At 36.5% G+C, this 61,305-nt stretch overlaps 1 protein-coding gene across 2 annotated transcripts; it reads left to right on the plus strand.

Annotated features, from left to right (window-relative positions):
* The first annotated feature begins 28,931 nt into the window (after window positions 1–28,931).
* On the plus strand, window positions 28,932–59,808 carry ZNF280C (zinc finger protein 280C). Of its 2 annotated transcripts, XM_060002623.2 has the most exons (14): window positions 28,932–29,094; window positions 31,995–32,168; window positions 32,318–32,427; window positions 34,003–34,223; window positions 37,745–37,902; window positions 38,586–38,686; window positions 39,452–39,598; window positions 45,270–45,401; window positions 49,562–49,857; window positions 50,317–50,457; window positions 54,848–54,910; window positions 58,781–58,899; window positions 59,296–59,332; window positions 59,458–59,808. In XM_060002623.2, the coding sequence occupies exons 2-14, from the start codon at window positions 32,021–32,023 to the stop codon at window positions 59,471–59,473; spliced, it is 1,689 nt and encodes a 562-aa protein (XP_059858606.2). In that variant the 5' UTR covers window positions 28,932–29,094; window positions 31,995–32,020; the 3' UTR covers window positions 59,474–59,808. The 2 variants fall into 2 exon arrangements, with proteins under 2 accessions (XP_059858606.2, XP_069396469.1); XM_069540368.1 differs by lacking the exons at window positions 28,932–29,094; window positions 31,995–32,168; window positions 32,318–32,427; ... (1 more) ...; window positions 37,745–37,902; window positions 38,586–38,686 and having other exon boundaries at window positions 39,340–39,598.
* Window positions 59,809–61,305: the final 1,497 nt, after the last annotated feature.

Here is a 61,305-nt window from a genome sequence, read left to right on the forward strand (position 1 = left end):
ATGATTGGTTTTTCTCTAGGTTTTGGTTATTATGAGTAAAATACTATGGATATTCTTGTTCATATCTCATGGTGGATGTATATACTCATTGCTCTTAGATATCTAGAAATGGAATGGCTGGGTCTCCTGGTATTTTTTAAATGGATGGTGGTGAATATAAAACCCTGTTGAATTCAGATTCCATTGAGTATATTTCCAAGAGTATTCTGTAACATATATTTTTATACAAAGGGTGCCACTTTTAAATTCATCTTCAGCTCATTCCTCTTCTTACTTGACACATTCCACTAGGTGAGTTCACATACCCACTAACCTATCCCAAATCTTTATCTCCAACTCAGAATTATCTCTTGAGTTTTAGACTTCCATATATGACAAATTGCTGGACATCTTAATGTCCCATACATGATCCATAGAGCAACAACCCAAACATATCCTAAATGGAACTTGAAGCTGACGATTCCTCTCATATTCTCTACACAGAAGCCCACACTACAGAACTGGGCCTCATCGTAGGTTCCACCTTCACACTTAATCCCCACAACCAGACATTCACCAAGTCCCCCCAGTTTTTCTGCCTAAATATTAATTAAATTCTTCTCCTCTTCCTTCCTATTGTCACTGTCGTTTTTATTTCTTTCTAAACCACCACAAAGGCATCTTAATTAGTCTCCGTGCATCTAGCCTTTTTTTCTGTTATCCTTAGCCAATACTTTAATTTTTTTAAGTTACAAGTGTAAAATAATAATAAAAGAGAAAAAAGATACCAGTTATTGAGCTTCTACTCTGTATCAGGTACTATGCTAGGCATGTATTAACTATATTATCATATTTTATTTTAAAATGATTCTGTAGAGTAGATCTTCCCCCCATTTTAAAGATGAGGAAACAAAGGGTCAGAGTAAATTACTTACAAATACTACAGATGCTACCATATTACAAATATGCATAATAAGTAGGAGAGGCTGGATTTAAAATCAGGTCTCTTGTTCATGCATCTAGCCTTAACTCCTTCAAGTCTCTCTTCCACTTTGAGTCCAGAGAGATCAAAGCTAAATCACAAATCTGCACTTCATTCTTCCATAAAAATTTTCAGTGGCTCCCTACGTCCACAGGCTTAAAGTCCAAGTTCCTGTGCAAGGTATTCAGCGCCCTCAGTCATCTGCCCCACCCCCACCCGCATCTACCTCTCCATCTGATTTCCCTCCACTGGCCCTTACCCACAAGTAATACTGCATGATGTTTTGTTCTCCTGCATATATTTTGATGCTTTGTGTCAGTTTAATTCCTCAGAAAAGAAGAGGTCAAGACAGGATTGGACATGCAAAATATTTATTGGAAGAACCATTTGTAAAGGATAGAAAGGGAGGGAGCAGCAGTAGTTGGGAAGAGCTTAGAAACCATGATGCAGGTCTGACGCTTGTGAAAGAGAGGAAAGAAGGATTGAGTAGGAAGAGCCTCATACTGCAATGAAGTTCTAAAGTCTTGGACAAGGTTGACGGGGAGTACCCAAGCAAAAGTTGCCCATTAAAAGAATCCCACAATGGGCAAAAAATGGACTGATACTAGTAACCCTGCTATGCCCAGTCTTTGTCTGAGAATTCCCTGGGGGGGAAGCATGGCCTGATGGGAACACTGCAATGGATTCAAGGGTGTTGTAGCTAGAGTCTGTCATCAGTGATCTCCACAGCAGGTACTCTCATAGGAAGATCTGATTAGACTATTGCCATGGCTGCTACATGATCCTACTCATGTAGGATTTGCCCATGCTTCTCTCTGCCACTCTAACTGTCCTCCCCACTTTTGATTGGTTGAATCCTATCAATAATTTAAGCTCAGCCATCACTTCCTCCATGAAGCCTTCCCTGACACAGCCAAGCTGAGTCAGGAGCCCACTTGGAGCATACTTCTATCATAGCACTATTATGCTTATGAATCTGTTTCTACTACTTGAATATAAGCAACTTGAAGGCCAGGATTGGGTCCCATTTATCACAATATTCCCAACACATGACATTGTGCTCACTTAGCATTTGCTCCATGAATGAATGAGTAAATGAATAAATACCCAACCTCAGTTCCCTTATCCCTGATGCACAATATCTGCTTTAATCAAAGTGGTCCATTTATTGAGTCATAGAAGCATTATCTATGGTTGGTTTCCTTCATGTCTCTCCTCTTACCTAAAATGCTCTTTTTTGCTTTATCAAGTTGTGTTCATCCTGCAAGACCCCGCTTAGTTTAAACTCAGTTTCAGACCAGGCCTTCCACATCTATTTCCATCTGCTCTAATATCCCATTTCTCTAAATTCTCACTCTGCTTGACAGTCTGAATCACACACTTGATTATAAGTGTTCTTGCATTGCTCACTAATCATTTGTGGGGTGTTGAGCCTAGCTTGCCAATTAGATTGTAATGCCATAAGAGAAGGGTCTATGTTGTATACTTCCTTATCCCCCCCCACCCTTTAACATATAGCATAATGAAAAGTACTGATTACAAAATTTTAAACCTTTCAACTTTGAAGGGCTAAGTCAGTCTCTGTATACAGTTACCAGAGGAGTGGGAAGACTCTTTTCCTAGAAATTATATAAGTGGGCTGATCATCCTTGAGACTTGTTCAAGAGCCCTCTACTGCTAAGTGGTTCAATCAGAAATGTGAGGGACATAGAAAGGCTTAACTAGAATCCTAGAGGCCTAGTTGATTAAACCTGTTTTTCCCCACCAAAATTTATGACAAGAGTGACTTTTTCTTAATAAAAGATTCATTCGACTTACTCTGTTGCACTTATTCTACGTGAAGACAGCATTGTTTGATGTTCCCGTTATTTGATATGTCCCCAAGAATCTCTGATCCCAGTATCTACTATCTATTCAGTCACTTATTCGTTCAACATATATTTATTGAACATCTGAAGAGATAAGTCAGTCTAATGGTTTAGATTCTAGATGCTAGAGCAGGAATGCCTGGGTTCAAATCCTGGCTTTATCACTTTCTAGTTGTACGACTGCAAACAAAGTACTTACCATCTTTGTGCCATCTGTAAATGGGGATGATAAAAAGAGTACTTTCCCGATAGAATTGTTGTATTGAGTAATTAATATTATAAAGTACTGAGAACAGTGTTTGGCACACACTAAGTGCTATATAATTTTTTATAATTTTTAAAATTACAATTGTAATCATTACTGTATACCCAGTGCCTCTACTGCTACTTCTCCTTTCTTTCTTGCATTCAGTTTCTTCCATTCACTAAAATGTTCTGAGGGGGCATTTTCTCTAGAAGGCCCCACTCATAATCAGCATACATTACTGGGAACTTTGGTTATTCTATCAGATACACTACTTGACATCTTTGTTTTTTTCATGGGATGAGAAACAAAACAGGGAAATTTTAATGTGGGACCATTAAGTAAAAATAGGAAGAGCATTAGACTAGGAATAGGGAAACCTAGGTTATAGTACTTGCCCTGCCATTTTTCTCTTGTCCTTTGTGTGATATTGAACAACTCTTTTTAACCGTTCTAATTTTCCATTGACTCATCTTCAAAATTAGTTGGTTGGCCTAAAACAGTAGTTTTCAAATGTTTATTATTTATTTTATATCAGTGGAAACTGTTCTTCACATAAGTATTAGGTAGGAGTTCAAAATATAAACATGTAGTTGCTCCTTTGGTTAAAAAGAAGATGAGGCGCTTCCTGAGGCACCTCTTAGTTAAGCACTGGGCCACAGGCATTGAGACCACAGAATTTAATCAGTGTTGTGTTGGTAAATTAGTTCTCCTAGAACCAGTGAGCCCTGATTAGTAATTTTCCTACCATGGCCAACTCTCAAGGGTTAAAATTTGCCATACTTTTCTGTGTGCAACCACTCTTTAGGAGCAAAACCAGTCCATTAGCCCAGGTCAGTCAGTTACAATAGCTACCTAGCAAAGAGCAAGTCTCTGAGGGTTATGCTAGAGATAAGTAAGGTTTCAGAGAAAAATAAGGGCAACAGATAAGAATAAAAAGAAATAGAATGAGACACTTTCTGGAGAAGGAAGCTCAGGTAGGTATCATAAACACACCAAGGCATCATGAATTTCCAGGGTACTGGAGTGTGTTGGCAATAGGGGAAGAAACATGGAAAGGGAAGAAGGAAAAGGAGTAGCAGACAAACTTGTTTCACAGTATCACCATTTTGCTTAGAAATGGCCTTTTTTAACCAGTGGAGGGAAATGGAATCAAGGGTATCCCACAAAAGATGCAACACTCACATGTTTTTCTACTTGAGTTTGGAATAATTTTTTATTTTCATTTGAATATATGTCTATATCTCAATAGAGAATTATATCTCAATAAAGCTGTTTTTTAAGTCTGTACACCAATGTTCACAGCTATATTATTTATAATAGCCAAAAAGTGGAAATAACCCAAATATCCATCAGCTGAAGAATGGATAAACAAAAATTGGTATATCTATACAATAAAATATTATGCAGCCATAAATATGGAATGAACTACTGATACATGCTACTACATAGATGAAGCTACCTCGGAAACATTATGGTAAGTGAAAGAAGCTAGACACAAAAAGCTGCATACTGTGATCCTATTTATGTGCAATGTCCAGAACAGGCAGATCTGTAGAGACACAAAATTGGTTGATAAAAAGTTGATAAAAAATTATTCCAAACTCAAGTAGAAAAACATGTGAGTGTTGCATCTTTTGTGGGATACCCTTGATTCTATTTCCCTCCACTGGTTAAAAAAGGCCACGGTGTGTGGGTAGGAGGGAATTGGGAGTGGCTATTAATAAGTATGGGGTTTCTTTTGGGGGATGATGGAAATGTTCTGATTAAACAGTGGAGATAGTTACACAATATTGTGAGTATATTAGAAATCACTGTATTTACACTTAAAAATGGTGTATTTTTATGTTAACTTATCTCAATTAAAAATTGCCCACAAAAGGCTATACAGGAGTAAATCCTGATGAATGGTGGTCCTGGAAAAAAAAAAGACCACGTGGACAAGTTAGTCAAGAGGAGTTTTAAGGATAGAGTAGTCAAAATCATCCAAACAATTTCCCTTGTGCTGATTCCATTCTCACCAGGCGTCCTTTTTATTATAATTTGGCTTCTCATATACATTTCCTTTTGAAAGAAAATTTGCTGACCAGAGTTTTCCAGTCTTCTTGGCTGTTATATTTTTCCTGAAGAAAGAATAAATTGGATTGGGATTTTTGTTTGTTTTATAAACAATTTCTGGTCCTCCCTCTGAGGCAGATTGACTCTTCCTCCTCCTAATTTTAGTTCAGATGTGCAGGCTCATGACACTACACACAGAATTTGAGAGAAATTTTATTACTCAAGGGACACACCCCCACGGAAAGCAGGGGGGCCAAAATGGTCAGGACTGTCTTGAGACAGAAGCAGAGGGAGTGTGTTGGGCCTTTATAGTCTTTAGGCAGGGGACTGGGGAAAAGCACTCCCTCATTAGCTGTAGGTTTGCAAGTTTTAAATTTCCCACCTGCGCCCAAGGAGGAGTCAGGCTGGAGAGTTGCGAGTTAGAAATTTCCCGCGAGGGTGAAGGCGCCAGGACTGTAAATTTGCTAGTTTTAAGTTTGCTACTGACAACATGGAAGAGGGAGCTGGGCTTTCTTATCAGCCTGTCCAGAAGTGGGGAGCAATCTATGAATACTTTAAGATTTTGGAACTTTAAACTTTCCAAGTTTGTTATTTTGATCATTCTCTGTCTATCAGGGCCAGTAGCAAAGAGCAGTATAGGTGAGAAAGAAGAAAGTAGCTCAAATAGAAGAATTGGTAGAGTTCAGTGGCTGATTGAACTTACATGTGTGTTAAGGAACTACTGAGGCAAGATTTTAAGTCTTGAGAGGAGGAACACTAGTGCCATAGACCTTGTGAGGAAAATTGGGAGAGAACATTTTCTATACTGTTTAGTACACATTGTTTAGAATATGTTTGTGTAAGCAGTATCTTGCAAGTGTTTTTCTTGTAAATGTATTTTTTTCTTAACATTTTAATAACTATTACAGACGACTATATGACTGAGTTAGGAATAACAGAGATGCAACCAAAATCATATTTTTAAAAACAAATCTGGTAAAATTAACCAATTATTTAAAATAACCTGATTTTTATTCCTTTTACTCATCTGATTTATGTCTTCACCTGTTGGGTACAGTATTTTTTTTTAATTGGTCCTTCTAACCCTTACACACTGGGAGGACCCAGAATTCACGTTTCCATGTGCTCACATTTCATGTGTAGCCCTGATTTCGGGATTGCAACACGGGCTAGACAGTGGTCTGGCCGAGGAGATAGGCATCAGCCCAGACCCTCGCCCTGACCCGCGGAATGCGGCCCACAGCCCACCACCCGCAGGCAGAGCACCGCTGCCTTCGAGAATGTGTAAGGCCACGCACATGTCCGCGCCCGCCCTCCCTGGTCAGTTAGAAAAGAAACCCGGATGTTTGGGGGGCGGGGGAGAAGCTGGCGTCTACCCATGAGTCAGCGCGCGTAGTTATATACTTCTACCCTCTTCTGAGGTGCTTATTCCGCGCTGAGAGTCGCCCCAGGCTGTGGCTGTGGACGCCGCCTAATGTTTTCACGCTCCTCCCTTTCCTCCTCCTCTTTCTCCTCCTCCGAGTCCCAGTCAGGCCGACCTGCTCCGCTCGCGGTAAGTGTCCCCCGCCCCCGCCTGCGCCGCGCGGAAGCAGGCAGGGGCTCTCCCGCGAGGCTATGGCCACCGTACTCTGAGGGCAGCTGAGGTGGCCCGGCCGTGAGGACTGCAGGTCGAGGGTCTGGATGCTGGCGTGCGTTGCCAGGATGGCCCAGGGCGCGGGGGAGGGGACGGACTTGGCGGCGCGGTGGCGGGTGGGCCACCATCTTGCACCAGTCCGGCGGGGGGAGGCATCTCGGAAAGGTAGCTGCTTGGCGGCAGCGTTTGGCGGCCTGAGGGCCGGGGTCACTCGGTTGCCACTGCTGCCTCCTCACCTTCCGGGGCCTATGTGTCGGTCGGTCCCAGCCTGGTTTTGGCTTTTCTTTCTGGAGGCAACTCCCTTTGGTCTTTTGTATATATGATGCCGATGTTTGGCGAGACCCGCCCATCCCCACGGCTCTTCAGTCATGGGAATAGAGACCAGAGAGGGTTCCGAACTTTCTGGTCTCTTGGGCCCCTCCTTTCTGTCCTGATTCCCCCCCACCCAGGTTACTGGTCATTCAATGCTCACACCCTTGTTCTTGCCAAAGGGACTTCGCTCCTCCGTCATAGAAATCGTGCTCCATTCCGTTATTGTCTAGAGAAGAGCCCTGAGGAGAAACGTGGAGTTAGAGACACAGTTTTTTAACAGTGATCTTTGCAGGTTTTACTTAATGAGACGGAAAAAATTATCTCATTCTGAGGTTTTATCCTTCTCTAGACACGGAGGGAGTTCCTCTTAACTCATCCTAAGTTTTAATGCTTTTTTTAAAAAAGGAGAAATCAGAGCAGAAAATGTCAAGTGAACCAGCTTCTACAAGCACAGGAGGTCTACATCCAAGGAGTTCTCTTTGTTTGCAAAGATTTTTTAATCTGTGAACTTAAATTTTGCTTTTATTATTTTCAGATTTGAACTGTGATTTTTAATGCCTTTTAGTGCCATTAAACATAAAATTAAAACCAAGAAGTAGAGTTTTAACTACAGAGGTCTGGTCTTAGCATTTGTGATGTGTCTTGCTTTGGGGGGTTACAGTGAAAACTCAAACTGTCTCCTTAAGCAGAAGCTTTACTAAGCCTATGAAGACACTGGGTTGCTTATAAAATTAAGGCTGTGTGCCCTTGATGTTTTAACATTTGTACAAGTCCCACTGCAGTTGTATCTTGCATTTGTATATTTCATGGCTATCACCTCTTTTGAGATGGGCTGTGGGGTGTTGATAGAACTGTTTAGAAGGTGAGGAAACAACCTCAAGGAGGAGACTTTACCGAGGTCATGTGGCTAGGAGTGATAGAACCAATTCTCGAACCTAGGTCTTCTGACTCCTCACCCAGTGCTTAATTCACTATATTGTGATCCATTTTTTATGAGAGTGAGGTGGTCAAGGAGAATAAGCATGGAGACTCACCTAAAATATATAAGTAACACTTTTCAATTCTCTTTTCCTTTATATTTAAAATATTTAAGACTTCATATCAACACAACATTGTAAATCAACTATACTTCAGTAAAATATTTTTTAAAGACTTCATATCTTTTCAACTTTTTTAGTATTTAAATAATATTGTTATTATTTCCAAGCATGTTGAAAAGTTGAAAAAGTTCTACGTTGAAGGGATCCAAATTTCAGCTTCTTCTCTTCAACCCCTTTTCCCCAGTTAAGTTTTCTAGTCCAATCTGATTTTTTCAGCCCAGGGTTTTACTTCTCAGCATCAGCTTTCTTAGTGGAAGAGGAGAGTAAGGGGAAAGGATATATAATTCTGTACCTCCTCTTCTATCCAATTTGTTTTCTTTATTCAAGAGGACATTTAGATCCATACCGAAATTTTTCTGTCGTTCTTGTTATACCAGTTGGACAGGGACAATACCTAAATGAATAGCAATTTTTGTGAATAGAAAGTAACCCATAGTTTTAGTGACAGATAGGGTATTGGAAATTTATATTGAAAATGTATTTTATTTCAAAAGTGACTTTTCAAAGATCAGAAATATTTGACATATTCACTAATTAAATACGTAGCCCTGAATATTTTTTCTTCTTGCTTCAGAGAAGGACTTAAAATATATATATGATTTTCAGTCAGGTTGTTTTAAATAATGACCCCAGAAGACTTGTTTTACTCAGTAATTTGTATCAAACATGTGTCTAGACTTTTGAAATTCATTCATTGCAAAGCAGTTTTCTTTTAAGGAGTGTTTTAAATAATAGTATATCAGGAAAAGTAGTCATCCCTATGTACCATCTGGGTCCAATGGACAATTTTTATTTCATCTTTTATAAGTCATTTTAGAAATAATTTACATAAGAATAAAGAAATAGTGAAACCAGTTTTATTAGGTATTTAATAAGTGTTTAGACATGGTGTACGTCTTTGTATATACTTAGAAGAACAAAAGATACATTCCAGAAGCTGATAAAAGAATCCACTTGCGCGGGCCTCTCACTGTTTTTTTTGGTTTTTTTTTTTTTTGCGCGGGCCTCTTACTGTTGTGGCCTCTCCCGTTGCGGAGCACAGGCTCCGGACACGCAGGCCCAGCGGCCATGGCTCACGGGCCCAGCCGCTCCGTGGCATGTGGGATCTTCCCGGACCAGGCACGGACCGGGCACGAGCCTGTGTCCCCTGCATCAGCAGGTGGACTCTCAACCACTGCGCCACCAGGGAAGCCCTCCACTTGTCTTTTGTTAAGACAGATATTAAAGACGTTTGCAAAAATGTAAATCATTGTCATTCTTCTCCTTAAATTTTTTGTTTTTGAAATTGGTTATTTTAATTAAAAAATATTTATATGGACATGTAATGGGATTATTATTACTTTAAGTAAATTAATATATATTAAATTTTTTCTCAGTTTCAATTTCTAATATGGTAAGTATCAATAGATATAATCCACATAAACAGAAGGCTCATTGGGGTTCTCAATAAGTTTTAAGAATGAAGAGTGGACCTGAGCCCAAAAAAGTTTGAGAACTGCTGATCTGGTGTTCTTTATTTGTGACAGTATTTAACAGTTCTATACATGAACTAGAATTTTGTTTCTTTTTAGTGCTTATATTCATCAACTTGTATGATTTTCAGTAAAGAAGGAAAAGTTGAGCAAAATAATGCAAAGTATTGTACAGTAATTTTTCATGTGCTTCATTTAACCTTCCAGTAGTGCTGCAAGGAAGGTATTACTGTTTTCATTTTACAGATAGAAAAACTAAGTTCAAAGAGGCCAGTTAAATATCCTATAGGTTTGGCAACCAGAAAGTGGTAGACTTCAAATTCCCACTCAGTCATTCAGCCCCTATGTCCAGTATTCCCATAATTGTGCTCCATATTTTTACTTGATATTTTCCCAGTGGATCAGTTTTACTTCTCTAAAATGTGAATTAATTAAGAATATATACTCCCTGAAGTTACTTTAGGAATTAATGATTATAGAATATCTTATGAAAGGGACTTCCCTGGTGGCACAGTGGTTAAGACTCTGTGCTCCCAATGCAGGGGGCCTGGTTCGACCCCTGGTCAGGAAACTAGATCCCACCTGCATGCTGCAACTAAGAGTTCACGTGCTGCAACTAAAGAGCCCACCTGCCGCAACTAAGAGATGGTGCAACCAAATAAATAAATAATTTTTTTAAAGAATAGCTTAGGAAACTTATTAAAACATTTATTATATAGTTCGTCTTTGAAAGGCCAATTATGCATTTGTCTTTTCTCCAGGTTATATCTTTTACATATCAATTACAATAAAAACATCTTATAGATAAAATCTTTACCCTGAATATGATCTAAAAATTACTTTGCAGAAAGTAAATTTTATTAGAGGGGTGGTCCATCCCAAGAGCTAATTTTAAAATGTTTTAAAATATAGACAATCTTTGCAAAGTATTATGCTAATGAATTTTAAACCTTAGCGTCAACTAGCTATTTTCTACATATAGATGAAGTATGAAAGTCAACAGACAAAAGTTGAGAACTTAAATTAGGGGGGAAATAGTAGAGTTATTAAGAATCTGCCCAAAATGTACCTGGACTTCGTGTGTTCAGGCTTTCAAAAAAATAAATCATTTCCACAATATAAAAGCTTCTTGGACAAAGAAAAGATGATGAGTCTATATTTTCCTTCTAAATTATATGTGATTTATTCCCAAAACCTGGTTTGAGAGTTTGAATTGTTTAGGTGCCAGTGAAATTGTCTAAGAAACCAAGGTATAATCCAGTGTTTCTTGGATTTGAGTACGGTACCAATTAATTCCTATTATAAGGAAAACATTTTCACAGACACCCTCTTACTTAAAATGTTTAAATATTATTCGAGTTCTTGTACAATCATAAAACAAAATAATCAAAACTGCAAAATCAATGCCATTCGAATCAACTTTAATACATTGAATAATGTATTTTGGTGAAACAAAGTCACTGACTACTTTTTTGAGTTTTTCATATCCATGATTCATATCTGTCTAAACAGTAGCAAGATTTTTCTGTTTAAACGTTTTCAATACCTTCATTTCTCTAGCTAACCATAAATACTGTCATTTTCCTTGCATTTAGTATAAATGCATCATTTAGATATTCCCTCCCTCTGTTCTTTTATTATTAGCCAGCAGCAGTAAAAGTGATAGTACTTGATGACAATGCAGTAGTAAATACAGACAAAAAAATGAGTACTGGTATGATCCAACAGTTCCTCTTCTGAGTATTTATCCAGAGGAAACAAAAACACTAACTCAAAAAGATATCTGCACTCCCATGTTCATTGCAGCATTATTGTAATACAATGTTATAATATTATTGTAATAGCCAAGACATGGGAGAACCTAAGTGTCCATCTTTGGATGAACAAATAAAGAAAATGTGGAATACTATTCAGCCATGAAAAAGAAGGAAATCCTGCCATTTGCGACAACATGGATGGACCTTTAGGGCATTATGCTAAGCCAGACAAAGAAAGACAAATAACATATAATCTCACTGGTATGTGGAATCTTTAAACACACACACACACACACACACACCCCTCATAGATACAGAGAACAGATTGGTGGTTGGGGGAGGGGGGACAAAATTGGGTGAACGTGGTCAAAAGGTACAAGCTTCCAGTTGTAAGTCCTGGGGATGTAATACAGTGTGGTGACTACAGTTAATAAGACTATTGTATATTTGAAGGTTGCTAAGAGAGTAGAGCTTAAAAGTTCTCATCACAAGAAAAAAAATTGTAACTATATGTGGTGATGGATGTTAACTAGACTTACTGTGGTGATAATTTTGCATATGCACATATATCAAATCATTGTGTTGTACACCTGAAACTAATATAATGTATGTCAGTTATATCTCAGTTTTTAAAAATGTGAGTACTGAAATTATGTAACTGAGCTTCGTTTTAAGGTAGTCATTCAGATGATCCTTGGAGTATGCTTATGTTAATATTTTAGATAGCAAAACAATGTATTGTTTTAGAGCTTTCTTGTACCATCTGGAATATAAGTATTTTCCCAGAGGTCTGTTAGTTTCAAAAATGTTGGGGTAATTTGTTGGAAAGTGTATTATTAATCTTGAATTGAATGTAAGTACCAGAAACTTAACTCAAAGTAGTTGACCAGAAATGAACAATTATTCCCTCTCTTAACTGAAAAGTTCTAGTAGGTACTTTGCCTCCAAGCATGGCTTAGGTGTTTAAATGGTAGCAAAAGAACTTGAATGTCTCCCTGTCCTACCCTCTTTTTCTCTACTCCATAATCTTATGGTTTTGCTATTCTCTTTGTTGGCGTCTTTCTTAGGTAGTCTTTCTCCACATAGGGACTTCCATCACCACCAGGCTTATATCCTACCAGCTTATTATATGCTTAACAGCTTTATTGAGCTATAATTCACATAACATACAATTCACCCATTCAATGTACAATTCAGTGATTTTAGTACATTCACAGTGTTGTGCACCCATCACCACAATCAATTTTAAAACATTTTCGGACTTCCCTGGTGGTGCAGTGGCTAAGAATCTGCCTGCCAATGCAGGGGACACAGGTTCGAGCCCTGGTCCGGGAAGATCCCACATGCCACGGAGCAGCTAAGCCTGTGCACCACAGCTACTGAGCCTGTGCTCTAGAGCCCATGAGCCACAACTACTGAAAGCCCAAGCGCTTAGAGCCCGAGCTCTGCAGCAAGAGAAGCCACCGCAGTGAGAAGCCTGCACACCACAACAAAGAGTAGCCCCCACTCACCGCAACTAGAGAAAGCCCATGTGCAGCCATAAATAAATAAATAAATTTATTTTTTAAAAAAAAAAACATTTTTTTTAATCACCCCATAAAGAAACCCCATACCCATTAGAAGTCACTCCTTATTTTCCCCCCAACCCTCCCAGCCCTAAGCAGCCACTACTCTTATTTTCTGCCTTTATGGATATGCCATTTCTGGACATTTCCTATAAATGAAATCATACAATATGTGGTCTTTTTGACTGGTTTCTTTCATTTAGTATAATGTTCTCAAGGTCGGTCCATCCATCCATTTGGTAGTATATATCAGTACTTCATTCCTTTCTATGACAATATTATTCCATTGTATAGATATATCACATTTTGTTTCTCCATTAATCAGGCATTTGGGTTGTTTACTTTTTTTTTTTTTTTTGCGGTATGCGGGCCTCTCACTGCTGTGGCCTCTCCTGTTGCAGAGCACAGGCTCTGGACGCGCAGGCTCAGCAGCCATGGCTCACGGCCCCAGCCGCTCCGCGGCATGTGGGATCTTCCCAGACCGGGGCACGAACCCGTGTCCCCTGCATCGGCAGGCGGACTCTCAACCACTGCGCCACCAGGGAAGCCCTGGGTTGTTTACTTTTTGCTATTATCAATAATACTTCTATGAACTTTCATCTACAAGTTTTTGTGTACACATACGTGTTCAATTCTCTCTTGCTAGGAGTGGAATTGCTGGGTCATATGGTAACTTTAAGTTTGCGAGGAATTGCCAAAGTGTTTTCCACAGTGTCTGCACCATTTTATACTCCTACCAGCAGTGTATGTGGGTTCCAATTTCTCCGTATCCTTGCCAGCACTTGTTATTGTTTGTCTTTTTGGTTATAACCATCCTAGTGGGTGTGAAATTGTATCTATTACTTTTTAAAATATTTTATTTTGTGGTAAAATACACATAACATACAATTTACTATTGTAACTATTTTAATCCACTAATGTTTTTTTTAATTTTTGTAGAATTAACTCTTAAAAGATAGTTGAATTTTAGATGTATAAAAGCTGAAACAAAATATATGTATGTAAATTATAATTATTTATACATGCAGTCTCCAAAAACTGAATGGGTTGTGCTGGAGGAGGTCTTTCATTAGTCAGTTACTTGGAATTAGTCAGTTACTTGTCAGTAGCTGAGGTGGAGAGTTCTTTTCCGCTTATTTTGGTGCCAACTCTGAGTTGCAGAACCTAGAGACCCTTTGGAGTTGCCCTTACAGGGATTCTAAGCTACTTCTTGCATATTTTGCTAGATATTCCATTTCTCTAACAGATGATTTAATGTCCCATGGAATTCCTTGCCTTGCCACCAAAACTGTTAGTTTTGGGGGGGCTCAACTACCTTATTGGATAGCACAGCTTTAGACTGAAGTTATGGATCTAATGGCATCTGAGAGTGTTTATGAATGTACCAACTGAGGCTCCTTGGTGGCTGCTATCAGCCTCAAAAGGTACTGCTGTAGTCATGGGCAGTGGATATGACTTGTTTATATAGACTACTCGTACATTTAGTACCAATTTAGGGTATTTGTACCAATAGATATTGTATATGATCATTTAATAAAAGGATTCTATATGAGTCTCAAATGCTGTACAGTTGTGACTTAAAAAATGTTCTATATTCTTCGTAGCAGTAGGTCCTTAATGCTGAGCAAGAATTGTTGTGTATTTATCTACTTGACATATGCATTACCTTAATTCTCGTTTAGGGACAAGCAATAACTATTCAGATAATTAAGTTCAGAGGTTTTAATTAGCCAAACCTCAGAAATAGGGGAATTTACTTAAGTACAGAATTCACTAGATTCTTGTAATAGTAATTCAAACATTTATACCAGTAAGTTCTTCTGGAGTTAAAGTCGTTTTTTTCCTTTGACCTAATTCAGTCTAAATGATTTGGAATTGGAAAAAGCAAGAAAGCTTGCTTTTGCTACTCTGAGGATTATGACAAATGTGGAAACTCGGTTAACTCTATTTATCTTAATACTTTAGAGTATTGATGTTTAAGTTTTAACTTTTTAAAATAGCTGAAATAGTTTTTTAAGCATGTTTATCTTGTATGTAAAAAAATGTGTATGTGCATGAGAATTCAGAACAGAAATTCCTGTTTTAAAGAAAGCAATTTCAATGTTTTTTTGAAAATGTTTAATGTTACAGCTTTTTAAAAAGCCCAAAGAAACGTAGACATTAGATTGTAAACTTCTGAAGGCAAGGACTATGATTTATTCATCTTAATTTTTTCCCTAGAACTGAGCACATTACATTGAGTACAGAGGCAATGAGTAATTATTTTTAATGAGTTAATCTATGATAAAGTGTATCCAACTAATTTTCTGTTCCTTTCAGTTAGCGTTGATAAGAAACAAAACCTAAAAATTTCTTTGAATGTGTTTTTTTATAATATTAATTTATTTCTGAAATGTAAAGAGCAACAGTTAAAGGTCAATGTTACTTAGCATTTCAAAATTCAGATTTACTAAGGCATGTATTACAGGGTGATTACTCATTTACAGAAGGGTGTCTTTCAAAAATTATTTGTAGTTTAATAGTTTCAGATTTCTTCAAATAATAAATGCTTATTACATTCAGCATTTTATTTACAAAATTTGCATTCATTCAGGAATGAACCAATTATGGAAAGTGAGTAGCATGTGTATATCAAACTCAAAAGGTAAACTTTTTGTAGAGAAAAATATTTAATGTGTGTACATTTAATTTAATAAATCCACCCTAATAGTAAATATCTTTATTTTATAGGGCAGAAAACTAAGAGCTACCTTGCTACCTTGTCTGGAGTCACATGGTGAGTTTCTGGAGATTGAAATTACACCCAAGATTTCTGAATCCCAAGTATCATGTTTCAGTATATTTGGTGTTACTTAAAGTGACTCATAAAATTGATTGATGTCATGTGTTAATGCATAGGTGACTCTGCAACTTGATGGACAACGACAACCCTTTTCAACCAAAAAGTAAGTATTGCTGCTGCAAGTGATACTAGTGTACTTGGGTCTTGTACTGATAACCTTACTTCATGAGGAAAGGTGAGAGAGACAGAGGTGGGCACGTTAAAAAAACACACAAAAACACTTAAATTTATTAAAGTAATACCATAGTATAAAAGAAATACATACAATAAAAATGTCAGTAAAGTAGAAATGAAGTGTTTCTTCCTCATTTCCAGAGATAACTACTATTATTGGGTTGGTATACATAATCACAGACTTTTTTCTATGCATAGACAAAAAATAAATTATTTCTAAATAAGATCATACTATATATGCTATTATGTGCCCTTACAATTTTTTACTCAACCATCTATCTTGAATATATTGACAGTGTCGGTACCCAGTTAAAAAGAATGAGGAAGACCTATGTATCAACATGGCATTAGGACCATGGTATTAACGTAGATATAAATTTCTTTATTATCAGTATACATGGGTCTCTCATTTTTTTTAATTTGGCATTGCCTGACTTTGCCTAGTTCCTTAGCCCTTAGATTACCATATGTTAAGTGCATACTGCATATCCAGTAGACTACTGTGTGTAAAAGGAAATGTAAAGGAAGAAGAAAATATGTTCTTTACTCTCAAGGAGCTTACTTTGGAGTTAGACATGCACAGTTAAGACACATTAAGAAATAGCAGTTTGAGATTATATATAGTATATTCTGAGTTGCCTGGCATAGGCTGTCAGTGTAGTAAAAGGTGGAAGAAAAACAGGGTCTAATAGTTTATCGAGGAGTTACAATTGAACCAAGAGTTGGGAAGGAGTAGGGAATTAATATTTTGTTGAGTATTGCTTGAAGTTAGATACTTATATAGCTTTTCCCTAAATCTACATTACCACTTCTATTAGGTAGATATTACACCCATATTTTAGGTGAGGAAACAGATTCAAGTAATTTCTCCAGAGTTACATTAGAAATGGTGCAATGACGATTTGAGCTATTCAATTTGATGTCAAGTCCATGCTCTTTCTACTATACTTGAATAATACGGACAGTATAAGGTAAGGAGGAAGGGTATTTTAGATGGAAAAAACAGTACAAATGAGGGCTCTGAGGGACACAATATGCAAATGCTAAACTATGAATTACACTCTTAATTATTTCACTTAGAGCATTCTGTATATATTTTTTTAAGTAAGGTTTAGAAAAGAGATAGGTTCTTAAAATTGGTTACATTTGGGAGGGTGGAAGATTTTTTTATTTTCTTTTATGGTAGGTGAACTACTAAGCATTAAACAACACTATGCTAAGAAATTATTTGTATAGAAGGGGAAACTACATTTTAAAAATTTGTTAGAAAATAGCACCAATTTATTAACGTGTTTCTTTTGTATGCCATCCCCAAATCATTATATTCACATAGTACCTTTTAATTTTGAGTCAAAAGTAGAAATGACATTGTTTTAATCTAGTAAAATTACCTTTAGAAATTATTTAATTTAAAAGATAAATTTTAGATATCATTGTCTAATAAAAAAAGGATATCATTGTCTAAGCCAGAACTCTAGAGCTATTATTTTGTTTTTTTATTTTTTCAAAGTTGTTACCCCATCCACATCTTACTCCATATATCTAGTGCCACTTATATCCATCTTCATTGCTATTATTTTAATTTGGGTGCATTTTTAAAAATAATACATAGTTTAAAAAAGACAATCAGAAATTTATAGGTTGCATACCCACAGATTCTTGAAAAGTAAGAGAGCAAGCAAGAGAGAGGTGTGCATGTGTTTTGGGCCTACGTACTCCCTATTTTTTCAAGGCATCCACTTTGAATAGTTTAGCTGTTTTTCTAATAATTAGTTACATATTTCTAAATTTTTGAAATATGTACTGCTGTCTCTTGAATCATCAGTTTTTGCCATTATCTAATGATTTTTCCATTAAGAAATAGGAGGATTTTAGTTTTCGTACACTTAACCACCACCCCCAAGCACCTCCCAATGTAGTTATATCTCAATTTTTGGTTAAATCATATTTGATGTTTTTATTGTGATGACTATAACAAATATTGTTTGCTGATGAGCATAGTATTGATACGATGGTAATAATATATTATGGATACATTTCCTTTTTCTTTTTTTTTTATATCCAGCAATTTAAATTTTTTGGTTTTTAAAATTTGATACATTTATTAAAATTTATAACCAAGTCTTCTCACACCCTTCTGTAGCCTCTTAAGTTGATTTTCTATATGGTAAAACTTGTCAGGTAATCTAACAATTTGATTGTTAGTGTGTGTGTGTGTGTGTGTGTGTGTGTGTGTGTGTGTGTGTGTGTGTGTTTGGTCTCCTGGGAGTAATGGTCGTCTCTACTCTGGCTGGTTGCTCTCTAGACCTGTTGAACGGCTATTGTCCTGGGACTTCCCTTTGTCTTTGTATTGTGTTGAATGTCATGTTTTCTGCATTCTGTCTTCCTCCTTAAGTCTCATATTTTGATGGGGGTCTTCCTAAGATAGAAAGGGTGAATGGGAGGTAAATTTTGTGTGATGTTGCTGGTCTTTATTCTTTTTTCTTTTTAAAGGTTGCGTTTTTATTTATTTTATTCATTATTTATTTTTGGCTGTGTTGGGTCTTTGTTGCTGTGCATGGGCTTTCTCTAGTTACGGCGAGCGGGGGCTATGCTTCATTGCAGTGCGCTGGCTTCTCACTGTGGTGGCTTCTCTTATTGTGGAGCACAGGCTCTAGGCACACTGGCTTCAGTAGTTGTGGCACGCAGTCTCAGTAGTTGTGGTGCACGGGCTTATTTGCTCCGTGGCATGTGGGATCTTCCCAGACCAGGGCTCAAGCCTGTGTCCCTTGCATTGGCAGGCGGATTCTTAACCACTGCATCGCCAGGGAAGTCCCATGGATCTTTATTCTTGATGAAAGAATGTGTAACTTCATGCTTGACGAAAATCTTGGCTGGGTATAGAATTCTAAATTGAAAATTATTTTTACTAAGACTTTTGAAATCATTATTCCAACTTTCTTCTCTCTCTCTCTCTCTCTCCCTCTCTCTCTCTCTCTCTCTCTCTCTCTCTCTCTCTCTCTCTCTCTCTCTCTCAGACTTTAGGATATTCTCTTTATTTCCAGCATTCTGAAATTTCATGATTTGTCCATCTACTGTAGGTTTTTTTCTTGATCATTGTGCTAGGTGCTGGTGGATCCTTTCCATCTAGAGATTTATGTCCTTTAGAACTGGGAATTTTTCATGTATTTTTCCTTTGATTATATCCCCTTTTTTCTCTGTTCTTTTCTGGGCCGTTATTACGTGAGTTGTACCTTTGAAATTGATTTTATAACAAACTTGTCTTCTCTATTTAGTATATGTATACTTTTTGACTTTTAGTTCCACTTACGGGCTGTTTACTCAATTTTGGCATTTTATTTTTCTTTACTGAATTTTGGCTATTTTATTTTTAATCTTTTTGCTTTGAGAATATTACTTTTTATAACATTCTTATCTTATCTCTTTAAAAATGCTAATTACAGTCTCTAATGTTTTCTCTTGTTCTCTGTATTATCTGTGTTTTCTTTAATATCTTTTGGTCCATTTTATTACTTTGGTCTTTCACATTGGAGATTTTAGTCATATTTCTGGGGCTTATTGGGTGTCTATCCATATTTAAGAATGAGGCACTAAAATGCTTCCTGGTAGCTCTGTGTGATTGGTCAGCACTTGTAGGCTGGTGGTATCCACAGTATGTTCTTTACTTAGTTTCTTCAGGTGAGAAATGCATAATCTGCTCTGGGATGGAATAAACCTCACTTAATTATCCTATTTTCGTTCCAGCATTTCATCCCTGCCTTGTCCTGTGCCTGGTATCCCTGAATCTGGTTCAGTTTTTCTAGCATATCTCCCACCTGTTGCTTCTTATTCTCAGTTTATCTCCCTTTTGTTAATACAGAAGTTTGTGGGGGGTTTTCAGATAATAGGTACAATCCTTTCATGGATATAATCATATTCTAGTCATAAAACTGAAACTCACTTTGATTGGATTTGATTGTTCCTAACATTTATTAGCCACTGTAAATAACTACTGTCATCCATTATCTATCTAGCTAGATTAATTTTACTAGTTTAGATATTAGAGGTTGAGTTCCAAGTTTCATACTGCTGTTACCATTTACTGACAAATATCAGTTCAGTAATTGCTATCAGAATATTAAAGTACATCTTAAATATCATACTATGTATTGCAAAAAAACGTATTTAAAAAATAAAATTTGATTCTCTCTTTTTGAAAAATTAGATAATTCCAAAATGGCAGAACTGTTCATGGAATGTGAAGAAGAAGATCTGGAACCATGGCAGAAGAAAGTAGAAGGAATTGAGGATGAAGATGATGATGAGCTGATCTTTGTTGGAGAGATACAAAGTTCAAAACCAGCCATTTCAAGTAAGCATTCACTTTCAGTGAAGCAAAGTTTTATAAGATGTTGCTTCTAATGGAAAACCTGGGGCTGTCTTATATGTCCTTGTTACTCTATAAGGAGCTGGAGGTGAGAGAGAGAGAGCATAGAGGTCAATAAGAATTTGTGAGAATCAGAGGGAGAATGTGGTTGGGGACTTGAATAAGGAGATGTGAGAGGTAAAAATATCATATGAGAGAAAAGGAAAATGTTAACTAAATTACCTAAAGGTTAAGATTACCTAACAACATTGTAGGCCTTTTGAGATTAGAAATCATAATTTTATTGGAGCCAAGTAGCCTATTTACTTGTTTATTTGTTAATTTTTCTTTTTTTCCCTTAAGCCCAAATGTACCCGGAAAAGGAAGTGTTGGAATGCTTTGCTTAAAATATCAGACTACTAAATAAGTTTGTGTTAGTCTCTGATGGAGTTTCTTACACCCAGGCAAGTGCCTCATCAGAGTCATCTTGATTCATGGCTACAAAAATTAAAAGGTGCTGGTCTGTGTACCAACATGGCCATTAGCTTCTGGCCACACCCATCTTTCAGCAACTCCTGATTACTGTATATTCATGAAGAATATACAGTGGCCTGATCTTCAGCTGCTATATTGGGATGATGCAGGCAGTCAGCACACTTAATCCTTAATCCACACTTTCTAGGAGAATATGTCCAGTACCTTTGTGGATTTCTGGTAGAGTAATTAGACTTGACATTGTTATAATGTTAAAGTGAAGATATTAATGATGTCCAATCAGAAATGTGTAAAATGCAGAGGAACAACATACTGAGTTTCAGTGGAGAATGAGGAAACAGATTCTTTCTCATTATACTTACTTCTGTTAAGCTAGGAGAATTTACCAAAGAATGTAGCCAGCATACCAGTGTTTTCTTACTTACTATGGCAGTGCATAATAGTGTAGTTTAGAGAAAAGTTTGTAACTTTCTGAAAGCCTAGTTCTTACTTCTCTTGACTCTGAACTTAGAATAGCACTTCTATTCAGTTTTATAAAAGGTAGAATAATTTAATTTAGTTTAATTCTCGGTATCACTTCCTGTGGCAAATTGAGAGATGCTAAGTGGAGTGCAACTTCAAAGAAGTAGGCATGTTGGCATATTTGCTGCCGATAGAGGAACAGAATATTCTCTTAATGTTCCCTAGTCACTGTGATTATTTTTATACTGAAATATTGCCATATTTCAATATTATTCAAATCATCTTATTGAAAGCATGACAGTTCACATTGGATTTATATCAGTTATAGATGACTAGTACTCAACTAGAATAATGTGTATTAGTATTTTTTTTAATATCCGTTTTTTAAAATTAATTTATTTATTTTTGACTGCATTGAGTCTTCATTGCTGCGTGTGGGCTTTCTCTAGTTGCAGCAAGCAGGGGCTACTCTTCATTGCGGTGTACAGGCTTCTCATTGCAGTGGCTTCTCTTGTTGTGCAGCACGGGCTCTAGGTGTGCGGGCTTCAGTAGTTGTGGCACACAGACTCAGTAGTTGTGGCTCATGGGCTCTAGAGTGCAGGTTCCATAGTTGTGGCGCACGGGCTTAGTTGCTCCGCGGCATGTGGGATCTTCCGGGACCAGGGCTCGAACCCTTATCCCCTGCATTGGCAGGCGGATTCTTAACCACTGCACCACCAAGAAAGTCCTGTATTAGTTTTAAGTGATTCTGTCAGAAAGAAAATTGACCCCAGTGAAATTTCTTTTCTAAATAACTCAGAATTTAAATGATTTTATTGATGTTTTATGTGTGAGCCATAAAATATTTTAGCATATGGAACATGAGCTAAATATTTAAAAAGAACCACTGTAAGAGGGGGGATAAAAACTTGTGTTTGATACACTGCAGTCACCAAAAAGTACTATAGGAATAGCTCTTCACTGGTTTGGGTAAATACTTACCTTGAATTTCTGAACAAAAACAATACCAGGTTGTTTGAATGAGCAGATTTTTCTCCTAGAAGACTTCTGTAGTGCTTAGTCAGAAACCCTACTTTTGTGTGACCCTTTATAGAATTATTTTATGAGATCTGGTTCTTTTCTACTAGGAGGGGAAAAAGGAAATTTTTTGATGTCTTATGGGATTTTTTGGTCTGCTTTGTATCTTCTCCTGATTAGCAGTTTTCTAAATTTTCATTTGATTTCTCAATAACCTAGAAGTTATGGGTTCACATGGGTATACGAGTGAGCAATATTAAACTGATACAGAAAGAAGGTCATGTCAGGCTCAAATTGACTTTTGGTGTAGTAGGTAGATATGAGATACTTTTGTAAACTCTAGATTCAATTTAGTCTGCAGTCTCTGATGGTATCCCTTTCAGAAGTCAAGAGTAACGGTACAGATAATCCATCAGCTTGCCCATAATGAAGCTTCCAGGCTTTTAGGGGTGTGAATGTGGCATGGAGATTGGGGAAGGGCTTGATTTCCAGTCACAATAACCCAGGTCTATATACAACCCTGTCACCATTAAGAGAAAAAAATATACTTCAACTATTGATTATATATGGATATATTTTTGGAAAGTTTTTTTCTATTATCTTAATATATATTTCATTCAAATAAAAATTTTTTAAATAAATATAATTTTTACAGATATTTTGAACAGAGGTACTCCCAGCTCATCTTCAAAGGAATTAAAGACAGTCAGTCAAGGTATAGTATTATTGTATTATTTTAATTTTAAAGTGAAATATTTTGACAAAATTGGTTGTGTAGAGAAATATTCAATATTTTTGTAATTTTAAAATACAGGTGTTACTGATGTTTTCAAGCCTACAAGTGAATTCTACAAACACCCGACATCAGATCCAGTGGCTGCCTTGCCTAGACTTCATCCTGAATCTAAATCTTCACATAGCTCTGATACTGTTCAGAGCATGTCTAAACCTGTAAGTGTTTCTAAAACTACAGAATTAGATCAGGGACACAGTGGATATTATAATACCCAGTCAGAATTGTGGACTATCATAGTTAGTCACCATCCCAGTAGAAACATAATCACTATCAGAAAATGTCACCATCTTCAAAGTGAGAGAGTGACATGGACATATATACACTACCAAACGTAAAATAGATAGCTAGTGGGAAGCGGCCACATAGCACAGGGAGGTCAGCTCGGTGCTTTGTGACCACCTAGAGGGGTGGGATAGGGAGGGTGGGAGGGAGGGAGATGCAAGAGGGAAGAGATATGGGGACATATGTATATGTATAACTGATTCACTTTGTTATAAAGCAGAAACTGGCACACCATTGTAAAGCAATTATACTCTAATAAAGATGTTAAAAAAAAAGGAGCAAGGGAAAGTGGAAGGGCTATTACAAACAAGGAGTCTGTGATTGGGAGAATGGGATTAACACATATATACCATTTTTTTAACATCTTTATTAGAGTATAAAAAAAGAAAATGTCACCATCTTTATGATGGCTTAGCCAATACCCAAAATAATAGCTGCAGGAACTAACTATCCAACCTGTCAATAAATCAGGTAATATGCTTAAATTAAATAGGTGTAATATTGAAAACTATGCTATCGAAAGGTGAGTAAAAAAGTATAATCAGTAATGAAAATTGCATAATGGCAAAATTCTTAAGACAGTAAACTGAACCAGGCATTCTTTTTTTTTTTTTTTTTTGCGGTACACGGGCCTCTCACTGTTGTGGCCTTTCCCGTTGTGGGGTACAGGCTCTGGACGCGCAGGCTCAGCGGCCATGGCTCACGGGCCCAGCCGCTCCGCGGCACGTGGGATCTTCCCGGACCGGGGCATGAACCCGTGTCCCCTGCATCGGCAAGCGGATTCTCAACCACTGCGCCACCAGGGAAGCCCTTAAACCAGGCATTCTTAATTGGGAAGATTTTTCCAAGGTCATTATTGCTGTTTATTTTGAAAACATACTTTCATAGTTTAGTTTTTAAAACTTTTAACAGAAATAATATATAATGGTAATATTTAACATTTGTTAGTCTGTCAACATGGGTAAGTCTTAGTTCTAGATGCTTAGTTCTAGATGCTAGATGCTGACATGACTTAATCTCTTTTAATTCTTATGACTTTCTTATGAGGTAAGCGCAGTTATTTCCCCCATTTTATAGTTGAGGAAACTGAGGCTCAGAGAGTCTAAATGATTCACTCAAGGCCACACAGCTGGTAATGATGGATCTGGGATTTCAATCCAGGTTAGCCCAGAGTTTTTAAAATATGCACATACACACATCATACATACATTTAAGTATGTGCTTTTAAAAATAGAAGCATTGCCTTGGAGCAGTGGTGTATTTCACAGACCATTGGGGTTCCCTGAGACTCTCAGTAGTCTGTGAGGTCAAAACCATTGTCATACTAACACTAAGACATTTGCCCTTTTCACTCTGTTAACATTTGCACTAGTGGTACAAAGGCAATGGAGGGTGAAACTGCTGGTGCCTTAATATGAGTCAAGGCAGTGCCACCCAACCCTACTAGTAGTTTTTGTATCGGTGGCCACCAAGCACTCACAGTAGAAAAATTTCACTTTCACTTAAGAATATTCTTGAGGAAATAATAAATTGTTTCTAATTTTATTAACTTTCAACCCTTGAATACACTTCTTTTTAAATATTCTGTGTGACGAAATGGGTAGTATGCATCATAAAGCATTTCTCTATCTGCAGTATAGAGTTTTTCTTGAGGAAAAGCACTTGTGAGATTGAATTGCAAGCTGAACTAGCTGTTTTTTTTTTAAATAGAATACCATTCTTACTTGATGACTGATAAAGCACCATGGAGTAATTATTTATTGCTGCTTAACAATAGTACCACAAACTTAGAAGCTTAAAGCAATATATACTTACTATTTCATGGTTTCTATGAGTCTGGAGTCAGGGTATGGCTTAACTGGGTCCTCTGCTGGGCCAGGCTGCAATCAAGGTGTCAGGCAGAGCTGCAGTATCAGTTAATACTGCTCCCAAGCTCACATTGTTGTTGGCAGTATCCAGTTCTTTGTGGGTTGTCAGACTGAAGGTGTCAGTTCTTGTTGCTGTCAGCTGGAGACCGTCCTCAGTTCCTTGCTGTGTAGGCCTTCCTAACATGACTTGCTTGCTTCCTCAAAGCCAGCAAGGGAAAGATGGCCTATGTAACATAATCATGTACATCCCGTCACTTTTGCCATATTCTCTTGGTTAGAAGCAATCACAGGTCCCGCCCACACTCAAGGGGAGATTATACAAGTCTTAATATCAGGAGGAAGTTATGGGGGCCACCTTTAGAGTCTATCTGCCACACACAGTTTTTCAGTACTCAGAAATATACAAAGCATGCCTATCATGGAAGAAAACTGATACTATTCTTGCCAATGATAAAATTTGAGCTTTCAAGCAAAAAATTCAATTTTGGTAAACCTATATCTGTATTCCGAGATTATTATCAATCATAGCCCTGGACTAATGGTCCAAGAAACCTGGATTGAAAATGAGACTTGAATGCTGATTCTGTCTTTGTTCCTAAGTAGAGCATTTTCACAACCTCTGTGGGCCTCACTTTCTTCATTTCTAAAATGACAACCTTTACCCAGACCGCTGGCTCTCAAACTTGGATTCTCTAAGTATCCACAGGCTGTTCTTAATGTTTTTATAAACTTAATAGGTGTACCTGATAATTGCAGGCTACAAGAAATGCAAAAATTATTTGATTTTAGCTGGAATCAGATTAACTCAGTGGTTTCCTCATACTGTAATAAGCTGTCTGGCATTTAGGAAAAACAAACCAGGGAATTCCCTGGCAGTCCAGTGGTTAGGACTCGGCGCTTTCACTGCAGTGGGCCTGGGTTCAATCCCTGGTCGGGGAACTAAGATCCCACAAGCCATGTGGTGAGGCCAAAAAAAAGGGGGGGAAAAAGGAAAAACAATAAAGGAAACATCATTATTTAAATACAGATAGATGAAAATCATTTCTATGTTGGACCCAGGGAAGAAGAATAATAAGGAGGAGGGATATCTTTCGTGTTAGAAAAGTTAGAAACTAGAGCTCATCCAAACTCAGAATTTTTTGTTTCTGTGGGCATGGTTGTTTCATCAAAGTTACTCAATCAGGTTCCCAATCCTAGGGAGTTTTTTAAAAATAGAGATTTTTGTCAGTTGGTCTTGGGTGAGACCTGGGCATAATAGATTAAAACAGAAAAATCTCCAGGTGATTCTGTTATGCAGCCACAGTTGAGGATGACATATATTCTCAAATGAATTGAGAATCCTATGTTAGGGAATTTTCTCTGAAATTCTTAAACTTTTTCATTCTCTTTAACCTCAATAACTCTTTTCAGCAGGCAGGGACATAATTATTATTATCCATTTTAAAGTAAGTCTGATATAGCTTAAGGCACAGGCTTCGTAATAAGGCCGACCTTTGTTCTAATTCCAGCTTCATCATCAGTAACAAGCTGGGTTGTACTGGGAACCTTAGTTAACCATACTTAACTTTAGCTTACCTGTTTATAAAATGGGAGATCGTATTAGGTCTTCATTAGTACTGCTGTGACAACTTCTTAACAGAATACATGTAGTACAGATCTTCTTTGACTTCTTTGATGGGGTTACATCCTGATAAACACATCGTAAGTTGAAAATATCCTGAGTTAAAAATGCATTTGGGGGCTTCCCTGGTGGCGCAGTGGTTGAGAGTCCGCCTGCCGATGCAGGGGACACAGGTTCGTGCCCCGGTCCGGGAAGATCCCACATGCCGCAGAGCGGCTGGGCCCGTGAGTCACGGCTGTTGAGCCTGCGCATCTGGAGCCTGTGCTCCGCAACCAGAGAGGCCACAACAGTGAGAGGCCCACATACCGCCAAAAAAAAAAAAAAAAAAAATGCATTTAATACACTTAACCTACCAAGCATCATAACTTAGCCTAGCCTATGTTAAACATGCTCAGAACACTTACATTAGCCTGTAGTTGGGCAAAATCATCTAATACAAAGCCTATGTTATAATAACATGTTGAATATCTCATGTAATTTATTGAATACTGTACTGAAAGTGAAAAACAGAATGGTTGTAAGTATATTGATTGCTTACCCTCGTGATCACGTGGCTGACTGGGAGCTGTGGCTTGCTGCCACTGCCCAGTATCAAACCACATATCACTAGCCTGAGAAAAGATCAAAATTCGAAGTATGGTTTCTGCCGAATGTGTATCGCTTTCACAACATCGTAATATGGAAAATCGTAAGTCGAACCATCGAAAGTCTGGGACCATGTGTACTGTGAAAGAGGCAAGTACATTTTAAACAGACAATAATTGGTGGCTACTATTTCAGTTGCAAAGGAATAACTTGAATCTCATAAGTGACTTACCCAAGGTTCCATAGTTAAATAAATGGACAAGTCTTCCGAATCCTAGTCTATCACCTTTTGTACCTTACCATTGTATTTGGTATCTTTCTGAACTACTTTATGAGATATTAAAAAATCCCAATTGGAGAATTATTTTAACAAGTTATTTGTTTAATAATATATCTGCTTTCTGAAACGGTGGTACTTAATTGACCAGAGTTATCACCTAGGAAAGGATTTAAAGTAAAGTGTTAAGTTTGTTTGGAGGAACTTCTGTTAAAGAACTATTTTGGGAATTGCTAGTAAATATTTTCCATTTTTAAGTGCAAATATTTACCTTGTAGTTAGATTGTGCTTGGTTACAATTAAGTCATATAGCTATTATTGATTTTATATAATACATGGTAAAGCTCAAATGCAGAAATCTGCCTGTTATGCCTCAAATTCTAGGAATAGAATGGTTTGTGTCACTTCAATATCTGTCTCCATAACAAGTCTCTGTCAACAGAAAACTTAGTAGCAAAGTAAAATTCTTAATACATGATTGTCTCTCTCAACTTGTAAGCACAAAACACGCAAGCAGGATCCTTATATTCCCATGATAAAGGTAATATGTATGGGGTTTGGTGCAGAGCGGGACAGGGGTTGAAAAGAAACGGAAGAGAATTTTGTTTTCTGCAGATGGTTAGTGTGGTATATAGAGTACATCAATCAGGACTATATTTTATACACAGGTGTCTGGTCCTCTTTTTTCCACTGAACTTTATATTAGAAACATTTCTTTGTCATTGGCTGTTTCTGAAAAAATGTTGCATGATAGTCTATTATTTAATTTATTTAACCTTTCCACCATTGTTGGACATACAGGTTTTTAATTTTTGCTATTATAAATAATTCTCCATTAAATATTTTCATTTCCTTAGCATAAAGTCTTGGAAATGGACTATTTAGAATAATTGGATCAAAGGATATGAACTTTTTAAAGCCCTTGATAGATACTCCCAAAATTTTCTTGCAGAAAAGTTGTACCAAAATATAACCTCTACTTTGCTAGTAATATTATCATTATTTTTAAATGTTAACTGTTTATTTAAAACTAACTTTAGATTTTCAGAAAAATTACAAAAATAATCCAGAGAGTTCTCATGTACCCTTTACCTAGTAGATGCTGATTTTGACAGCAAGTAATAAATATCTTTGTGTTTTATAACTTATTAGTAATTGAATCATTAAGGTTATCTTTATAGTATTGACATACAGTTAAATTTACCTTTATAAAACTTTGTAAAACAAAATAATTATAACTTATTACAGGATTTTATAAAGACTTCATCACAAGATGAATCGGATGATTCTTCAGATCTGGTGTTAGACTTGACCCAGGATTCAACACCACTACGCAAACATGGAACAACAGTTTATATAGGTTTGGTTTGGCAGTTTTTATAAATATAATAAAAAGAGACTTGATGAATATATATATACGATGGATTTCTATTTTGAAGCCTGTATCTTCATGCTATGTTTTTCATATATTGTAAAATGGAAGCTAATCATTCCTGAATGTCTTTCTTGGGTGATTTTATATAAAATCGTATTTAATGATAGAATATTTTATTTCTTTTTATTAAGTTGACTAACATATTCTTTGAGCTCATTCTCACTTGGAGCCAGCCATGCACTGAAAAATCTTAATATAATTTCTGTGAGTCAGGGAAGTCCCCTGATACCCTAATACTATGGTTTAAAAAAAAAGTATTAATTACTTGGTAATTAGTATGAGAAAAAATGCATGGTTATAGTTGATTTCTTAATAGGCTAGAGTCTTTCTATCAAAATTAATGTTGTAGATGTGATAGTTAAATATGGTTATAGGGTAGTAGTATAAAATGGCAATACTAAAGAAATAAGTGATTTGCACATAGTAACTACTCAGTAAATATCCATTGAAGGAATAATGAAAATTTCCAGTTAAAGAAGAATTATAGTTCTTTGATTGTATACCATAACAAAGTTCTTCATTAACCTGAAATAGTATGCCATGAAGTTTTATCTAGTTGAAAAATTCCCTGTTATCAAAGCAATTATTGTTTCTATGTTAGCAAATTTGATGTATTTCACTAACTGGAGAAAGGTACACAAAAATTTTTGTGAATATTTAAATTGTTTACTCACAAATTAGTATATATTTACAAAACCAAAATAGAAAGAAATTTATAGTAATATGTGCGCCAAAAACATTTTCCCTTGATAATATTTGGTTTGATAATCACTTATCTAGGTGCCACTTATCTAGTGAGTAAAATAACCAAGAACCAAAATAAATAAGATGAAATAGATGTCTGAAGTCTGATTTTATAATGCACACAGTCTTTATTCATAGAAAAAAATCTGTGAATTCTTGAAGCTTCCACTCTCCCTCTCTCTCTAAGTTGTTATACTGCAAAGAGTGGAACTTTGCCCTAATGGTAAATAGGTTTATAGTTGATTAGGAAGATATAGGCTTGAGCCTCTATTCTAAATATTTTTGTAGCCTTTATTAAATCACCTAACCTCTTTACACCTCAATTTTCTCATATTATTAAAATAGATATTTTTATTTTTCTCACATAATGCATTCATTTTCTAGACCTGAAATCAGCCATTTAGCTATATAATTTTGATTCTTGCTCTGTTTATCTCAGGGCTTTTTTGAGGCTCAAATGAGATAAGTGAGAAGTGAAAAATTCATTAAAGCATTGAAAGACTTGACAATAAACATTGTTAGCATGATAATTATGAATAGTAATATGGACTATATATTCAGAAGCATGATTAATGGACTCCTGTCTAGGATGATCATAGGATATTGGAGATGGCTGGATTTGAACTTGATTTTAAAGAAGGAGAATGGGATTTTTATTGGCACTGTTGAGGATAGCGAACAGCACAAGCCAAAGGCAACACAGATAAATAAGTTGAAGAATCAGAATTTAAAACTATTGAGCTCAGAGTGATTTTATTTAACTTGGAGATTTATGCATGCTTTAAAAATTATATATAAAACAGCCTATTAGATAACTAGTTGCCTAGTCCAAAATACCAGCACTCATTGGTTGTTCAGTGAACCTAAGCAACTGAGAAGAATGTTGGTGTGATTACACAGAAATCAGTCCTAAGTGTCTGCAATATAGCTGTCAGTAATCATGTGCTTGAAGATGGAAAAAAATCATTTCTGTGTTATCTCAAAGAATGAAACGCAGATATGACAGAGGAGCCCACTGGTGTAATACTCTTATTTTCCTGGCATATACCTATTCTGCTTCTCCTATTAGTATACAGTTGGGAGCATTAAAACATGTGCAGTTTTAGAATCTTTATCACAAAGTCCAATTGTGTGTTATTTTCAAAAGGGACTTTTTCTGGGTCTGGTTATAGCCTAAATAGCCCCACTTCTCTTGCAAATACCCTGAATTGCATAATTCTTTAGCCTTTAAGTGATGGTTTTCAAACTCAAAACTATTTTCAGCAATGAAATCTCTATTCAAACAGAATTTTATGTAAAAGTCTCATTTTTTTTTTAAAGTAAAATGAGAATTTCTCTGTCTGACATGCCCACTGAATTCCCTAAAACAGAACCATTAGGCTCAGGGGAACATAGTTTGAAAGCCATCATACTAACTCCAAACCTTTTCATATGAATAAGTGAGGTATTGTCATTCAAGATATTTAAGATTAGTTGTTTCTACTTTGCATGTAGGAATTAAATAGATAATTTAAACTACCCATCAGGTTGTTAAGTGGGAAAAGAACCAACTTGGTTTTCCATTAGATATCTTAGGACTTTTTTTCAAGTATCTTAAGGAGTTTCTCTAAGTTTTTAGATTAGAATATAAATTGTTTTTGTTTACAAGCTCAAATGCATTGAAGCATCTGAAGAGAAATTCATTTTTTGGAACTGAGCTTTTAGAGTATTCTCTCTTCTGCCTTTTTTTTGGTGGGGGGGTGGCTTGGGTTTTTTTGGTCCAACTTCTTTCATGATACCTATTTATATATTAATTTGAAAGCATCTTTAGAATTTTCTTGCATAAAAAGTTTATTTCATGAATTGTTCAAACTGTGTTGTCCATAATGGTTATTTGTGCGGTTTCTTTCTACCTATTGATCATATAAATTTTGGTCATTCTTTATTGTCAGTTGTATGATATGGTAATTCAATTATATTACCTTTATCTCCAAAGTATTCTTACTGAATTTTAAATGTAAGGCCATTTCAGTAGCATTTGTAAACAATATTCTATACTAAAGCAATTTCAAATATCTTTCCCACTATTTTAATCATTGTAGATCTAGAAGAGTCTCCGCCTATAATAATGGAATATTGTTCTCTTTCTCAACAAAACGTTGTTAGTCCAAAAAAGCCAAAGATCACCGAAGGAGTTTCTGACATAAGTCCTTGTGCTTCATTGTCTTTAATGAACACTCCTTCAGTGACATCCTCCCCTGTCTTGCTATCGAAAGGTAAATATGAATCTGGTGTATAAAAAAGAAATGGTATTATTTATACATAAATTTCAGAAATTGTGATGAAGTTTAAAACTGTTATTACTGGTTGGGTTTAAGGTTAAAAAAGGAGAATTTGACTCATAAAACTCCTTAATTTATTTTAGGTACAAATACCTCACCAACTCTCCATAAAACTGCAACACCTCTTGTAAGATCTTGTCCAAAGTGCAATGTTCAGTTCAATCTTTTGGATCCTTTGAAATTTCACATGAAGGTAAAACTTTTTCAAAATTTGATTTTTAAAAATATTCACAAATCTCTGAAAATATTAATATTAAAATATTAAGGATTGATATATAGTAAATGCTAGTTTATCCAGATATTTAGATAAGAAATCTTCTCATTGGTATTTTCATATAACTTAAGTAAAAATTGATACTCATAATGATTAACTTTATAAGAGATTTTAAAATCCTTCCCAATCATTAAATTATTAAAATTAAGTTTACAAACACTACATATTATATTTTAATTTTTAATGAAATAATATATTAATCAGGATATTTTATTGACTAGGTCATGCCATTCTTCAAACTTCTTGTAAAGCAGGCATTTTATTAGGTGCTTAATCTTTCATGTAACTTAATTTCTTTTTTTATGTTATTTTTTGTCCATGGTGATATATGCATGTCACATTACTCAATGAAAATCTTAGCCTTGCATTTTAATTTTTAGCACTTAGACATAAACTCCTAATGGTGGAGCATTTCATATGAAATGATAGTTTTAACTCAATCCAGAATATAGTATGTGTAGTTGTTATAAATTAATTCTAGATTTATATTGGTGTAAGAAGCTCTTGTAATTAGGTTTTAGGTAATTTTCAAAGTACTAATGAAAATATTTTAAAATATTTTAGTAGATACTACAGTGTCCTTTGTGTCTGTGGAAAGATAGTCCATATTCTTTTTGTATGCCTAGTATAAATGGCAGGAAGGGGGGAAGGAGGCAAGAAAAAAGGTAGTGTAGGATATATGCAGAAAAGAAGGGATGAGAAGAATACAAGGTAAAGAAAACTATTTAGTAAAAGTTATTGCTCACTATTTCAAAGATTGGCAATTTTTTCATTGAAATTCAGCATTTTACAAAAAAATGTAGAAAGAAAAGGAGCATCCTGGAATTCCAATTACAGTCTCTTTATTCTTGGGCAAAACTGTATTTGATCTATCACTATTTCCGTCTCCCTGAGTGTGACTTCTGTTAACTGGACTTTGGGCTTTGGTTTTAAAAGTAAGAAGTAACTTCTACAATGCTTTCAGGTTTCCTATTTATGTAATATTGTGTAGAGATACACAATCAAGTGATGTTTTTATGTTTTGCATCATAGATAGAGAAAAGAAAGGAATGAGTTTGTTAGTTATCTTTAGTTTATTTAATTTTGGGGTAATTATAGTCACATGATTCAAAAAGTATAAGAAGGAATACAGTGAAAAAATCTCACCCCGACTCCTGTTTGCCTAGTTTTCAATACAACTCACAAAGGAATCATTTTTTATTAACTTGTTTTGTATCCTCTTTGATTTTCTTCCTGCGTATACCAGCACACATGAATGTTCTTATTTTCCATCTATTAATATACACAAATCATAGCATGTTATATATACTTCTGCACCTGGAGAAAGTGACAGACTTTTTCTAAAATGTAGCTTTTATTTATTCTTTGTGATTAAAACTATGTGAGACTGTCTTTCCACATGAGCTGGCCCTAGTTATAAACACAGAATCATTTTTTGGTGTCTAATTTTTTAAAGAAATATAAATAAGGCTTATATATTTTTTTCTCTTTCAGCGTTGTTGTCCAGACATGGTAAATGCATTTTTGGGAATGATTAAAGTGGAACTTTCCAGTACTGAAGATAAAAATGAGACTGGTGCAGAGAAAGGAAAATTGATTATGTTAGTTAGTGACTTTTACTATGGAAGACATGAAGGAGCTGTTGATGAGGAAGAGAAGACTTATACAACATTTAAATGCTTCAGTTGCTTGAAAGTTCTTAAAAATAATCTTAGGTATGTAAATACTTATTTCTATTTGAAAATTGGGATGCTACAGATGTAAATATTGTATTTCTTTTTCTGTGCCATCCTAGATAAGCAATTTTAACTTTCTACTAAGAATAAAGGCAGATTTTCATGTTGAAAAGCTTTTATCTTTTCTTGTATTTTTAGGAGTTTGACACTTGGATCCACTTTAGTTGTATTTCTTTCAGATAGCTTAAGAAAGGACAAAATTTATTTTAAGCTAGGGGAAAATCGTTCTTTTCTCTGTATTTATCATTGAACTAGGAATTTCCGTGAGATATTTTTATTAAAATTTTAACTGCTTCTGAATCTTATTTTTCCTATCACAAGAAGAACCACTTTATCCAATTCTACCTCCTCCATGTTTGTTTTATTTAATGTTCTCTTTTACAGTTCATATTTATAATTTTAGTACATTTTCCTTACAGAAGAAGTGATTTTTTTGGATCATCTAGAGAAGTACCAGTTCTTTTTTTTTTTAATTTATTATTTATTTTTGGCTGTGTTGGGTTTTTGTTGCTGCACGCGGGCTTTCTCTAGTTGCGGCGAGCAGGGTCTACTCTTCGTTGCGGTGCACGGGCTTCTCATTGCGGTGGCTTCTCTTGTTGCAGAGCACTGGCTCTAGGCACGCGGGCTTCAGTGGTTGTGGCACGTGGGCTCTGTAGTTGTGGCTCGTGGGCTCTAGAGCGCAGGCTCAGTAGTTGGGGCACACGGGCTTAGTTGCTCTGTGGCATATGGGATCTTCCTGGACCAGGGCTCGAACCCGTGTCCCCTGCATTGACAGGCAGATTCTTAACCACTGCGCCACCAGGGAAGCCCAGAAGTACCAGTTCTGTGCAACATGTCTGCTTTGATTTTATAATTTAACAGATTTTCAAAGTAGAGATTCAATTCTCAATGGAATTCTGAGGAGTTATACATGTATGCTTCAAATTTTAGGAGCTTATACTTTGCAGTCTTTGAGTTATATGGCATATTACATATCTATCATCCTAAGTGAAATATAACAAGAACAAAGTAACGGGATATATTGATTGGTATTTTTTAATTGGCTATATAGCCTGACATTGCTTTTCCAATATTTTATTATAAAAAATTTCAAATAGTCAGCAAAGTTGAGAAAATTTTACAGTGAACATCTCTATATATTTACCACCTCAATTCCAGCATTAATATTTTACTCTACTTGCATTACTACATATCTATTTATCCATAGATCCATCTGAGTTTTTTATACTTTCCAGAGTAAATTGCAGACATCAATGCACTTCCCTTAGGTCAGATACATATATGCATATGTATGTCTGTACCTATATTGTGACACATAACACGCTTATAAACTTTTAAAAATATTTACCCTTGAAAACCATCATTTATAACTAGCATTCTTAAACATTCTATAGGTAGGTCATTTCTAAGCTCAGCATTTATTTTTCCTGGTGAATTCTTGGGTCCAAAATGAAGTACATAGAAAAACACTGAAATACTCTGTAATATAAGCCTAAAACACTTGTGAATGCTACATTTATGGTAGCGTTTTATAGTTTTCAAAGACCTTTCACTTATATTATTCATATGAGTTTTCACACTTCATTACCTCCTTTTATCAAGCCCTACCAGCCATCAATTGCTAATGGTCCCAGTAGCTTAACAGAAGAGAAATTGTTATTTGCTATGTAACACTGAAACAATGTTACGATAAAATTCTGTGACTCAGGACTTCCCTGGTGGCGCAGTGGTTGAGAGTCCGTCTGCCGATGCAGGGGACACAGGTTCGTGCCCCGGTCCAGGAGGATCCCACATGCCGCGGAGCGGCTGGGCCCGTGAGCCACGGCCGTTGAGCCTGTGCATCCGGAGCCTGTGCTCCACAACAGGAGAGGCCACAACAGTGTGAGGCCCGCGTACCGCAAAAAAAAACACAAAAAACTCTGTGACTCATAAAAACAGAGTAGAACAGTGGTTACCAGGGATGGGGGAATTGGGGATATGTTATTTAGGGGCACAAACTTGGAACTTTTTATAGATAAATAAGTCCTGGAGATCTAATGCACAGCATAATGGTTATAGACAACAATACTGTGTTATAAACTTCGAAGTTGCTAAGAGACTAGATCTTAATTATTCCTACCATAAAAAAAGAAATTATAATTATCTGATGTGATAAAGGTGGTGGTTTTAAGGGATGGTAGACCCTAATAGCTCAAGATTTCTCCTCTCAGCCCTGTCAACATATTGTAGTATATTTTTTCCTACATCGAGTGTCACCAAAACCAGTTAGGGTTATTTTATTCTGAGAATAGCCTTGTGAGGGGTTTCCTTTTTTCCACATCTCCATCTACTGGTTTAAGAGGTGTGAGCTGCTGATGGGGGCAGGGTAATAACTGAGAGATAGGTAGTTAACAGATTATTTTATACAAATACATTTTACTAAAGTTGTGAGCTGAAAGGTTAATGGCTCATGACCTTTATATGTAAATATTTAGGCAAGACTAGGATTTTTAAATAGATTTTAATAGAGATGATATTAAAATGAAAGGGGGAAAAAGATATTTCAAAGTGTACCATAAGCAGCTCTAAAGATAAGTGGTGTTTTGGAGGTGTGAAGAGATAAATGTTAAAACCTCTGTAATAAGTGCTGCCTAGGTTGCTGACATTATTACTTCATTTCAAGATTATTTCCTTTAGGGACTCATAGTGACTAGCTATTAATATTTGACCCAGACTTGAGATTGTAATTTTGATTAAATAACTTTACTTTGAAATTCAGTAAAACATTTCAGTAAGCCGTTTGAAATAGATATGCCTGTTTATATTGTACTCTCTGCCATTAAAGGTCATAGTTCCTTCTCATAAGAAGCCTTTTAGGGAATCTGACATAGCAGAATGTAGAACTGAAAAATGGACTGTGCTACAAAGGGCACAGTCTGTGAGTTAAAATGAACTGTTTGTGCTAACGGTAAACCTGTATCATTAAATAAAAGATTCTTGTAATTATAGGTATTAAAATTGCTATTACATGCATGTAGAAACCAAGACACAAATAAAAATACTAACAATTTGTCTTTTAAGCAGCTGAAAGCTATTGTATATCACAAGGCCGTCAAAAGATTTCTCTCATGATTCTGTAGCTGCTCTTGGTGGTAGAGTTTCCTTTAAGTATTTTATTTTAAAATGTAAATAGTATTTCATGTATGGAAAAGAAGCCTGCTGTTTTTCTTTACAAAAAAATTTTAATCTGAAATAATGGTGAGGAAGCAAATTAGCAGTATTTCGTATTAACTATATTAATGGATTATTTTAAAACAAAGATGCAAAGAAGAATGTTCACTGATGCACTTAATGAAAGTGATCATTTGAATTGCACACTTTTCCAGAGGACTATATGGCTTTAGAGGTGTTACTTTGAGTAATACAACTGCATTTTTAACATTTAGGTTCAAGTACTTATTTGTGAGATTTGTCTTTGGTTATAAATTTAAGTATTTGAACCTGTTCACAATCATTTATAGGTTTATGAACCACATGAAACATCATTTGGAACTTGAGAAGCAGAACACTGAGAGCTGGGAAAACCACACCACCTGCCAGCACTGCTACCGTCAGTATCCCACACCATTCCAGCTGCAGTGTCACATTGAGAGCACACACACTCCCCATGAGTTTTCTAGTAAGTCACAATTTTATTAAAATCCTGAACATTAATGATTTTGATTATCTAACCTATGAGGAATCCTTAAGAATTCTGATGGAAAAATAAGAATAAGAAATAGATTTTGTAATTTGGGGGCAAAGTTGAAAGCATATTTTAACTTGTATAAACTTTTCAATAAAATTACTTACTAAAATTGAAGTCCCTCTTGTAAATTGAAACTTCCTTGGCATAACTTACGCATTGTATGTAGGAAGTAAATTACAAAACTCAGATTCCCTGGTTTGCAAATATAAAATTAATGGTCTTCATTTACACTCTAATAAGAAAAGTAACTGCAGTGATAGTTAAAATCACAGAGTCTGGAGTTAGCTTGGATTCAAATCCCAGCTCTGCCTCTTAATACAGCTGTGAGATGTCAGTCAACTTAATTAATCTTTCTGTGCCTCAGGTTCCTCATCTGAAAAAATGGGGATAAAAATTAACAGTACAGCTCTCAGTGATGGTATGAGAATGAAACAAGCTAATACTAAGTAAAGTCCTTAGAACAGCGTTACAAAGTTAACCACACTAGAATTGTTGGAACCACCATCACCACTATTATTATTATTACTTGTTGCTGCTGTTGTTATGGATGTGCAAACTGAATCTTTGATTTATACATCCTTAAAATGATGTAATGTGTTTTTTTCCACTTTCAGCTATTTGTAAAATCTGTGAATTATCATTTGAAACAGAACATACTCTTTTACAACATATGAAGGACACTCATAAACCCGGTGAAATGCCATATGTTTGCCAGGTACACACACATTTTATTGTGTATTTAGGTGTTTAATTTTCACATGCCATGAAATAGTATTGTTATTTTTTTTTAAAATAAAAATGAATTACTAAAATGAAGACCCTCTTCAATAGTTGAAACTCTTGGTTTAACTCATGTATGTGTGGGTGGTGGGTTGGATTTGACCTGTGGGCCATAGTTTGCTGACCCCTCTGCTAGACAAACAAAAAGCCCTGCTGGAGAAAGACAAACATATTGACTTTCTTAACCCTGTAGGGAAGAATATAGACGTGTTAGAGAAATCGGAAATACTGTTAGTTACGGGGAACTCAACTAAAGGCTTTGGGGCCAGTATTTTTCCAGAATTTCAAGTGGTCCCCAGTAAGATAGCAAGATAAAGATAAATTGCCTCTGTTACAGCCTGGATGCTATTTAAAATCCAAAGAAGAGGATCCTCATTTGATGTAACAGGAAAAACTTTATCGGTCAAGAGGTGTCAGACTTTGAAAATTCAAGTCAGGATGGGGATGGGGGGTAGTAGATCTGAAAAGAAGGGAATCTACTGATGTTTAGGAATATCCCTAAACTTTGAAAGACAACTTTTCTGCTTCAGAGATTATCTGTATTACTTGCAGTATCAGGATCCTTGGTTGTATAGGCAGCAGAGCTGAATTAGTACTACATCATGTTACTCTAAACAAATGACTTATTGTGGCTACTTTGATATAATTGCGTATCGGTTACAAATTTTCAAGTTAAATTAAATCTTCTTTATATTTCTAGGTTTGCCAGTTTAGATCATCAACATTTTCTGATGTAGAAACTCATTTTAGAGCATCCCATGAAAATACTAAGAACTTGCTATGTCCATTTTGCCTCAAAGTTAGTAGAATGGCAACCCCCTACATGAATCATTACATGAAGCATCAGGTGAGGTTTAGCAGTTCTTATTTGTTCATTTTGTCTTAGTGAAAAGGTTATATATATAAACTTAGAACATTGGTTAGATTTGTTCTAGAAGGAAAGCAAAGTTGTTCCAAATGACACCATTAATTCATAATTTATGCTGAAATACTTGTGAAACTTCCACTTCTTCTCCTTGTCTGCTTCCTGGTGATGATGAGGCTCATGGATAGTGAAAATTCTGAAAGGTAGGTACAAATAGGAGCCTAGTGTGGAGGGGAAGAGGAAAGATGAGTGGAATATTTATATTGGACATTTCAAGGGTTTAAGAGTGGTGAGAATGGGAATGATTTTAAAGAGCAGGGAAAAGGATAAGTTTGAACTAAGGAAGATAAGATTGAGGATTCACAATCTTCTGTTTTCCTCTTTCTCTTCAAACTTTATCTCCACTTTCTAGTCCACCTTCCCCCCCCCACCCCTGCGCTCCACGGCTTGTGGATCCCAGTTCCCTGACCAGGGATCAAACCAGAGGCCCCTGTAGTGGAAGCGCAGAGTCCTAACCAGTGGCCCTCCAGGGAATTCCCTAGCCCACTTTTTATTATGAGAAGACATGTGGTTGTCATCAGTGATCCAGGATGGTCTCTTGTAGCAGACAGTGACAAAGTAAACAGCAATGACACATTTCTAGATATGTGAACTATGCCAAAGAACAGTGTTTAGGTTATAACTTGTTTCTTAGATGACTTTTACCAGTTCTGCTTTTGTAATTTCTGGAATATCAGTACTAGTGCTTGCACCTTTCCCTTGAATTTTCATTTTATGCTTGCTGGTTCTTTTCCTGACACAATTAGACCATCCTTTATTTGGGCTGAAAACTTGATAACAGTGAGCCTATTCTTGAGTGCTTGAAAGAGCAGTCATACATTTGCCAAAATCAGAAGTCAATGAATTTACTGAATCTGATTATGTAATGAGGTTTTGCCTCCTCACTGATCAGCTCATTACATTTCCTTATTATTGAATGCGTTATCATGGCCATTTTATTCAGCACTTGTGCTAACATTGCTTTCAGTTCCAGTCATTAGATAATCATGAAATCAACTTATAGTTGTTAATTGGAAAAAATCATAAATATAGAATATCCAGATGCATTCAAGATCACCTGTGTTATGGCAACATGCTTATTTTTTTATCCTGGTATGTCACCTCACTGTTAAACTCTGGCAAAATCTTTCTATTCTAGAGTTTCCCCCATGTTCCATCAGACGTCAAATAGATGTTCTACTCTAAAATTGTTCCTGGAAAAAGAAATTCAGTAAATGGCTGCACTTACAAAATGAATAGTTTTTTGTTTATTTTTTGATAGGATTTTTCAGAGCTTTTAACATGCTAAAAAATGCTTTAAAGATCATAAATCTCCAAGCAAGTGATATTGTATATGTTGTTCCCAAAACTTATTTGACCATTGAATCCTTTATTTGCACAACACATACTAACATTTCTTTAGGAATTTTTTTGAAACACTGATCTTGGTACTCTGTATTTCATCCTTTGACCTTTGATTTTGAAAGAAAGAATGAGATATAAAGCAGTAGCTCTATTTTATTATGAAGCTTTTAACGGAATTCTTTCTCTTGTGCTTTACTAAGCTCCAGAGTGAGGTGTAGATGTGGAGGGAGTAATAGATGCTTAGAAAGGTAAGAAAGAGATGGATGGGCTTGCTATGTGGACTGTGTCTCCTAAATGGTTTAACCTGATCTGTAGTCACTCTTCATACCGTGAGTTGTATGTCTTAACTTGCCACATATATAGGAAAGCGTTAACCCAGCAGGTCTGAGTTGCTCAAATATGCACGTTTTCAGAAGAGTCTACTTGCATAACTAGCCCTTGGCTAACTCTGGAAACTGAGCCTTTGTTATTAATTGATGAGTGTTTTACACGCCTGGAACCTTGAGCCATGTGGTACCAGCTTTTCTAGGTCTTGTGCAAAAATATGTTTATGGTGAATGCCTGCTTTTCTTCTGGAGTCTGAAGGTTTGGTGACTGAACCCCATGAAAAACCTGGGCTCTAAGACTCAAAGAGAGCTTCCCTGGAAAACCAAATAAAACAACACAAAACAAAACCAAAAAACTTCATACCTGTTGCTGCAGTTAGTTGCTGGGGGATTGATGAGCATGTCCTGTGCAACTCCACTGGGAGAGGGCACTTGGAAACTGGTGCCAGTATCCTCCAGACTTCACCCAATGCACTTTTTTCCTTTATTAATCCTGTTCTGTATCCTGTCACTGTAATAAATCAGAGCTGTGAGTATAACAGCTTTTAAGCCCTATAAGTCCTTCTATTGAATCATCAAACCGGAGAGTAGTCTTGGGACTACTGACACACCATGGGTGCCCAGTTTTTTTGTAAGTTTGGAGTACCTAAGAGGTAGGCAGTCAGCAATCAATAGAGGAAGACTCTCAGTTTGAATATAATTGTTCACAAAAGACTCAAAAACCATAGCTGAGCAAGATTATAAGCTTGTAATTGAGATGATATTAGGGCAATTTTAGACCATAAGAATTGTTGAGTCTGTGGCTCATTTTATTCTTTTTAAAGACTTTGGTTGTAACCTTTTCCTTAAAAGAATAGATTATTATGTATTGAGTGATTTCAGAGCTAACAGGACAGTTTGTACAACTTTTAAGAAAGGATGAAGGATTTCAGATGTGTTACATAGCCTCATTAGATCTTTATAGTAATAACAAGCAGTTAACATATACTAATCACTTGCTGTACGACAGCCACTAGTGCTTTTACTTGCATTATCTTGTCTGATCCTTACAACCACTCTACAAAGCAGGTATGCGATCATTTCCATTTCATAGATAAGGAAACAAAGCTTTATAGAAAGTAAGTTACCTTGCCGAGTGTCACATTCGCTGATAGTTGGCAGAGCCAAAAATTGACCTAGGGCCCAAGCTTTTACCTCAGAGTCATTCTTCACTGACATTAGGTCTAAAGGCAGATATTACAGAGAGTCAGAATTAGCCTTGAAAACCTTCAAATCGCCCAAAAGATATAGTATCCTTGTCAAAAAGTTCAACACAATTTTTGTCTCTATCCTTGGAATAGGTCACCATTTTTTTGGTTGAACATCATGTTATTTTAAAAACGTACTGTATTATTCTCAGCACATCACAGGTATACATGCATAAGAGAGATATGAAAGACTTGAGTCCATCTAAGGGAATAGTAGGTTAATGTCCCCATCTCAGGGCTCTGGGCAAATGCTCATTGAATGGAATGGCAGACATTTTGAACTAGTTTAATTGTGCTTGCTTCTCATGTGCACTCTCTGTCAGTCTCTTGCTGCCTGCCTTACTGGTTATTAAACAGATACTTATTTACTGTTTAATATATACCAGGGACTGTTTTACAGAAGTGAGCAAAACAAAGTTTGTGCTCTCTGGAATTTGCATTATAGTGGCAGGTGGGAGAGAGAATGAGAATATGTATTATGTCTGAATGTATCTGTATGCCAGCTGGTAATAAGTACCATAGGGAGGAAATACATGAGGATAGGGAATGCCAGGGCTTAGGAGGTGAAAGAGTAGCTTCTGTTTTTTTATGTGGGGGGTGGTCAAAGAAGTCTCTCCAGAGGAAATAAGGGATTAAGCCATGTGGCTATCTGGGAGTGAATGTTCCAGGCAGAGGGAACAGTAAGTAGGCAGTGAGGTGAGCATATATCTAGATGTTCAAGAAGCAACAAGGAGGCCAGTGTGGCTGGAGCATGGTAAACAAGTGGGAGAAAGAGTAGTAGGAGATGAGGTTGTAGCAACAGAATGCGGGGAAGATAGTATATGGCCTTGTAAGCCAGAGTCAGGATTTTGGAGGGTTATGGGAAGCCATTGGAGTGTTTAGGCATGTGAGAGATTATTCTGGCTGCTATGGAGAGAATAGACTGTTGGGAGGAAAGAGTGGAAACAAGAAGGTAGGAGGCTATTGTGAGAGAGTGCGGGTGAGTGACTTGGACTCATCTGGTGGCAGTGGTCGGAGGTGATGACAAGTGGAAAGATTATGCTTTTGAAGGTAGAGCTGAAAGGTTTTATCAGTGGGGTGTGAGAGAAAGAGTTAAGAGTGACCAAATTCCCTCATCCTGAGCAGCTGCAAGAATGATGTTCCCATATATTGAGATATTGGGAAGACTATGGAAGGAACAGATTTTTTTTAAGGGTGGATGGGGGAAAATCTAGAGTTTAATTTTGTCCATGTTGATTTGAAGTGCATGTTAGATATCAAATAATGATGTTGAGTAGGCAGTTGGATGAATACTATTTAAAGTCATGAAACTGGATGAGATATAGGTACAGGTAGAGAAAAGATTTCTGGGACCTATATCTGGGGAACTTTCTGTCATGTTACCTTGCTATCAGCTTCTTGACTGAGTTTTTTTTCCCCCCTCTTTCCCCTCTCTTGAGTACATATAGGTGAATCTGTTTATGTTGGCTGTACCTATGATATGATCCAATTAACCATACTTCTTAAGATGAAACTAAAATAGTAATACAAGTACATTATATTTACCTATTGCTTTGAACTTTGTAAGGAATTTTTATTTATCAAATGCCTGCTGTGCACCAGTAATGGCTAGGTACTTTAATGTATGTTACCTCATTTGATTTTTCCTAAATGTTTATTTGTGTTTTAAATGCAAATAGTGATGAACCTGTGGAGATACAGCTTTAGAGAAAACATTTTTATATTTGTACGTTGTTCCAAATTTACCGATGAATGTACAATACATATTTTAATTGATGACAGCATATACAAAAAAACTGCAGTTGCTAGTATGTAGTAGAAAGAACACTAACTAGCTATGAGCCAAGTGCCTTACATCTCTCTTCGGTCCTGTTTCCTATTGGTAAAGTAATAATATGACCAGGTTTCAGAAGGAACATAGTCAAGGGGTTCTCAAATAGTAAATTCAGATCAGTTGTTCTGATTTATGCTTCTGTAACCATGCCGTCCAATATCAGTCGCTAGCCACATGCGTCTATTCAAATTTAAATTAATTTAAAATTAAAATTAAATGAAATTTTAAAATCGATTTCTCTGTTGCACTTGCCACATTTCAAGCACTCAGTAACCACATGTGGCAGTGGATACCATATCAGACAGTGCAGTATAGCACATTATCATCACTGTTTAAAGTTCTGTTGGACAAACACTGACATATACAACCATTTCTATAACATAACTTTCTTGGGAGTGTCTGGTTAAATTTGTTTGGTTTTAGAAAGTTCAATATATGTTACCAACTTGTGAAACAAATGGAAATAACAAAAATTATTTGATCTTTCCAAGAATAAAAGTATAATATAGCTCATTTTCATGATATCATATGTTTGAATAGTTTATACTTCAAATTAATAATTAAGTAAACTCACACTACAAATAGTATAGGACTTGTCCCATTGTAATCTAATTGATATAATTATCATATTGATTGCCTGTATGATAACAAATACTTTTGAAACTCAAATACTAATGCAAGAAGTACTTGTAAAAAATGAAATATTTTGGAATTATTTATGATAGGATGTGGTAAAATTCTGGTTTTAAAATTCTTTAGCTATTAAGAGCAATTTCAGGCCTCGGGATTTGTGGTGGCAGAAATTATTTTCTAATATTATTTCTAATATTTATTGTAAACAGAAGAAAGGAGTTCATCGTTGTACAAAATGCAGACTACAATTTTTGACCTACAAAGAGAAACTGGATCACAGGACCCAGCATCGGACATTTATAAAGCCTAAAGAGCTAGAAGGATTGCCTCCTGGTACAAAAGTGAGTTTTAAATATGTTGTGTTTTAACATTGTATGATAATAGAAATAAACCCCTGCCTGTTTTAATCTATTAAATATAATATTAAAAATTGACTTCTGGTTGTCATTAAAATTTTAATTTTAGGTTTTATCATTCTTATGCTTGGAAAGAAAATTTTTTATCCATTGTTTTTTTTAAATTAATTAATTAATTTATTTATTTGGCTGTGTTGGGTCTTCATTTCTGTGTGAGGGCTTTCTCTAGTTGCAGTGAGCAGGGGCCACTCTTTTTTTTTTGGGGGGGCCACTCTTCATCGCGGTGCACGGGCCTCTCACTGTCGGAGCCTCTCCTGTTGCGGAGCACAGGCTCCAGACGCTCAGGCTCAGTAGCTGTGGCTCACGGGCCCAGTTGCTCCGCGGCATGTGGGATCTTCCCAGACCAGGGCTCGAACCCGTGTCCCCTGCATTGGCAGGCAGAAGCCCTATCCATTGTTTTTTGAGTTGATTGAAATGTGCTATATTGGAGCATATTCCTTTGCAGTGAGTGCAACTATATTAACTGTAGACTGAGTTATTGTGTTGTTCCAATATTCTATAGTCTGGGGACTTCCCTGGTGACACAGTGGTTAAGAATCTGCCTGCCAATGCAGGGGACACGGGTTCAAGCCCTGGTCCGGGAAGATCCCACATGCGCGGAGCAGCTAAGCCTATGCGCCACAGCTACTGACCCCACGCTCTAGAGCCCGTGAGCCACAATTACTGAAGACCACACACCTAAGAGCCCGTGCTCCACAACAAGAGAAGCCACCGCAATGAGAAGCCCACTCACCGCAACGAAGAGTAGCCCCCGCTCGCCGCAACTAGAGAAAGCCTGCACAGCAGCAAAGACCCAACGCAGCAAAATAATTAATTAATTAATTAATTTTAAAAAATACTTTAAAAAAATATTCTATAGTCTGTTTTTGAGCTTTTCCAGTTGGCAGCGTACATGTCTGCTTCAGCTGGTGAGGAATCATGTTTATCTTTGTGTCTCCAACATCTGTCATAATGCCTTGAATGCCGTAGTTTGTTGAAGTTGGCATTACTGAGTCAACTCTTAGAGAAGCAAATTCTCTTAATTAGCATTGCACTGTTAAGTGAGCAAACACACATCTGACGACAAATTTCATTTTCCCTCTGCCTTATGTACATCTGTTTTCTTTGACTTCTTCTATGTAAAGTCAGCTTTTGACTATTTGCTCCAGTAGAGGGATGCACAATCCAAAGTGAAATAATTCCCAAACATTTAGTACTTATATTTGAGTACTAAACTTTGATGTGAGTATGTCTGCTATTTGAGTTCATTAAAATAATGTAAAGCAATGCTCTGAAGCTCTAGAGGGAGAGAAGCTATCCAGTATCCTTCCCTGTAGTCCATTCATTCCATGCTGGAACAAGACACGCAGAATACTAACATAAGCAGTGCAATCCTCTCTCGTATCTTCCCTTATTAATAATAATGGTAATAATTATATACTATAATTATGATATTATTAATAAATGAGACTAAATGTCTTGTTAGCACTTCAGAATTAAGCTTTCCATGTGCTTTTTCATACATTCTGTTATTTAATCCCTGTAGCAAACCAGTGAGGTAGAGAAGGCAGGTATTATTCCCATATTACAGATGAGGCTTAGAGAGGATAAGTTACTTACTCAAGGTCACATGGCTAGGAAGAGGTAGTACTGAAATTTAACCTCAGGTCTTTTGACTCCTAGTTCAGTGCTTTTTGTATGATACCAAATATATAGGTGACTGTTTTTCATTATCAACCAATGGGTATAATCAAACATTTCTTTTTCTGAATATTAAATTAGAAATTTTATATTAGTTCGCTCTAAGAAAATTCTGAATATTATTAAATTCTCCATGCTGTATGATGAATTGATGTAACCTCCGCAGTAACCTTTGCCCAAAGAACCCCCAGAGAGAGGTCACATTTACTGGAGATCTGGTTTTTTTGGGGGGGTGCATTATTGTTTTTAATTGAGGTATAGTTGATGTACAATATTATATAAGTTTCAGGTGTTAACAGTGATTCTGGAGATCTGTCTTATAGTTACCAAAGAGTTATTTCAGGATTTGAGATTTAAATTTTGACCTCTATATTTACCAAAGCTATTTAGTTATATCAGAGCATAAAATAGCCATGGAATGTGCTCTTCTGACCCATTACTATCTGTGTTAACATATAAATGCTATCAATACAAAACTAGTATTACAACAGTAAATAAATACTGAGGGTAAATTTCATTTAATTGGTATGACCATTTAGAATAAATGCGAGACTTACCTGATTGTAGTTTATACCCTGATGTTTAACTTTTTGTATTGCAGTGATTTTTTTTTTTGGTAACAGCTTTATTGACATGTAATTCATATACCATACGATTCACCCATTTAAAGTATACAATTCAGGGGTTTTTAGCATTTTTAGCATATTCACAGAGTTGTGAAAACATCACTACAATCTATTTTAGAACATTTTATCACCCCCTAAAGAGACCCCATAACCATTAGTAGTCACTCCCAATTTCCCCTCCACCAGCAACAGGCAAACTTTAATCTGTTTTCCATCCCTGTGGGTTTTCCTCTTCTGGACGTTTCATACAAATGGAATCATACAATATGTGGTCTTTTATGACTGGTTTCTTTCACTTAGCATAATGTTTCTGAGGTTCATCCATATTGTAGCTTGTATCAGTACTTTGTTCCTTTTTAAGGCTATATTAGTACTTGGGTATCAGTACTTTATTCTTTTTTATGGCTGAATATTATTCCATTGTATGGATGTACCATATTTTATTTATTCACTCATAAGTTGATGAGCATTTGGGTTGTTTCCACTTTTTGGCTGTAATGAATAATGCTCTCATGAAAATTCATGTACAAGTTTGTTTTTTTTTTTTAATTTTTATTTATTTTTATTTATTTATTTTTGGCTCTGTTGGGTATTTGTTGCTGTGTGCGGGCTTTCAGTTGTGGTGAACGGGTGCTACTCTTCGTTGCGGTGTGCGGGCTTCTCATTGCGGTGGCTTCTCTTGTTGTGGAGCACAGGCTCTAGGCATGCGGGCTTCAGTAGTTGTGGCTCGCGGGCTCTAGAGTGCAGGCTCAGTAGTTGTGATGCACGGGCTTAGTTGCTCTGTGCCATGTGGGATCTTCCCGGACCGGGGCTTGAACCCATGTCCCCTGCATTGGCAGGCAGATTCTTAACCACTGCACCACCAGGGAAGCCCATGTACAAGTTTTTGTGTGTACATTTCTCTTGAGTGGAATTGCTAGGAGTGGAACACCTAGGATTATATAATAACTCTTATGTTTAACATTTTGAAGAACTGCCAAACTGTTTTCCAAAGCTACTGCACCACTGTACATTCCCACCAGCAATATATGAGGGCTGCAGTTTCTCCACATCCTGTTAACACGTGCTGCTACCTGTCTTTTTCATTATAGTCATTTAGTTGGTCTGAGGTGATACATTACTGGAGTTTTGATTTACATTTCCTTAATGACTAATGATGTTGAGCATCTTTTCATGTGCTTATTTCATGTGTATATCTTCTTTGAAGAAATGTCTATTCAGATCATTTGCCCATTTGTTAATTGGGTTATTTGTCTTTTTATTGAGTTGTAAGAGTTCTTTATATATTCTGTATACAAGTCCCTTATTAGAGATATGATTTGCAAATATTTTCTCTCATTCTGTGGTTATCTTTTATCTTTCTTAATAGTGTCCTTCAAAGCACAAAAGTTTTAATTTTTACCAAGTCCATTTATCTATTCTTTGGTTGCTTGTGCTTTCAGTATCATATTTAAGAAATCATTGCCTAACCCAAGGTCATGAAGATTTACTCCTATGTTTTCTTCTAAGAGTTTTATAGTTTGAGCTCTTACAGTCTGGTCTTTGATACATTTTGAGTTAATTTTTGTATTTAATGTGAGGTAGGGGTCCAAATTCATTCTTTTGCATGTAGATATCCAGTTGTCCCAGCACCATTTGTTGATAATACTATTGTTTCCCTCACTGAATTGTTTTGGCATCCTTGTCAAAAACCAATTATGGCCTGCATAATGTTTGATCTTTTTAATATTAATGTGATGCTTAATTTTCTAAAAATATATATTGCCTTCATTTTTATAGGTTACTATTCGAGCTTCAGTTGGACCTGTTCGTTCAAGTCTATCAACTACATCTTCCAAGGATACTCCAAGCACTTCTTCTCTTCAGGTCTCACCTTCAAAGTCTACAAGTGAAACTGCTGAAGATCCTACAAAACCTTATGAAAGTAAATATAAGACAAGAAAGTCTTATGCAACTACGTCCACTGCAAGTAGTCAAGGTGGAGATGTATTTGAATATAAAGCAAAAACCTATCACAAGCAAAAGAAAGAGTGCAACAAGAAGAATAAAATCGGCATAGTTTTGAAGAACTTAAGGTAATATCTTTTATTCCTGATATACAATCCTAATTTAATATTAAATATTAAAGGTTATTTTAATATAGCTTAGCATATCACTAGGTATGCACATTTACATGATAATCACTTATCTGGCATGTAGGCCAAGAAGATAATAAAAAGGTACTTTCTACAACTGCTGAACAGAACTTGAATTACTGAGTTTATTGTATAATTGTCATCTTTTACACTAATCTTATATTTTATGCTTATATCTTGTGATAGTTGAATTGTTAACGTGATCCTTTTTATTCCAAGGAAACATTAACTGGTATTAGACTTTTTTACTTATTCTAGCTTGTTGTTTCCAAGCAGATTTTCAAATTATAAGTCTATTTAAAGATTTAATTTAAACACCTTGGCTTCAATTAATAAAACATTAATAAGGCTTTACCATATTATTTTGTTTTACAATATATTTTTTCCTGTCTCCATAAGGTGTCTTCGGGGAGTTCACAAGTGCATTGAGTGTCGTTCCAAAATAAAAGATTTTGCAAGCCACTTTTCAATATATATCCACTGTAATTTTTGCAGATACAAAACAAACTGTAACAAAGCCTTTATAAATCATACGGTGAGGTGAGTTAAACATGTACACTGCCAGTCAAAACTGCCATTCAAGATATTTGGTTTGGGGTTTTTTTTTTATTTGTTTGTTTTATTTTTTAAAAATATTTCTCATGCGTTTTTAATATTTAGATACTTGGTTTTTGAAAACAAAGCCAGTTTGTCACATCAAGGATCTAAAAAGATCTAGCAACAGGGAACTTCTAGGATATTACCCAATACTGTTTTCCAGCATAATAACTCATGAAATTAGTGGAACAAAAATTTTAAGAACAGTTAGACTAATGAAATTAGAATAGGTTTGTTAGGGAAACTATTTTTCAAAGTCTTTCAGAAAGTGGTCCATAAAATTTAAAATTTTTCCAAAATATTTATCAAATAAATACATGGAACCACGTGAGTGTTATCCACTTCAAAGCAGTCAACTTTTAGAGACTTCAGCTTTGTCAAAGACGCTAGGAACATCATCGGTGCTCACATGCTCACTCTCTCGCACTCTCTCTCTCTCTCTCATCCGTCTGTCTGTCCATTTGTCTTTCAAGCTATCTATCTTTGCATTCATTTGATGAATGTGAAATGAGAGAGTACAGGGATATTCCGGTCATGACGCTACTGTTGGAATTTCTTTTCATATATCAATTCTATTTACATTATTTGAGCACCTACCATGTACTCTATTGCTAGAGAAAGACTTCAGAGCCCTCATTACTTTCATTTGAACCTCATTGGTACTTTATGCCTTCGGGATAGATTTTTTTTAATAGACAAAAATTATTCAGATATAAATAAGTTGATTATTCAGATTGAGGTAGTTCCATTTATTTTCAGTCAGAAATAAGGTATAACCAATAAAAGTGGTTCTCTTGCAAATCATAACAAGACCTCTACGTTACTTTATGGTCATAGTTAACTACCACTTTCAAGGATTTGCCCACATTTTTTAATGCCTTCAGAACTTAGCTCTCAGTTTTTTTGTTTCCCCTTGATGATCAGCCTGTCATCATGTTGCCTTGACTTCTTTAATGCCAGCACTTCACATCCACCTCTGAGGTGTTGTACCCCCTTCTTTACCACCATCCAATTTTACCTCATCATATACAATATTCATTCGTTTTGAAATCTCATTACCCCAGGACTTTCAGTCTTGACCCCTCTTTCCAGTCCAGCATCACCAATCCAATTGTATAGTCAACTTCACCCTCAAGTTCATCTGTTTTGAATGTTGCTTTGTTTTTTGTTCTAGAATCCTTTACATCTTCAATCATGCTTAACCTTGCTATCCTTGACTCTCTTATCCTTTTTGATCTTTTTCTATGCTCAATTCTAGACCACCAAACTGTGCTTGATTCAGTCAGCTCTGAATTCCTGATCTTTAACTTTAATGTGGTCCTGTCTTTTAAAAAATACCTCTTTGTTTTTGTCTACAACATGTTTAAATCCTTTTCAGTACCTTCAAGATTTTATTCTAGTCTCTCAGTTGTTAACCTTGCCTACTAATTACTCAGAGGTCATCCTTTTCATTTTTCCCAAGGTTAACCTCTTTCTACCTCGTTTTTGTTTTCCTTCATCCAAACATTAATCTCAGAAAAAGATATGTCCTCTTTTTCAAAGTTAATCCTGCCCCTCATCTCCTCCATTTCCTCCATAATCTTATGCACCTTCATTTCATTTTTCTCTCTACCACATTCCTTCTGCCTGCAAATATTTTCAGGTATTCTTTTTTTTTAGGATGAGGGAGATTTGCCTTTACTTTGCATATTTTCTTATCTTCCTTTTACTGTCAACATTTGTAAAGAGTATTCTTTACTATCTTGTTTGTCGTTTCTTTACCCTTTGTAATTTGAGTATCACCCCCATCTATCAGTTCAAGCTGCCCCTTTGAAGGTTATCAGTCATGTCCTAATCACTCAGTGTACTCACTGCTTTTCATTCTTACTCCTCCATGACTTCTTTAGAGTATTTGATACTTTTGATCACTCACTTTTGAAACTCTTCTCAACTTCTCTTAAACTATTACCACCATTTTTTTCTTGTTTGCTACTCCTCTATTTCATTACCTTTTCTTTCTTCAGCTCTTCTTGCCTCTTTACGTTTCTTTTCTTGGTACTTCAACCACTCTCAGAGTTTTATCTTTTACCTTTCAACTGTAAATCCTCCAATTTCAGTGCTGAGTTTTCCTGAGATCCAACTCTTCATCTCTAACTATTTGATAGATATTTTCACCTTTAACTCACTGGCATTTATACAGGACACAAATAAGTCAAACATTTTTGTCTGTCTAGGATCCAAACTCTTATCACCCCAATACCCTTTAAGCTCAGTCTGTCTCCACGCATTATTTCCATAAATGTGGAGCATCACCTGGAAATAATAGACTTTAAGTTTCTGAAGCCTATGGAGTTCTCTTGATCTGCCACCATTCATCATGGCTTCCTGAAAGTCCATCTTCTGTAATTTACCACTCTGCCTCACAACTACTGCAGTGGTTCTGCACCCATACCTCAGTTGTTCCAAACCAGACCACAGCCAACCTTTCTCTCAGTATACTGCTGGGGAGAATGCTGGTCTCTTATTCTGTGCCTAACACATGGCTGCCCCAGTGGGGCTTTAATTCTGCCCCTAATTTCCAAGAGATTAAATTGGAAGTTATCTTTGGTGTTTCTTAAACCCATGGATCATTCTGTCCTCTCCTTTCCCATTTTCCATAGGCTCCTCAACTGTCCTGTAGGACCTCTAACCCCATTCTATCCCAAAATATTCCCAATTGGGTCCAGGCTTCCTTCATAGCCTTTTTCTAATTTCCAGTTAGCCCCAACCCTGCACTGCATTGTCATCACACACACTGATTGCTTACTCATCGTTAGCCTCATACAGAACTGAAATCTTCCACTTTTACTCTTCTAAGGGCCTTGAAGCTCTCTCTTCTGTTTCCCCTACTTCATTGGTGCCTTGCTTCCCTGGTTGCCTCAAGTACCTCTCCGTTAATTGGATACCCTCACTCCGACCCGTGTGGACTTTTGTCATAGGACTAAGCTCTGTATGTACAGAAGCTTCATTTTTCTCAGAGGTTGAGTATCTTTATTCTCAGCCCATACCAACTCTGTAATCATACAGAAGTCAAGCCTCCCAGATTAATTAATCTTCCCCAATGTATAGTTTGTCCCATATTCAATATCTAAAGTGACTTTTCCTTAATTCTTTGGAATGCCCTTCTCCTTCCCTTTCATTTTACCTTCTGTGAAGTATCTGATCACCACAGCCACTCGTAGGAATCAGTTGTTTCTTTGAGTTCTGTACTACTCAGCTATTCTGCCGCATATTAAATACGTGTCTGTCTTACCTACTTGAGAGAGCAGTTCTTTGTATTCACCATAGCACCTATTCTGAGGATTTTTTCTTGGCATTATAGGTAGCCATTCTTTTCCCATGTATACGTGGTATGCTGATGATAGTTACTGTGTGTCTAAGGGTAACCATTGACTTGATGTGTTGTCTGGTTTGGGTCTGTCAGTGCAAGCTAGGGCTAGTACTTTTCAGACTTTATCTTGCATAAGAATCATCTGAAAAACTTGTTGAAAATGATTTCTGGGCTCCACCACCAGAGATTAATTCAGTAAGTCTGGAGTGGGAGCTGACTTTGTATTCCTAATAAGCTCCCAGGTGATACGGATGCTGCTGGTCTATGGACCACAGTTTGAGTAATACTGTGCTACACTAATCCCAGCTAATTCTGCCTGACTTTCTAATACAGGAAAGCTTTCCTTATCAGTTTAAAAGGGGGTATAAAAGCTATTAGCATTGGCTGCAAAATTTGGTTAGTGGTTTTCTGTTCTGTGCGGAGAGAAAGTATTGTTTTAACTCATGAGCTCTGTTTTTAATTCGCGTTCTTTAAAAGCTCTCCTAGTAATTGCAAAAGATTCTTTAAATGTTTCATTTTACTGATGGTAAGTAATGTCATTTAGCCCAAGAAACATTTACTTCCAGGATCATTCAGATTGGTCCCCTGGGCTAAGTATATCAAGATTAGAAAGTAATAATTATTATTCATAACAATTTATATTATAGCAAAATACATTATTAGCCAATACCTTTTAAGTTGTTCTCAACTCTTAACAGTTGAAAAACTTAACTTGATGCTCTTTGCATTTTTAACTCTAAAGGTTTTTTTTTTATAATGGTGAGGTATGATCATTTAAGATTATTCTCAGGGAAATATGTTGTTCGAAAACACACAGGGAAAATGAAATGTAAGATAAAAATCTTGAATTAAACAGAGATGCTAATAGAGTTTTATAATTTAAATCATGGTCTTTTATTCAAAACTAAGCATAGGCTTGAAAAGTGATCATAAAATTAATGACTTATTGTATAATAAAATCTCATTTGTCTTTTGTCTCTCCAGCTCTCATAGCAACCAGCCAACTAAACGGTTTTATCTTTTTAAGAAGCATTCTGGAACTCTCAGGTAACTACTCGATCTTTTTTTTTTTTTTTTTTTTTTTTGCGGTACGCGGGCCTCTCACTGTTGTGGCCTCTCCCGTTGCGGAGCACAGGCTCTGGATGCGCAGGCTCAGCGGCCATGGCTCATGGGCCCAGCCGCTCCGCAGCTTGTGGGATCTTCCCGGACCAGAGCACGAACCCGTGTCCCCTGCATCGGCAGGCGGACTCTCAACCACTGCGCCACCAGGGAAGCCCTACTCGATCTTTTTTCATTCTCTCTACTGAAAAATTATAGTAGCTTTTTAACCTGATGCTGGAGTGCCTAGTTTGGAAAATGAAGTGATTGCTACTAGACATAATAGAGTTCTGTACTTTATATCCTTACCTCAAAGAGGGGATTGCCTGTATTCTCTAGCTAAACTTGTTTCAGTGATGTCAGGCATTAAGGTGAAACTTTCATGAATTTGCATTATAAAATTAAAAAAATAAGGCTCTCCAGCAATATTTGAAAATTTAAGACTTTTAAGATACCTAGTAAAGTGACTAACACTACTTTGTTTGTGATCAGTGTATAGCCTTCATAATCCTTGGGGCTTTTTTATTTTTGAAATAAAAGTACACAACTTGTTTACTGTTCAGAGGAATTGTGAACATTTCTAAAGGCATTGATAATTCATTTTGGTTATACCACACACACTTAGCTCAGAATCCACTAAGAACCATTTTTTTCACATTCTTCTAATTCCTTTTCACTCTATATTCCTTTAATTATTTTGTTCGTGTTCTCATTGCTATTTGAAATACCAGTGTCAAGATCTTTGTAGCAAGAGGCTAAGACATAGACTTAAGTTTAGCCAATAGTTGTTTTGATGCTTTGGGTTAGTGGAAAAGTAGAAGAGGGAATGCTGTGTCTCAGGACCTTTGTATTTTATTATTCCTTTTGCCTCATTTCCTCTTCCCCAGATATCTGTATGGGTAGCTAGCTCCCATGGTAGCTACCTTTAGATAGCTCCTTTAGGTCTCTCCTCCAATGAGTGAGCCTTACCTGGACCGCCCCATTTAAAGTAGCATCCGGCCTTCCCTGGTGGCGCAGTGGTTGAGAGTCCACCTGCCGATGCAGGGGACACGGGTTCGTGCCCCAGTCTGGGAGGATCCCCCATGCCGCAGAGCGGCTAGGCCTGTGAGCCATGGCCACTGAGCCTGTGTGTCTGGAGCCTGTGCTCCGCAACGGGAGAGGCCACAACAGTGAGAGGCTCGTGTACTGCAAAAAATAAAGTAAAAATAAAAAATAATAATAATAAAGTAGCATCCTTTCCCCAGGCCCCACCCCCAGCACTCCCTCTCTTCCCTTTCTTGCTTTGTTTTTACTTCATGGCAGCTTTTTACTGTTCAATGTATTGTATATTGTGTATTTCACCCTCTTGTTTATTGTCTATATCTTCTCACTAGAATGTGTGTAGTTCAGATACTGAGCTATGCCAGACATTTGCTGGGCATTGAATAGTGCCTGGCACATGATAGGCATTCCATAAATATTTGTTGAGTAAATTAATATTGAAAGTGACATATGTGGAGTATGTGGACGATAGACAAATAGCTCATAGGCAGAGGAAAGTTTGATTCCATTTTTAAAATATATTAGTGCTATTTTTAAAATATTACTAAATTCAGGGCATTAGAAGATTCTAATAAACTATATTTAGGTATTAACCTGTACTAAAAATTTTTATAGTAATGAAAAGGATTTGTAAAGATGAGAATTTAATTTGATTTTTACCTCACTATTGTCAAACACAGTTGTGTGCTTGATTCTTAAATTAACTGTATGACTTTAAAGATCTGAGGTGCTTTTTTCTTACCTTGGGTGGATCTCAAATTTAAACAGAAAATTGGTTATTTTCTGTGTATGGGAGGTTTCATACTTGTAATTTTACAAAATAAATTTTGTAATTAATATTTTGTTAAAATGCAGTGTTCATTCTTTAACTGTTTATTGTACATCTATTATGTATAACACAGTGTAGCAAGTCCTATAAAGATGACAGTGATGAAGAAGGCTTGGTACCAACCTTCAAGGAATGTACCATTTACAGTAAGGTGTGAACATAAATAACTACAGAAATTAATGCAAGGAGGTTTGTAATAAGTGCAATGAGAGTTACTGATTTCAAAAGAAAGAAAGTTTTCTACTTAGAAGAAGAGGCACGGGGCATTTTAGTTGGAAGAAATAGCATGAATAAAAATGCAGACAGGAAAAAAGCAGAAGACATACACAATGAATGGCAAGTAGTACAGTTTGAATGGAGCATGAAGTTCATATAACATAGCATTAAGTTCAGAGTCTGGGGAAATGGTTTTGCGCTGAGATGCAGATTGTGGAATCCTTGAAAAAGGCTGGGGAATTTGGACGTAATTTTAATTTGAGGATGTTGGGAAAGCCATTGCGGTTTTGTGTAGAATCAAGGGTACTGAAAGAAGATCGATTTGGAGGGGTATACAAGGTGAGTTGTAGCTACATGAGGCACATAGACTGGTTAAGACTATTGCAGTAGTTAACACTGATTTAATAAGATAACCTGGGTTAAGGTGGCGAGGTGGTGTCATGTCACATTTAAGAATATGGGCTCTGAAAGGGAACCCTCTTGAATTGTTGGTGGGAATGTAAATTGATACAGCCACTATGGAGAACAGTATGAAGGCTCCTTAAAAAACTACAAATAGAACTAACATACGATCCAGCAATCCCACTACTGGGCATATACCCTGAGAAAACCATAATTCAAAAAGAGACAGATCCAGACGTTTTCCCGGACTCCCTCCCAGCTAGCCGTGGTGCACTAGCCCCCTTCAGGCTGTGTTCACGCCGCCAACCCCAGTCCTCTTCCTGCGCTCCAACCAAAGCCTGAGCCTCAGCTCCCAGCCCCGCCCGCCCCGGCGGGTGAGCAGACAAGCCTCTCGGGCTGGTGCGGCACCGATCCTCTGTGCGGGAATCTCTCCGCTTTGCCCTCTGCACCCCTGTTGCTGCGCTCTCCTCCGTGGCTCTGAAGCTTCCCCTCTCCGCCACCCGCAGTCTCCGCCCGCGAAGGGGGTTCTAGTGTGTGGACACCTTTCCTCCTTCACAGCTCCCTCCCACTGGTGCAGGTCCAGTCCCTATTCTTTTGTCCCTGTTTTTTCTTTTTTCTTTTGCCCTACCCAGGTACGTGGGGAGTTTTTTGCCTTTTGGGAGGTCTGAGGTCTTCTGCCAGCGTTCAGTAGGTGTTCTGTAGGAGTTGTTCCACATGTAGATGTATTTCTGATGTATTTGTGGGGAGGAAGGTGATCTCCACTTCTTACTCTTCCGCCATCTTGAAACTCCCTGCATGATTTATTTTTAAGGCCTCCTTTCTTTTCTGACTTCATCATCAATTAAATAGGACATTAGATTGTAGACTTCACAGAGTGTATCCTTTTTTGTTCACTCTTGTATCCATAAGACCTAGTAGTACAGAGTATGTAACGAAGGTTCTCAGAAAATGTGTATTGAATGGATGAATATTGTAGCCTTGCTTTGCAGGTGGGCAAAGGCATGGAAAGATTGTACCTTGCACAAGTTATATAAGTTAGTGGAGTCATGACTGGGCTTTAGTTCTCTTCACTCATATCTTTTGGAAACCGGCATCAGAGGGAACAAGCTTATAGAGCACTAAATGCTAGCATAATTTAGACATGGCTATGCCATTTTCTAGAGACATGGTTATACCATTTCATATATATCGGGTTTATATAACAAAATTTGCAAATGGTGATCATGACACATAAAAAGTCAAGTTATTACATGGAAAAATAATGATTGAACTTGTATATGGATTTTCATAAAAGATAAAAACCTTTTCTTTCTGTCTTCTTTTTTTCATAGGGGCATTACTCTGGTGTGCCTTAAATGTGATTTCCTAACTGATTCTTCTGGTTTAGATCTTATGGCTAAACACTTAAGTCAACGTAAAACTCATACTTGCCAAGTTATAATAGAGAATGGTACGTATATAATTGTGTTACTTTGGATTTCTGATACTTATTCCAGTGTTTTTGATCAGCCACAATACGGCTCTTACATATTAAAATGACAGTTTCATTCCTCATATATTCTTTAAGAATTTTTTTTATTGAAGTATAGTTGATTTACAGTGTTGTGTTAGTCTCTGGTGTACAGCAAAGTGATTCAGTTATATACATAGATTCTTTTCCACTATAGTTTATTACAAGATATTGAATATAGTTCCCTGTGCTATACAGTGGGACCTTGTTGTTTATCTGTTTTATATATAGTAGTTTGTATCTGCTAATCCCAAACTCCTAATTTATCCCTTCCTCCCTTTCCCCTTTTCATTCCTCATATATTCTATTTTAAATGTAAAACTCTTCTAATTTCAGTTCCTGGGAGTATCTCAGCTTCTGGACCCACTTCTGCGTAAGTTTAATATTCATTTAGTGCATTTTTCTTTGATGGATTTTAGCACTGTTGCATTTTTTAAATGTATCATTAATAGAAATGAAAAATATTAAAGTATTTTGTTTTTGTTTTTGTTTTTAAAGCCGCTTGTTGAAATAGATTCCTGCTCTATGGAGCTCGTGCAACCTGGTGCAAGACAAGTTGGAATTTCCTAAGTTCAAAGTTCTGAAGTGTTTTCTTACACAAAGGCAGTTTCCTAAGTTCAAAGTTCTGAAGTGTTTTCTCATACGAAGGCGGTTAAACAGCCAAGTTCATGACACTAGTTCTCATTATTCAGCTCTTTTCAGCTTTCAGATGGCACTAGAGTCTTATTCCACCTTATCTTTGTGTCAGGTTAACATATCTTAACATATGTTTTTCTCTCCAGTTGGCTCTCTTCAAAAATAACTTTTGTTGCTATGGTCTTTTCTTGCTTTGCTTAAAATAATTTGTGTTCTTCTCTGCTATACTTGCTTTCAGAATATTGCATTCCAAAAGATGTGACTGTTCATCTTTTTTTGTCTGTTTTGTCTGGTTTCTTAGTTAATTTCTTATAAGTCTTACAATTTTAGATCAGATAGCTGTCTTTTTCCTCATTCCTTGTCTGTCATTGTTCTATTTTTCGTATTTTTCAGATGCAGAAGCAACACAGAAATTTCAAAAAAAGTCCAGGGTACTCCTGGTCAGTGTCCCCCTTCGATGGACACATCTGATGCCTGTTCTCTCTTTCCAAGGAATGTGAATTGTTTGACTGTGAGACCTCCTCTAGGTTGTGGCCTTAAGAAATCAGATCTTAGGGAGAGTCCCTTCCTTCATGACTGGCCTCCCATAAGACTGATGCTAATGTGGCCAGAGATGACCTCAAGGCCCACCAAATTGAGCACAACTTCCCCCTGGGGGCTTTGGTTCTTGATCTTAAGCTTATGGGTTGATTCTGACCAAGAAAAAAGCCCATCAAATCAATGCTTCAACATCCAAGTTGAAGTTTAATCATTTTGGCTGCTGCCCTTTAATCTTTCTCTAGCATGCATGCAGTCCAAGGAATATAAAAACTGGTTATGTAGGGAACCAAGGTTATTTCCATGTTCTTGGAAAACAAATTTCTAAAGTTAGTGATTTTTACTGTCATTTAAAGTTTTATCCAGTGTTAAAAAACCCTAGGAGTTTTCAGCAATACTAATATTCAACTTTTTTAAGTCTAATTTAATTTTGTTATCTTGGTTTTATGTTGTCTTCACCAAATTTATTAATGTCCGTTTTGTCATGTCCTCTTTTATTTCTTTTCTTTAAAACTTGTTTTGTGTTTGTTTTGTTTCATTAATAACTCCCCAAAAAATCCTTACAATTCTCCACAGATTTTATGTAGCTACCTATTGACTTCTTAATTTGGTAATTGTTTAGACCATTAGACATTATTATATCCTCTGTCTATCCTGGGACTATCATTAACATTATCTTAGTGATTGTGAGGTCAAAGACATAAAGAATTGGCAAAAAACACTTCCTACAGACCTTAAAACAAATTTTAAAGTTACATTTTCTGTACATCTAACACATAATGTCTTCTTAGCCATTAATGTAACTCCTTTGGATAAAGATAATATATCCAGAAAATATTGGGACCAAAAACTGCACTTGTTTCTTGCCCATATATATATAGATGTATATTTTTTTTTATTTGGTGTTTGTTTATTTTGGTTACATTGAATATAGATTTGCTGAAGAGTTTTGATGTTATTACTTATTTTTTTAATAAAATTTGTACTGTTAAAGTGCCTCTGGAATTATTTTCTAATAAATAACTTTGCATAAAAGCTGTAGATTTTAGGGCTTCCCTGGTGGTGCAGTGGTTTAGAGTCCGCCTGCCGATGCAGGGAACACGGGTTCGTGCCCCGGTCCGGGAAGATCCCACATGCCACGGAGCGGCTGGGCCCATGAGCCATGGCCACTGA

This window comes from Delphinus delphis, chromosome X, assembly GCF_949987515.2.
Source record: "Delphinus delphis chromosome X, mDelDel1.2, whole genome shotgun sequence".
NCBI lineage: Eukaryota > Metazoa > Chordata > Mammalia > Artiodactyla > Delphinidae > Delphinus > Delphinus delphis.

Excerpts from the sequence above, each read along its gene's own strand:
- ZNF280C (XM_060002623.2), top strand. The coding sequence starts at position 32,021 with ATGGAATATTGTTCTCTTTCTCAACAAAACGTTGTTAGTCCAAAAAAG. Across the intron at positions 34,224-37,744 it reads GTTCTTAAAAATAATCTTAG|GTTTATGAACCACATGAAAC; the intron begins GTATGTAAATAC and ends AATCATTTATAG. Across the intron at positions 37,903-38,585 it reads CACTCCCCATGAGTTTTCTA|CTATTTGTAAAATCTGTGAA; the intron begins GTAAGTCACAAT and ends TTCCACTTTCAG.